The sequence below is a fragment of the Panicum virgatum genome, chromosome 1K, assembly GCF_016808335.1.
Source record: "Panicum virgatum strain AP13 chromosome 1K, P.virgatum_v5, whole genome shotgun sequence".
Taxonomy (NCBI): domain Eukaryota; kingdom Viridiplantae; phylum Streptophyta; class Magnoliopsida; order Poales; family Poaceae; genus Panicum; species Panicum virgatum.
In genome coordinates this window covers 13,917,178-13,988,956 of record NC_053136.1, presented here as the reverse complement: position 1 = coordinate 13,988,956, position 71,779 = coordinate 13,917,178, and the positions used below count along the sequence as shown (strand labels likewise).

Genomic DNA, 71,779 nt, shown 5'->3' with positions numbered 1-71,779 from the left:
CCTGTTTCATAGTCTGGTAGGCCATCACGATTTCGCACATGTTCGGCTTCTTGTCCTGATCAGCGAAGCGGAGGAACTTGTATATTGGTTGAACCGTGTCGATGATATATTTCAATGCATCCCACCACTCCATACTTGTAAAACTTGCATGAGTAAATCTATCATCTTCGGTATTCGCCCATTTACTGTGTTGGAACTCAGTAGATGCCATCCACTGCATGAAAACGATCACGTTTCCGATAGATGCTCTCTAGGAATATGTATTTGGTTCCAAATCGAGTGGCATTCCACTTGACCAACTCACCACCGATTGCATCCCTCATCATTGTATTCAACTGACCATGATTGTGTAACCAATTTGAAATTCGCTTGCACTGCTTGATCATAACACCATGTTCAGGCTTTCGAGCTATATCTTTCAATATCAAATTGATGGTGTGTGCTAGACAAGGTGTCCAAACTATGTGTTCATACACCTCACTTAGTAGTTCCTTGCATGCTTTCTTGTAGTTCGAGCCGTTGTCGGTGACTATGTGCACGACATTCTTCGGTCCAATCTCTTCCACCACCTTTCGAATCTCCTGCAAACAAAGACAGATTATTTAGTAACATGTCAAAACATACTCAATGTGAATGGAACATGTTTAGGGGCTACCTTGAGCAAATATGCAGCATCTTGAGTTCTTCCACTCGCATCAATAGACTTATGGAACCACATGACCCCATTGCAATATATCAAAAAGTTGATGACACTCATCCTCGTCGGGCCAGTCCATGAATCACACATCAACATGACGCCAAATAAGGGCCAGTCTTTCTGAAACTTTACGTACCTCTTCTTCAAGTTTTGCTCATTCTGATCAAGATACTTGCCATCAATATCCCGTCCAGTGGGTGATGCGGTACGTCCACCTGCAACCATATGAAAATCATGAGATATAAGAATGTAAGCTCATAGGTGTCATTCCAATGAAAGAAAACTTACCCCACTTCTGTGTCTCTCTGACCGCGCTGACAAAGTATGGACTGTCAGCCTGTCTTCCAGGTACTCCTGCAATATGGAAAATTTTTGACCAAGCTTTACCAATAGCTTCCTTTGCATTCTTACCCTTCTGTGTCCAGGAGCCTGTATCAATCTTTGGTTGCATCGTTCCTCTTCTCCCACCAGCTGCCAAGTTATAGTCCTCCACCACAGGACTCTCCCTCTGCGAAGTGGCCCTTCGAAACATCCTCTGCATAGCATTCCCCTCGTCGAACCACTACCCCCTCCACGCTCGTATGCACCTCCTCTCTATTCCACCCCCCCCCCCCATCGGAACTCTGCTTCCGCTCTCGATAGATCCATGTCATGCTGCACCTGAGCCTTCTCATCTTCTTCATCACTGGGATAGTTTCAATCCGCTGTAGACTTCTCCCATCTCAACCTCTCTCGAGCCCGATCAGCAGTTGCCTTCTTTGCCCTATCAATGTCACGCTGAAAGAAGTCCCACACATCAGGTGGCACATTCCTGCAATGGACCACCTCTGCCCCGCGCCCAGCCAAATGTTGTTTCAATCTAGTCGCACCACCTCCTTCTTTCTGTGTACGACAATAGTTGCATCGCCATCCGGGATAAAGATTTTCACCGTGTTCCCATACAACATCTTTGCCTGTCATTGTCTATCTGCATATATGGACAACAAAAACATATCATCTAATATTCTAACTCCTAAATCATAGTGTCAAAAATCATATAATACACCTAAATCAAATCTACCTAAAACCTACTACATAGTGCAAAAAATCATCTAATACAAATAAATCTTACCTACATTCCAAATACACCTAAGTCATACACCTAAATCCTAAAACAAATCATCTAATACATAAAATCATAGGGAAAAAAAAACTTACCTGGCCGCGGCTTACCGCCGCTCGTGGCCGGTTTACCGCCTCTCAGGGCCGGTAAACCGAGCTCCTCAGGAGGCTAACCGGTCGGGGACTGGTAGATCTGCTACCGACCCGGCTTACCGGCGCAGCTGACCGGCTAGCCGAGCGCCGCGGGTGGTTGGCCGGGGTCGGGCGGCGGACGGGGCGTCCTGGCGGCGGACAAGAGCGACTGAGGGGGGAGCGACTGAGGCTGAGGGATGAAAGTGATCGGGTGCTCTAGCCTAAGAGGGGGAGGGGGTGAATTAGGCACTAATAAAAACTTGGACCTATGGCTCCAACTAGTTTGCACAAAACTTAAACTAAAACATGCTATCAAAATGTGCAACTATGTTGTTCTAGTGTAAAACCCCTATCCCAAAAGAGTTTAGCAACCTATAGCCTTTCCTATCAAGAAACTATTCTATGAAAGTAAAGGCATACAAATTACTAGAATGAAATGCGGAAGCTTAAAGAGCGGGATAGAAGATAGCAAACTCTTGACGCGGGTGTTTATCCCGTGGTTCGGTTAGCCACAAAGGCACACCTACATCCACGTTGTTGTAGCACTCACTAAGAGTATTGCTACTCGGCCACCAAGTCTCTTCCGTGAACACAATCACGGTCACCTTGGCCCCGGGTTCCACTAAGGAGCTTCTCCACAAAGGATGGGGGTCTCCACGTCCCCCGCACAAAGGTGTCGTCGCCGCTCCACACCAAGTCGGAGGGTCGATGACGTTGCCGGCGAGCTCCACGCTCCAAGGTGCCGGCGCACCAAGCTCTTGTTTTGGTTCACTAATGAACCACAGCACAAAGGCTCTAAGCCTTGCAAACTCACTCACTAAGAGCTAATCCTTTACACAACACTCTCAAAGTGTGCTAAGGGCTAAGGATATGATCTTGATGCTTTTGTATGGCTTGGAGATGTTCTTGGGTGTGTGTGGGATGTCCAGCAACTCCAGCAATCTTCAAATGGCCGGGGTGAGGCGTATATATAGGCCACCAAGTCTTGTAGCCGTTGCTCCAACGGTTAGCTGAAAATCTGCGTACCACCGGAAGAACCGATGCCTCTTGGCAGGGTAGCGTCGGTTCATCCGGTCACTCATAACACGAAGTAGCCGTTGGACTCCTGATGGCTGACGCAGAGACCACCGGTTGAACCGATGCTTTGCACCGATGCCTCACCGGTTCAACCGGTGCTGAAGGAATCTTCTCCTGGACGCTGACGTCATTACACCGGTGGTATGCACCGATGCACCGTCGGTTGAACCGGTGCTGAAGAAACTTCTTCTGGGCACTTGACATCGTCTCTGGTACAAAGGACGGCCATTGCACCGATGCCTCACTTTTAGACCGTCGGTTCAACCGGTGCCTATAGGCTGACTTGGCTTCGATTCCCTTCTGCACCAAAGTATCAAGGCGTCGGTTCTTCCGACTACCATCGGATGCTCCGATGCCCTGGCGTCGGTTCTTCCGGTGCTCCTGAATCGAAGAGCTTTCAGGGCGCTGCCCTGAGACCCGCGAGGGGCGGCTCCCCCTCGACCCCCGTCCGCTAACCGGGTAGCGGAACCCCCGTAGGGGCAGTCCATCGGGCCTTGCTACGCCTATCTTCTCTTTCTCTTTGTCATCACTTGAACCTAAAAGCCTGAGAATGATTATCTTAACAATCATATTAGTCCAAGTGTTGTGTTGTCATTCGATCACCAAAATCACTCGAAATGGCATCAATGGTGCCATGTTCGTTACAAGGGATAGTGGGGGGGAGGTTAACTGGCCGCTGCCGCACGATGGGCCTTAATGGGCCGTCGGTTTTTTTATTTTTCTTTTTTGATTTAACTTCAAAATTCCACAAACTATACTAAATGAAGAAATTTTTAGAAAATTTGACACCATTAGATTCGTCGCACCTTGAAGTATTTTTATAATTTTTTAGGAATTTTTCATTTTTTTTAAATTCAAATTTGAATTTTGAATTTAGGCCGGTTTCATACCGGCCCAAACCGAAACCGGACCGTACCGGTTTGACCGTAACCGGTCAAACCGGTTCCGGTTTGGTTAACCATGGCCCCCGAGATGGTGAGGCGTCGGCCGGTGTGCCTGCGAGGACTGTGTGCAACGCGTTCTTGGCGCATGACGTTTTTGGTTTTCTTTCGTGATGCAAAAATTTAGTATTTTCCACAACGAGATTCAAAATCACAATGCCGTTTATGTTTCCAATCATGTCTAATTTGTTGTGGTAGGAGATGTATATGAGGAAAGATGTGCACACTCAACATTTCGATCCTTCACTGGACTGCAGTATTTGCATGACAGCTATGGAGTAAGTAGGTGCGGTATTTGCATGGTAGCCGTAGAACAGACAAAGCAAAAAACAGTGTACACCGGTGCTAACAAATGAATGAAGAGAGCTTACATATCAAGCACTCACCTTATTGGGTTCAACTACAAGTGTTGGGGGTTTTTTTACCTAAAACTGACCGAACCTGAGAATTGTACATATCCAGCCCGGTAGTCGGGTTGGCTAGGTTCGAGCCAAAGAAAAAGCACTGGTTTTTTTTATCCAAGCCAAACCCACCCTAACTCCATAAATGATCAGATCTATATCATGCCACTTAATTAGGCAGTGGTTCTATGGGATACAATTGTATAAAAGTTTATTTTTGTAAGCTATTCGGCAAGGGAATGCATCTAGAGTGTTGTGATGCGGATAATTAACCATTATTGTTGCGGAATAGGTGGCGTCAGATATGGAACTTAGATGGTGGTGTTCTCTAGCGCAGATTATCCACAATTTATTTATGTGATAGCTCTTACCTGCATTCAATGTCAGGTATGAAGCTTAGGTGGTAGTGTTCTCTAGGGCAGATTATCTATCATTTATTTATGTGATAGCTCTTACCTCGCGAGATATGTGTTCAATGTTAGGTATGGAGCTTGGTGTTCTCTAGCGCAGATTATCTATCATTTATTTATATGATAGCTCTTATCTCGTGAGATATGCTTTCAATGATGGAATACATGGTATCGGACACTGCTTATCTGGTCATAGCCTGCGCCACATCTACACACATAATTTATTCCGGAGATATCCACCATCCCGTAAGGGAATGCTTCTAGAGTGTCGTGACGCGGATATGTAACCATTATTGTTGTGGAATAGGTGGCACTAGGAATGGAGCTTAGATGACGGTGTTCTCTAGCACAGCACATATTATCTACAATTGTATAAAAGTTTATTTATGGAAACTATTCGGCAACAGAATGCATCTAGAGTGTCGTGATGCGGATATGTAACCACTATTGTTGTGGAATCGGTGGCGTCAGGCATAGAACTTGGGCGATGGTGTTCTCTAGCGCAGATTATCTACCATTTATTTATGTGGTAGCTCTTACCCTGTGAGATATGCATTCAATGTCAGGCAAGGAGCTTAGGTGGTAGTGTTCTCTAGCGCAGATTATCTATCATTTATTTATGTGATAGCTCTTGCCTCGCGAGATATGCGTTCAATGTAAGGCATGGAGCTTAGGTTGTGGTGTTCTCTAGCACGGATTATCTACTATTTATTTATGTGATAGCTCTTATCTCGTGAGATATGCTTTCAATGACGGAATATGTGGCATCGGATACTACTTATCTAGTCATAGCCTGCGCCACATCTACACACATAATTTATACCGGAGATATCCACCATCCCCAGCCAGTTACTATAAGATTAGTAACCTTGAATGGAAATAGAAACACAATGCAAACACAAGAACCGCTGAGCAACCAATAGTCCCATGTTGGAGTGATCTCTTCCAAAGTAGTGGTGCTTTCCCCACCGACTATGGAGGATGACAACTCTGTCTCAAAGGTCCTCACCAACGACAGCCTGCTAGGTGAGATCATCCCCCGTCTCCACTGCCCCACCTGCTATGTCCGCGCCGCGCTCGCCAGCAAGCGCTGGCTCTGCAACGCCTCGACCCAGGCCACCATCTGTAGCTTCCGCACGCAGCAATCACCCCATCTCCTTGGCATCTACGTCTTGTGCGATTTCTTCTCGCGTCCTGAGTTCGTTCCGCTGCCTGACGCCTCGATGCCGGAACTCAAACCTGCACTCCTCCATGGGAAGTTTGGTTTCGAGGACTTGGATACTTTCGCGTTGCGTGTTTGGGGTTGCCGCAACGGACGCGTCCTCTACGGGTTTGGCCCATCCTTCGAGCTTCCCCTTGGCCCTGCTGTGCAGACCCCGCTGCGGTGCCATGGGGAAACTAGAGCTGTGCTCCCACGGCTGCCGTATACCATCTGCTCCCCTCACGCCATGCTCCTCCCTAACGACGACGACGATGACTCCTCGTGCTACCGGGTTGACATCGAGCAGAGGGACCGGATGGTATATGCAAAAGTGTATGTCCTGCGTGCCGGCTCCTGGAGCATCCACTGCTCAGCCTCGGCTGATCTCGCTGGGTCGCTGGTGCACATCCTCCAGACAACTATGCTCATGCGTGGCACAATATACATGTTCACCACGGCAAGATACATCCTCGCACTAGATCTGACCACCACGAAATTCTCCACCATTGATCTCCCGGAGGGCATGCAATTCGAGTACTCCACCAACCTTGCTCCTTGCCAGGGAGATGACTCCACTCTCTACCTTTTCCATGTGAGTGGGGACGAGCTTACCGTCTGGCTCCGGAGGATGAATGACCACAGCATCGGCGATGGAAGCAGCGCCGGCGAGTGGATACTCAGGGACACCATTTCCCTGCTAGAGACATGTGGCCATCTTGCTGAGCAAGGTTGGGATCTTGAAGATAGGTGTGAAGACTTTGTGTCAGTGGTCGGCGTTGGGGACAATGCTGAGTTCGTGTTCTTGGAGTTGGAACAGACTGGGGTCATCGTGTACATGCATCTCAAGAGCAGGAAGGTGAAGAAGGTGTACCAAAGGCACCCGTACAACGATTTTAGTATACGTGTTCTTCCATTCATGATGGTCTGGCCTGTCGTCTTACCAGAACTGTGAAGATGTGTATGAAGATGAAGGACTGCATCAGAAGTAGCTACCCAAGTAGAATAAGTTGTGTCATTGGACGTTGTTCCATCCTCGAGTTTTTGTTTACATGCTTTAAACATAACAAGCTGGAGTTTATAGATTCAGTAGGTAGAAATCGAGCCCTGGGCATTGTGAGATTTCTGTTGTTCTGAATTATGAACATCTTTGCTTTAATTTGGTTCTCCTTGAGGCATCGGATGCATTAGGAAGTATGGTATGTTGGTTAGGAGCGGAGCTAGGATTTAATCGTTAAGAGACTTGAGTAGAAAATGAACTCATAAGGAAAAAAAGGAATAAGTCCAATTTACCCCCCCTGAACTTGTTAAGAAGTCTAAAATACCCCCTGAACTACAAAACCAGACATATGACCCCCTCAACTCTTAAAACCGGGAAAATCACCCCCTTACTGGTTTTCATGGTGGTTTTGCTGACGTCAGCATGCGGGTCCCACGCGTCAGCCCCTCTCTTCCACCCTCTCTCCTCTTTCCCCTCTCATCTCCCGATCTCCTCTCCGCCGCCGTCGGTTCCAGCGCTCCTCTCGTCGGCGCGCGCCACCGTCCAGCTCTCCCTATCGCGTGCCGCCATGGTCGCTGCCGCGCATCCCCGCCTCGCTGTGGCAGAGCTCCGCGCGCCCCTCCGCGTGGCAAGGAGGCGGCGGCGGCGGGCCAAATCTGGACGCGCAGGCCGGAGGGAAGCTGCGAGCCTGCCTGGCCGGCGGCTGGAGCTCCGCTGCTAGGAGTCAGGGGCGCCGCCGGTGTGGCCGGGCGGAGGACGGAGCTCCGCCGCCAGGAGGCAGGGGCACCGCCCCGCCGCCCCACCTGGGACCTGCCTAGGGCGTGGCCGGAGCCTGTCCGGTCGGAGGCCGGAGCTCCGCCGCCGGGAGGCAGGGGCGGGAGCTTCGACTGCCCGCCGCCCCGCCTAGGCCCTGCCTGGGGGCCTGACCGGAGCTCCGCCGCCGGGAGGCCGGGGCCCGCCGCCACGCCTGGGCCCTGCCTGGGTCATGGCTAGTAGCTAGGTGCGATCACTGATTGAGCATGTAGATGGCTTTGTTGACACAAAGAAAACCTCCTTGTGTACATCAATTAGGCTTCAAAATACCGTGGAATACAAAATGTGGGAAAATTTCATCTCTATAAATTTGATAAAACTTGAAATATTTTGACTTAGGACAACTTAAATGCCTTATATTTCAGGATGAGGGAGTAATAGATAAGGAATAAGTATACGAGGATTTGCTAATGAAGTAATACTCCCTCTATTCCAAATTATAGGTTTTTGGCTTTTTTACTCTAAATTTGACCACTCGTCTTATTTAAATAAGTCGAGTGGTCAAATTAGGGATCAAAAAGTCAAATTGAAAAATTGTGATTGCCAACCAAACATCCCCAAACTGTGTTGAAGAGGCAGTTGGAAGGGTCATCTGAATTCTAAATTAGAGAAAGGAGGAAGCATCACAAATCACAGAACTCATCCTAATAAGCACGAACGAAATCGGGCTGAGCGAAGCAAAAGAAATAAAAATGAGCCTGTTGATATATATAGAAACTGTGTTGAGTGACAAGATTGTCACACATCTTGACAAAAGTGTAAATTTCGGATACCAGCACGTCGCAATCTCAGTATACCACTTATATAATAATAATTCTCGAACGATAGTGTCCCCCCCTTGAAAAATGCTGTACGGTTGACACTTGACAGACAAGAGATCAGCAGCCCCATCAGCCGGAATACAATACACCATCGCCTGTTTTACTCCGCCGGCGTTCCTGCTCCCACTCCCAGAGAAAACAAACACGCGGCTTCTTCTACCGTGTCCCCATTGCCATTTCGCAAGCCCAAACGAGCAACGACCTCGCAAATTCACTAGAATTTCTGCGAATTTTACGGGCCCTACTCCTATCGTCTTATCATGCCCATACGCCGGCGAACGTGACCAGGGCGAGCTGTGATTGAATCATCGGGTCAGGCTCCGACCACAGCCAAAGTCGATCGCCGCGCCGGCCGTGCTCGCCATGGACTGCTGCTTCCGCGTGTACGGGCTGGCCATCGCCAACACGGTGTGCGTCGGCGGCACGGCCTTCCTCGTCTTCGCGCTCGTCAGGCTCGCGCGGACGCCGCACAGCGCGGGCGGCATCGCCGTCGTCTCCGTCTTCCTCGTCTTCTGGCTCGGCGTCAACGCCAGCGTCTACCCGGCCTTCTGCGGCACGCTCTTCCCGTGGTCTGCGCTGCGGCGGTGCCTGGAACCGCCGCTCGGCGCCGTCCTCTGGCTGCTCCGCCTGCCGTCGCGGTGCGCGCGCGCGGCGCGGCGGCGTCGCCGGAGGAGCGACGCCGCCGCTGGTGGCGCCGCCTTGCCGCAGCACACGATGCAAGGCCACCGTACTTATACCATCAGCGTGCTCCCCCGGGAGCCGCCCGTGCTCGGCGGAGCGCTGGCTGGTGCCGCCGCCGCCGCCATCCCGGCGTACGAGCAGCCGGGTGACGACGCGCGGCCCGACGGCGCGCCGGACTGCGCGGTTTGCCTCGGCAAAGTGGACAAGGGGGAGATGGTGAAGCGGCTGCCCGTGTGCCTGCACATGTTCCACCAAGAGTGCATCGACCTGTGGCTGCGCGACCACTGGACATGCCCCGTCTGCCGATGCAACGTCTTCGCACCGCTGCCGGACCAAGTAGTATGACATTCTTCATCTTGCCAATTCTTTTATCTAGAGCCATAAATTGGCCTTGTATGTACTATATGGTGATTTGCGAGGAAATGTACAGTTGATTACTGTTTTGTTATACATGTAAAGGAAAATGTATAAAAGAAGGGGTGATACATTTGTTCCAAAGTTTTTAGTGCCCTTTGGCCCCCGACCGAACTGGTAAGTACATTCCATGTCTCTGCTGGCTCCCTGTCATTTTCTAAGAAAGAGGAAGGTTGCCCCCCTCCCCCTCCCCCCTGCTGGTTATATATTTGCATTAAGAAAAATTCAAGAACTAGACTAGTACAATCAAGAAATTAAAAATAAATAAAGAAAATAAGGCAGATTACAAAAGTTTTACTAGCCATTGCGAGACATCCAGGAAGATCGACCGATGAGACTCTGGAGCACGACGAGCATCCCACTTAAATCCTCGTCTAAAAAGGCTCCAAGCAGCATCCGTTGTCGGTAGGCAATTTCTGAAGATTTGATCATTTATTGCCATCTAAATACTCCAGGACATTAATATGATAATTTTCATGGAGAGAAAGCTACCTGCAATCGCCTTCTTAAGCTTTTAATCAACTCCAGAGGGTTCAAACAGACTTGAGACGGGCCCCCTGTCATTGCCATACCAACCCAACATCATGTCAGAAAATAGTCGCATCCGCACAGACCACACGGAGGCTTCACAAAATATTTCATATTATATTCCAGATTATATCCGTAGTGTTCATAAGATGTTTCCTGATATATTTTTGATTGTTCAATTAAAATTTATTGTTTAATAAAAAAATTAAGAGTTCCTCTATATTTTGAAATGCTCAATCTTATACTTTTTGGTTGTTTAATATGCATATTTACATTTCTAATATATTGTAAATTTTGAGTCAAGTAAAAAAACAAATTAGTGAGTAATCATGAAAATTGGGTTGTTCATCCAACTAGAAATAAATTCCAACGTATTCATGGGCCGGCCTGCTATGACCAAGCCTACTTAGAAACTGGGAATAGGTTAGCCTCCTCGAAAAAGCGATAAACTGGATTTTTTTGGGAGGCGTCGGGTAGGGCTGAACTTAGCGCGCCTCCAGTGTCTCAGCTGTCCGCAGTGGGTACGGCGCTATCCCTACCTGCACTACCCTTCAGCATCAAAATGTTCTGCGGTGGGGGACGCTATCGCGTCCGCTATGGTTGTGGACGAGCAGCAGTCCCTCAAATCGCGCGGAGGTAACGGCCGCCCACTACGACGCCACCGTGGTGTGGGTCTCGCGCCCCCAACTCATGTTCGTGCCAGAGGTGCACCCGCTCGCCGCTCCGCCTCGCCTGCGCGGTGTTGACCCTCTGCCGCCGCCGTGAGGAGCTCGAGGCCGCAGGATACCTGGATCTGGCCGCCCTGCGGAGAGGGAGGGAGCCTCTCGCCGAAGCTGCCTCCCGCGCCATGGCCACGCCTACCGCCCGCAGCTGCGCCGTACTCTGGTGCAGGGGAAGGAGGGCTGGGAGAGCTCTAATCTGTAGCAGGGGAAGGAGGCCAGGAGGGAAGTAGGGGTGCTCGCCGGATTGCTAGCCGTGCCGCCGTCCCCTGCTCCTCCGCCGCTGCCGCGAGGCTTTGCACCACCGGCCGCGAGCCCCTGCACACCAGATTGCTAGCCATGCCCACCCCTCTTGCCCTCTCCTCTGCCGGCGTGCGGGGTGGCAGCGCAGGGACCGGCCGGCGTGCGGGGTGGCAGCGCAGGGACCCACCGGCTTGGCTACGAGTGCCGCTGGCGTGTAGAGGCGGTGGTGCAGGGAGACACAGAGGGGGGCAGTGGCAGCGGCAACGGATTGGGGAGGCGCCGAGGGCACGAGGGGAGGGGGGGGAAAGAAGGGAGGTTGGTGGAGAGGGTGGTGGGAGTATTATTTGTTGAGAAGGTAGGTCCCACTCGTCAGTGTCTATACATAGAAGGGGTGAGTAAAGTAAAATTGAGAGATGACTGGAATTTAGAGGGTGGGATATAGAGTATGATGAGTGTAAGAAAGATTTTCGATGACTAGAATAAAATATTTTTTTAATGATAAAAATAGAGTACGAGGAGTGAGTACAGTCTCAATGATTTTTCTCTGCAAAATCTGCTAGTTGTACGAGCGTTTGCGGTCCACAGGGTGCGCATCCATTAATGAACCCACCCCTCAAGACACAACTGCACATCTCAATCCACGCGTCAGGTTCTGCGCTTGCTCGTGAGCCAGCACCCTATTCGTCTCCGGATCCAATTTTTTATTCATCTTGACTTGACGCTTCTGCAGAATGCGATTTCTATTCTTACACACAAACATTGACTGCCACTATGTAGTCTGTTCGATTTTCTTGATCCACGTTTCGATTTATCCTTGTTGTAATTGTGTGTGTGAATGTAAGATGAACACAAATGTAAGAGTGGAATGAGCAGCTTTATTCATTGATCATTGGAGCCTATTTATAGATTACAAGAGAGATTCAAATGATACTCCATTCCTGCTCAAACCCCACGTCGCACGAACTGGAGTTCGTGGCTCCCTTGCCCACGTCCATGGATGGTCGTGGGGCTTGACCGTGGGTTTGAACAGAGCGGGAACGGTTGAGTCTTCTGGTGTTTGAATGACTGGGTGAGATCACCCACTCGATTCTTAGCACTCCCACTTGATCGAATCCGAGTCTTGAGATCAAATGAAATTATTATCTTCCAAAAACCCTGTGGGAAAAAAGGAAGATTTGAATGATGGATACTCTATCATAAACTCATGGAGTTTAAGGAGTATTTTATGTCCTTTGATATCTCCAGAAAAACCCGGTTGGAAAAACAAGAGATAAGACATAAGCTCATGTTAACATTGTCTCATTAAAAATTTTGTATGAAAAAATCTTTATGGGAAAAAACTCATAAAAGAAAAGAGTTCAATGTAACGTAAACAGAGTTAATCCTCAAGAGACACTCCCCTTGATTCCTGCAACTCTCGAAGCCGTCTCATACCGATTCCTCGAACACATTTTTCAAATGAGGAGGTTGGTAGAGATTTTGTGAAAAGATGGGCGAGGTTGTCACAGGATCACCCACTCGATTCTTAACAATCCTCACACCGGAGCTGCGCTTAAGGCCGTCCCCAACAGACATCAGTAGGGGACGTCGACAGCCACACAACAAGAGTATGCTCTAGCATTGCTGCAGCTGCTGCTTCGCTTTTGCTGGTTTGGAGTGTGGATCAAAACTTCAAAGTTAGATTGTTGGGGTGGTACGTAGTAACTGGTCCAAGAGTGAACGATGTTGTCAGCCTGCAAAGGGAGCAGGGCGGAGTGCCTCTGCACATGCTCCGCTACCCTATTTGCACAAAAGTAGGGTCAAGGGCTGACCTTGGCCCTTGTTCTTATCTGCTTAGAATAACTCATGGGGCTCCCCGGACCGAACCTGCTAGTGTACACACGCTCAATCTCATGACAATGGGTGGTGATGAGTTGGAATCACTCCTCGAACAAGGCGGTAGTGAGGAGCGGCGATGCGTGAAGGGTCGTCTCTATGGGTCAATAGGCTCACGACCCTGCTACTCCTCTCTATTCGAAGGAGCAATCTGCTGCAATTCGCTGTGCCGGGACGACAACAAGCCCAAGCCATCATGACCGAGCTGCCCACGGCGGGCCGGTTCACGATGGCACTGGTGGTGCACGGGCCACCGGCGCCATCATCTTAGCATACGAGCAGCGGGTCAGCGCGCTGCCATAATTGTTAATGCAGATATGAAAAGTCTTAAGGAGCACCAGAATAAAGCAGAGCTGTTCAAAGATAAGAATATCATAAATCACACAATGCCCATTGTCGGTACCCTGTAGCAGGGATACCCACTTCTACTGCAGCAAGGCAGGACCCGCGTAGTCATCCGTAACTACGCGGTAAAGGGCGGAGCAACCGGGGCCCACAAGACAGGCTCTTACCTCACCGGGCCAATGGCCCCGGATCCGCTCCCTGCTCTGGGACGGGTCCGGAGACGCCACGTGTCCCCGAGGAAGGAAAGCTCCGAGCCAGCCACCAAAGATCCCGGACCTCTCATAGGGGTCCGGAACCTCCTCACGCCCGTCCGGACCTCCCACGTGCGTAGACCTAACATACCACCAGGGAGGGGGGGTCCGGAGCCACCACGTGTTCCGTGGGCACAGGCACGAGTCTTCCGCTGGAAGGCTCGCCCACCCACCGCATTCAATGCGGGGGGTTGAGGCGTGCTCTGCCGCCGCGGCTCGCGGGGCAGACCTTGTCAGACCTCACTGTAGACCGCGTTTTACCGAGGTACAGTGCATCCGCCTGCGCCGCACCCACGCAGAGCCGTCTGCCGCATTAATTGGATACGACGGCACAGCTCTATTTCATCATGCCTCCTACGCCGCAAGCTACGCAGCTCGTTCAGCTATGTGGCAGGCGACGCCGCTTGCTACGCCTGGCGCCGTCCCGACAAGACAGCACCTGGACACGCTGAACAGGGGATTCTAGGAGCAGGCAAGGAAATCCAGGAGAGAGATCTCCTTCACCTGCGACGCCATAATGTATGAGCAGTACGTTATTTTGTACTACATCGATGGGCCCATCTGTCGGGGACTTAACGACCATGTATGCGGCTCCCTTGAGATATAAAAGGGAGGCGCTCGCTGTGCACAACAAGCACCCTAGAGCACACTCAGACAAACGCTGGACTCAGCTCCAGACTGATCCAGACTCAAGCAATACAACACACAGTGGACGTAGGGTATTACGCTCCGGCGGCCCGAACCACTCTAACTGGCTGTGTTCATCGTGTTCTTGAGCAAGATCGAACTAGTCGCTAGCTAACCCCCGAGTACTCACCCTCTGGGCTTAGGCGGGTGCATTCCGCCACCTGGCTGTGGTTTGCCACACCACGACATTTGGCGCGCCAGGTACGGGCAAGATAGCTAGTTTTCAGTTCATCTCTTGCTCATCTCCATGGTTCGGGTGGACGACGTGGAGATGACAGAGGGTGTGGCGTCCTCCACACCACACGCCTCTCGCGTCCCTGCTCCAGGGGCAACTGTGCCCGTGGGGCAGCCACCGTCGGCGGTGGCGCACGCTGCTCGCCGGCAAGAGTCAGGGCGCCCGTCAAGGGCCCCCTCACATGCTACGAGCGGCGGAGCGCTGGCGGCGGATAGGGAGTTTCTTCGCAACCTCTCGGCTGCTGCAGCCTCGCCAGACGCCCTGAGGCAGTGGCGGGATGACGTCGACCGTCTCCTCCATCTGGCTCAGGCCTCCCCCAGTTCAGCAAAGACTGGGCAACGACCTCCGCCTGGCAATGCGGTGGTACCCTACCACCGGTGCCAAGGCGGCGCGTCGGCATCCGTGCACTCCCCCATAGTGAGGGGTGCACGAACAGAAGACCTGCGGGCAGTGCTCAACCACAGGCGTGCGGGTGAGGATGCCCGCATCTCCGTGGAGAGGGCGCGAGAGCGCCGTCTCAACATTGAGGGCCGCAACCTCAACGCCGACTTGGATGCGGTGGCACCCAAGCCTCCAGTGAACGCCCGGATACAGTCGGGCGCCCCGGTGGCTGGGGTGGGCTGTGCTGCGCTGGCGGAGCACCTCCGCGCAGTGGCATGGCCGTCCAAGTTCCGCCCGCACCTACCGGAAAAGTACGACGGTACCACTAACCCGTCGGAATTCCTGCAGGTGTACATTACCGCCATCACAGCAGCTGGTGGTAACGACGCTGTCATGGCGAGCTACTTTCATGTAGCCTTGTCTGGGCCAGCCCGGACTTGGCTCATGAACCTCACTCCTGGGACGATCCAGTCTTGGGAGGAGCTCTGTGCGAGGTTCACTGCGAACTTCACCAGTGCGTACCAGCAGCATGGTGTGGAGGCCCACCTCCACGCTGTGAGGCAGAAACCCGGAGAGACGCTCCGGGCATTCATCTTGTGCTTCACCAAGGTACAGGGTACCATTCCTCGTATCTCCGATGCATCTATTATCTCTGCTTTTCGTCAGGGGGGTACGTGACGAGAAGATGCTCGAGAAGCTGGCGACGCACGAGATGGAAAGCGTTACTACACTTTTCTCCCTGGCAGACAAGTGTGCCAGGGCCGCTGAGGGCCGCGCATGGCACTCAGCCCCCCAAGATGGAGACGCCAAAGCTGGTGGCTCCGGTGCTACCGCTCAGGGCGGTGTCAAGAAGAAGAAGAACAATAACCGGAGTCGCGGGGAACCGCAACCTGGCGGTCCAGCCGTAGCAGCAACGGCACCAGCTGCTGTGGCGGCGGCTGGGGGCCAGAATGCTCATGGCAAACGCCCTCGCCCGCAAGGTGGCGGCGGAGGTTCCTGCCCAGTGCATCCCACCGCTAGCCACAACGCCGCTGACTGCCGCAAAATCCAGAAGCTTGCGAAGCGGGTCAGTGGGCGGCGTGAGCAGTCCTCCAAGGACAGTTCACCCCCTCCTCGCCAGCGGCCTGGTAAGGAGAAGGCCTCCGACAGCGGGGCCACGGCTGGGGAGAAGGGGCTGGGGTACCAATCCCCTGCTCGGGAACTGAAGGGCGTGTACCACGACGACAACTCCGACTCCGACAACGACGACCGTCGCAAGAAGCTGTACGTAATGTATGGCGGAAGCTGGGAGCTTATTTCCCGGCGGGACGTGAAGACCCTTCGCCGAGAGGTCCTTTTGTTGAAGCCGGGGGTCCCGGAGGCGGCGCCGCACCAAAGGTGGATGAACACCACCATCTCCTTCGGGCCATCCGACTGCCCGGAGAATATGGCAGGGGCTAGTGTACTACCTCTAGTCACCGCTCCCATCATATCTAACGTCAGGATCTATCACGTGCTGATTGACGGTGGGGCTAGCCTCAACGTCATCAGCTATGTAGCGTTCAAGCAGCTGCAGATCCCAGAGTCCATGCTGACTCCCTATCGCCCATTCTATGGAGTGGGCCCATATCCGGTGTTCCCTCTGGGGAGCATAACACTGCTGGTCATGTTCGGGACCGAGGAAAACTTCCGCACAGAGAGCGTTCAATTCGATGTTGCGGAGGTGAACCTCCCGTTCAACGCCATCATTGGCCGGCCGGCTCTCTACCGCTTCATGGCCATTGCCCATTACAGGTATTTGGTCCTGAAGATGCCTTCCCCTGCCGGTGTCCTCACCGTGTAGGATGACCGCACCGCTGCCGTCACTGCAGTTGAGATACTGCATGCTCTGGCGACAGAGGCTGCACGCTCCGAGGAGGACCCATCCACCTCGCAACCCAGGGCGCCTGTAAAGGCACCCAGGGTTCAGCCGTCTGATCCGAATGATGTTCCCGTGAAGACGGTGCAGATCGGAGCGGACTCCACCAGGACCACCCGCATCGCGGGAAACCTGGAGGAGAAATAGGAAGACGCGCTCATCACTTTCCTCCGGGCAAATGTGGACGTGTTCGCCTAGGAACCGTCACAGATGCCCGGGATCCCCAGGGAAGTGATCGAGCACAATCTGAGGATCTACCCCGACGCCATGCCGGTGCGCCAGAAGCCTCGGAAGCAGTCCGTGGAGCGGCAGAACTTCATCCGTGAAGAGTTCCGCAAACTCCTACACGCTGGCTTCATTGAGGAGGTCCACCACCCCGAGTGGTTGGCCAACCCGGTCGTCGTCCCAAAGGCCAACGGGAAGCTTCGGATGTGCATCGACTACCCTAGCCTCAACAAGGCATGTCCTAGAGACCCCTATCCTCTTCCACGCATCGATCAGATCGTGGACTCCACCTCCGGGTATGACCTCTTGTCTTTCCTAGATGCATACTCTGGATTCCACCAGATTCAGATGTCTAGAGAGGATAGGAAGCATACTGCTTTTATAACAGTAGATGGGCTTTATTGCTACATTGTTATGCCGTATGGTCTGAGGAATGCCTTACCCACATTTGTACGAGCTATGAAGAAAACCTTCTATAATCTAATTAGAGATATTGTTGACGTGTATGTTGATGACATTGTGGTCAAGTCGAAGGTAGGATCAACCCTAGTGGAGGACCTGACCCTCGTCTTCGACCGACTGCGCGCCACGCGCACGAAGCTGAATCCCGAGAAGTGCATCTTCGGCGTCTCGGCAGGAAAGCTGCTGGGTTTCCTGGTCTCACATCGAGGCATCGAGGCAAACCCAGCCAAGATCAAGGCGATCGAAGCGATGAGGCCTCCTGGCCGCATCAAGGACGTCCAGAAGCTTGCTGGATCTCTCGCCGCTCTTAGCCGCTTCATATCGAGGCTAGCTGAGAGGGCCCTTCCCTTCTTCAAGCTATTGAGGAGGTCCGGTCCTTTCTCTTAGACGAAGAGGCTGAGCAAGCCTTCCAGGAGTTGAAGCAGCATCTCACCTCACTGCCAGTATTGGTGGCTCCAGAGCCCGGTGAGACGTTGTTTCTGTATCTTGCTGCGTCCGCAGAGGCGGTAAGCATGGTGCTGGTCACCGAAAGGACAGAGCAAGCTTGCCAGGGGGACACCAAGGTCTCCCCGGCCAAGGATGGTGAGCCGGACCCCGGGCACGGGGGTCCGTCAGCCTCACCTCTACCTGAAGGTCCGGATCCCGGACAAGGGGGTCCGGAGGAGCCTCGTCCCAGTGGGAACACAGAACTGCTGGGAGTCCAAGGACCTAACGTGGTGGATAAAGGTGAACCAGACCTGGTCGCCAGGGTCCAGACCATCCAAAAGACAGTCTACTACATCAGCGAAGTCCTCCATGAGGCGAAGGCCAGGTATCTTGAGACGCATAAGTTTATCTATGCTATACTTATTGCGTCCAGGAAGCTGCGCCACTACTTTCAGGCACACCGAATTATTGTAGTGACCTCTTACCCGCTAAGAGCGATCCTGCACAACTCCAACGCCACGGGCAACATTGCCAAGTGGGCAGCAGAGTTGGCTGAGTTCCAGCTGAACTTCCAGCCCCGCCATGCAGTCAAAAGCCAAATCCTGGCTGATTTTATAGCCGAGTGGACTCCTTCCTCAAGCAATTCTGGGGGTCCGGACTTCAACGCTGGACCCCCGTAGCCGGAAATCAGGACACCAGTCTTCACCGAGTCCCACTGGACACTCTTCTTTGACGGGTCCGTCCGCAAGAAGTGGGCCGGAGCTGGTGTGGTCCTCATCGACCCAAACGGAGATCAGCTAAAGTACATGGTGCACCTTGAGTTCAAGGCCACCAATAACATGGCGGAGTACGAAGCTCTGATCTTTGGCCTAACACAAGCCCTGTCTCTGGGGGTCCGGCAGCTTCTGGTGAAGGGGGACTCTCAGCTGATCATCAAGCAGGTCCGAGGGGATTGCAGCTGCAACAATCCCCAGCTCGCGGCATACCTCATCCACGTGAGGAAGCTCGAGAAGGACTTCGAAGCTATGGAACTGCAACATGTTCCCCGCGAACTCAACTCAGCAGCAGATGATCTCTCCGCGAGAGCATCTACCTGGGCACCTGTGCCCGAGGGCGTCTTCGAAAGACGGCTGCTGAGACCTACCGCCCAGCCTGCCGAACTATTTGAAGGGGATCAAGCTAGCACCTCGAAGCTGGCGGTCCCGGCGGCATTCCATCTATGGTGCCCAATCTGGGTTGTGAGCTCTGTCGAGGATCCTAGAGACCTCGTAGAGCCACTCCCACCTGCTCAGGGAGCTCCCGATGCATGGATCTCCGAGATCCGGGACTACCTGAAAGACAATATCCTCCCTGATGATGATGTGTCCGCTGAGCGCATAGTACGATTGGCTAAACGCTACGTGGTGGTAGAAGGGGATCTCTACCGCCATGGCGCCAATGGTATCCTCATGAGGTGCATTTCCCAGGGGGAGGGCCGCGAGTTGCTCGCGGAGATCCATGGAGGCGAGTGTGGAAGCCATTCCTCATCTCGCACGCTTGTTGGCAAGGCCTTTCGGCATGGCTTCTACTGGCCGACAGCACTCTAGGATGCGGCTGAGCTGGTAAAGTCCTGCAAAGCATGCCAGTTCCATGCAAAGAAAATACACACACCGACTCAAGTTCTGCAAATGATTCCACCCTCATGGCCATTCACCGTGTGGGGTGTGGATATCCTGGGGCCATTCCCCCGGGCCGTCGGCGGGTACCGGTTCCTCTACGTCGCCATCGACAAGTTCACAAAGTGGTCGGAGGTTACCCCTGTGGTGAATATCACTAAAAAGTCAGCAGTCGCATTCCTCAAGTCCATTGTGTGCAGATTTGGCATCCCAAACCGCATCATTGCGGACAACGGGACCCAATTCAAAAGCAGACTCTTCCAAGAGTACTGCGAGGACATCGGCATCCAGCTATGCTTTGCGTCTGTGGCACATCCCCGCAGCAATGGACAGGTTGAGAGAGCAAATGCAGAGATCCTCAGGGGACTCAAGACCCGTACCTACAACTGCTTGAAAAAGCATGGTGCCAAATGGGTTGATGAACTTCCGTGCGTGCTATGGGGGAACCGGACCACACCCAGCCGAGCCACCAGGGAGACTCCATTCTTCCTGGTCTACGGGGCTGAAGCATGCCTTCCCCCAGAAATTCGCCTGGGCTCACCACGGGTCCAGGCTTTTGACGAATCCATGCAGGAACATGTGCGGCGTGACGATGTGGACTTCGTCGACGAACGAAGGTGGCGAGCAGCAATCCGAAATGCATGCTACAACCAGGCGCTCCGGCACTATCATCAACGGTTCGTGCACAGTAGGGAGCTCCGGGCTGGCGACCTCATCCTGAGACGGATCCTGAACTGAGCAGGGCTCCACAAACTCTCCCCCAGCTGGGAGGGGCCCTTCAAGGTTATAGAGGTATGCCGGCCTGGGTGCGTTCGCCTTGCCACAGAAGATGGAGTACCGCTGCCTAACCCATGGAACATAGAGCATCTGCGTAAGTTTTACACTTAGGCAGAGCAGGGGAATGAATTTTTCCTTTGTAATAAGATAGAATTAGCATGCGGCCCAGAGCGGTTGGGGTCCGTCCCTGTAAACCCGACCTCTGGCATCCATCGCACCTTCAGCTAGCATTAACGCGCGGCCAGAGCGGTAGAGGTCCGCCCTCGTAAACCCAGCCTCTGGCATTCATCGCGCAAGCCATGTATATCAAGTTGCAAATGAAAGATTTGCTCCTGATTCTGTCTTTGTGTCAAAATTTTATTTCGTATTTCGATTCTCAAGTTTTTACCTTTTTAACCCCCGCGCGGACTTCCACTCTTGTCGCTACAACTACGATCTGAATTGAGTTGCTGGACTGTCGTACGGATCTGGACCCTCTTGCTACTGGGAGAGGGGTCCGGACCCCTAGGGACCTGCTCTGGAGAGGGGGTGCTTGTTTTCTGGGGTGGTCCGGAGTCCTGTGTAGCCGCTTAGCCGGTTCCGTACCCAAAGCCTACACACTCCACCACCCTGTAACGAGTACTCTAGTACCTGGAGCAGGATAATTAGGGGCCCGGACCTCGTTCTAAGCTCAAGGGTTGGCTTCCTAGGTCCTACATGGCAGGTCCAGCTCCATATCTCAAAGGATCAAGTACGACAGGAATGACCTCACCCACTGCTAGGAGGGATTTGGAGCGTCGGAACCAGGTCCGGTAAAGTCGTGTTGTTTCCTGGAGTTGTCCGGAGCCTTGTGTAACGCCTTAGCCTGGTTCCGCACCCTAAGCCTACGCACTCCACCACTCTGTAACAAGCACTGAACTGCCTGGACCTGAGTATCCGGAGCTCCGGACCTCGTACTAGCCTGGGGGCCGGTCCACAATAGGTCCCGCAGGCCTGCTACTAAGCTGTAACTTTGAAGTGGTACACCGGTTAAGCCTTGACTGGTGGTAGCTAGCCTCAATTCATTGAGCATACCTACCAGGGGGTCCCGACATCCGCTTTAAAGGCTTCATGCAGAAAGAGATCCAGTCTCTATGGTAGACAGACTCAAAGCAACTGAGCCTGTCTCCCAGGGGGCCGGGGCGTTCGCTTTCAGACTGTCATCATGGATCGATTCTGCATGCGTCAAACAGCTAAGTTGCAGTATCATTACTACCATACAAACGAGTTGATTCTCCCCCTGTAGTTCTCTCTGCTACACAGGGAATAAGACGCTCATTCGAAATGCAATCTATGCTACACCTATGCCTAAGGACGCTTGTTCCACCGGATCTGGGGGTCCGGAGTGTCTTCTGCGGCTCGGATGGTAGATAGGTCCTAGCAACTGAACCTATCTGCCAGGGCGTCAGGGTGCTGCATACCGCAACCAGAGCAATTGACAAGCAGCTAAGTTGAAATTTTCCTCTATTTAAAATTTCAACCATTACGGTACAATGTTTTGTTACATAACTCAGAAAACAAAGCAAAGGTACAATGTGCAGTTTAGGAGTCTGCAGGCTCCCGCTTGAAGTAGGCGGCTAGGAAGTCGACGACCTCCCGCACGCTGTCCCGAGCGGCGGCCTCCATCTCCGCCATAGGACCGTCGAGCACGGGGACTAGCGAGATGGCCGGGTCGTGGCTCCGGAGGCACGTCAGAATGTGCTCCGCCACCATCCGGATCAGCTCGTGGCCCTCGACTTCAGACTGGCTAGCAAGGACCGCCTCCAGACGCCTGAGCCTATCCGAAGCGAAGTTCAGCACTAGAAGGGCATCAGCTATCGAAGCTGGTGGCTCTGCCACTTGGATTGGGCTCATTCCAAGTGGCACCACTGCTAAGCTCGCTTCATTCGCCCAGTCGGCGATCCGCTGGGCCCCCAGGCGCTGATCCTCCTGCAGCTTCCGGACCGCCTCCTACACCCTGGTGTCCAGAGCTGCCTTGGCCGCCTCCACCTCGCGGGACCTCTCCTCGAGCTCAGCCTTCCTCTTCTCCGCCCACTCCTTCTGCTTCTTGAGGGAGTCGCGCTGGCGCCCAAGCAGCTTCTCCATGTTGGCGGTGAGGGACTCCCACTTATCGAGGGACTTCCGGTCCTCCTCCAGCTCCGCCTCGGCAATAGCTAGCTTGCTGGCCCTGTCCTGCAGCTGCTCGCGCCATCCCTGCAGAGTTGCAGAGAGATTGTCGAGCTCCTGCTTCTGGACCTCGAGACCCTGGCTGCGAGTCTCAAGCTCGGACTGTTGGGCCGCGAGGCCGGTCTCGAGTTCGGACCGCTGAGCCGCGAAGCTGACAACCTCCAGGGCGAAAGCCTCCTCCCGCTGCGCCAGGGTTTTTTTCCCGGCTCGATACTGCGAACTCCCGGTCAAACACCTTCCAAAGGTTGGCCTGGTAGGCCTCTTGGTCGGCCTTGAGTTGGGACCGATCTTCCGCAGCATGGGAGGCTTCAGCCTTCGTGTGCGCCTCCAAGCGGGTGGAGGGTCCAGGTTCCGGCCCATAGGACAAATACCTTCGTGTAGACTGTCCGGTCCTTATTGCCGATGTCAACACGATAACATGAGGAGTCATCACCATCATCGTCAGGAAGGAGCATAGTGTGAGGCCAGGTTGTGGACAGATGTGGAGGGAGCATGACTGTATCTCTCCCGGGCACCATAGTGGTGCCCTCACAACAGGGTCAAGAGCACCATGAAAGGATTCGCTGAATCCATAGAGGTCACGGTCGTTGCGGCAATCCCAAATAGTCAACAATGGACAACCCATGTCGTCAAAACTAAAGTTACCATGACAGAGCGAAGCTGCGAGCTCAGGCCTTGAGGTATCAGGTAGTGGCACGAACTTTCGGTATAGAGAAGCCATCAATAGAAACGTCGGATGGTGGTCTCATTAGAGGCGTTGCGGAGCCACCTCTTGCTGGTGAGCGCGGCACAAACAAGGCAAGAATGGCAGTGGATGCGCGGAAGGATCTCACCTAGAAGGTCGTCATTGGTGAGCACCGTATTGGCAGCGGAGTCTTCCTCCACAAGTAGTGGGGAATGCATCGTTGCTTTAGAAGAGATTACTCTCACACGGGATTGTTGGTTGCTTAGCGAGTCAGGTTCTAATTTCCACCTCAAGGTTGCAAGTCTTATAGGGCTCGACTCTTATCATGGATAGCAGCTGTCACCGAAACAAAATTGTACTTATCTTTGTTGCAGGCCATCCCCGCCTTAGTGCTACCCCTGATGACAAATGTCAACCATGCCACCATCAAAGCACACAGAAAAATGACAGCTATTGTATCATTTACATTTGTCATCCAACCACCACCATGCAAGCACCATGTCCGCCACGCGTTCCATGATAATCTAATACGTGTCGAGTACCGCTAACACATGTAATTTCCCTAAAGGTGAGTGCTTGTCGTGTACGCTCGCTTCGATCCATTGGTCAACACTAACTTAATACTCTGCTTTCTATATTAGCTGTCATGCAAATACTGCAATGCATTGGTCAAAAAGTTGAGTGTACACATCCTTCCTCTTATACCTCTCAAATCACAAAATGTATCAGACATGATTGGAGAATAAACAACAATAATCTTCAGAGCATCACACTCTTACACAGTGCGATGCTCTCAAGAGTTGTGGATTGAACTTGTTAATTGGGTCCAAAAGATTAACAAATTATATGTATAAGGAAGATAACATTTCCATTACTAAAAGAAGGAATATATGCATCAGCCTAAAATACAAGCTGTTACTATATACGATGGAGTCATCTTCTCTAAGGCATATGTCTCTATTGTCTTTATTTCATCAATTCTCTGTAATTTGCTTGCATAGCATGTTTATACGGCAATGCATGTATTTTGCTTTTAGCTAGAAATTGGCCTAATGTATTTTGCATGATGTGAAGGGATCCATTTTTTCTGGTTTTGAAGAATGGTAAGGATTGTCACGAGTGAGCACATACAAGCGCCTCCCTTCTTTCTCTGCTTCAAGCTCGCTCCTTACGCGCCCGCACACGGTGCCCGCGCGTTGGATATTGAGACGTGGCATGATTATGGCGGCGGTGATCTTTTCTATGTACGCCAATCGCTCCATCGAATCCGGCTCTACCCCTAGGATCGACACAGATAACTGGAAGGGTTTGCCGGCGATGGGCGCATGGCAGCGAGGACGGCGGCGCTGCCTCGAGCCGGGAAGGGAGAAGGAGGAAGGAGATAGTGGTTTCAGTTGTTCAATTGTTAGCTGATTCACAGTATTCTTAGGTTTAGGCCTCGTTCGGTTCTTTAGGTTCCGTTCCTGCCCAGGAACGGTTCAGGGGCAGGATCGAGTGGATCCCCTTGGTTCACTCGATCCTGGTCTATTTCCAATCCTGCCCAGGAACCATTCCATCCCCTACAAAAATGCGTTCGGTTGGATAGGAACCGTTCCTTAATCTTAACATGTTCCCACCTAGTCCATGAAGCAATTAAAGCCATATAAATACAAGAACATCAATTTGTAACATGTTATGGGAGGTCTGATTTACAACGCACAAAAATGACTATCACAACTACGGCAAGTGCCTCAAGCATGTTTTTTTAAACTGCATGAGCAACAAAATCCTCATACTAGAGTTTAACTTAACACAATAGAACGTTAGCAATCGATCAACCATTTTACAACAAAACATTCTAGTGTAATTTTCTTTGTGCCTGGACAATGCAAGAGAACTAGAACGACATGTTCTTGCCAATGCCCAGCTGCTCCACCGTCTGCACGAACTGCCTATGCAACTCCAACATCCAATCCACCTGTAATGTGATGGCACTCGCTGGACCTGACAATCATAGAACCAGTTGTAACATCTGAAGTTGCTTCAGCTAGGGAAGTTCCATGTTGACTACTGAAGCGCAAGAGATCTCCATGAATCCACCAAATCTTTGTGCCAACACTGTTGCACCAACCTAGGTCTGCAAGTGAAAACTAGAGGAACATTAGGTGACTTTTCAAGCTAGCTGACTATATTATTTGTAACTGAATTTCAAAAGACCATATTATTTGTAACTGAATTTCAAAAGATTGATAGTAGGTTCTTACTGTTGTCACTAGCAACAGTTAGACAAGCATGCACTTGTGCAATTGAGTAGCAACGGCTCGTGGCTTATCAGAAAAAGAAGCTGCACCCCTGTGACATTGAAAGCTTAACAAGTAAAAACATAATTCACGGTAAAAATAAGAAAAGAAAACTATGTTATCTATCTATCTATAATGCTATCTTATAAAACCTTCGTATTTATTTTTCCATCAAAGTTCACTGCATTGAAGAAAGGAAACAACAAACTTGAGAAGGAAATGCCATTGCATTATCGACAAGTGAAACAAAGAAAAGGAAACAAGTTTTCTTAATTATACTTTAATAATAAAATTTAAACTAATACTTGTGCACCGGAAAGTCCCTGTTAGTTAAAAAACTGTACTTATTGTAACCCAGCTAACAGAGTGACAATTCATTATGTGCAAACTGAAATCGAGTTCAGGACCAGAGGTACAGTCAAGTTTTTGGTTTGTGTGCTAGTGGTGTGCGCATGTGACATATGTGCATCTCCTTTATAACCTAAAAGGTCATGTTAAAAGGTAGCATTATTTTATTTCATCAAGATAGGCAGATTTATTAAGGAAAAAAATTACACACAGTTACAAAATACTGAACTGATGCAAGCTATTATCATGAATTGTTCAGAGCAGCTCACTAACTTACTGACCAGCAGCATAGTTGACTGATAACCATTTGATATGGCCTGACATGAAAACATTAACAATTGGATTGTGTCTCACAATTGGATTGTGTCTCAACTGAGGAAAATAAATCTTACAGGGCAATCAAGCACTTTCAGTTCTTTCACAAGCTACCATATTTGCACAGAGTGTGACTTTCTGATCTTTAGTTGGTTGTTCAGACGTGACTTTCTGATATTTAGCTGGATAATCAGAACTAGAAAAATGCACTTCTAGTTAGCAATCTACCAAGACACAGTGCACATGTATCATTGTTATTTTTGCTATAGATTAATTTGTATAAGTATGAAACAATGATTTTATTTAAAATGTCAGGAAGAATATTTGCCTTTCTATGAAAGAAACTTACTTAGAACTCATTAATTTGGATGGGAGGATAACTGGATAAGATGCATTTCTGCTGAAGAACATGTAACAAGAAAAGTTATTTGTAAGAAAAAAACCACAAGTCACAAATATTTCAGGAAGCATCAATGCATGAACTGATCGACAATGCAGTAGTGTAGGCATTGCATTCTTCAGATTATCCAAGCTCTGGCCAAATGCAGCTAATTCTCGCTCTATGAGGTCTCTTGAGTTTGTTGACATGTCTACCACTGCATTGCAGGCAGGGACAATTGTCCTTGCCGTATATCCTCTAGCTGATAATGCTTGTTGCTCCCAAAATGCCGATGCATCCTATATCATAAAGATTAATGTCAACATAACAATTGATTAACATATTTGATGACCAATTACTGCTAGATCTACAAACTAGTGTTGCTTTTCAAAAAAAAAAAAACTAGTGTTAGAAATTATCTTGTTTCTAACCCTCTGAAAAGAAAAACCCCTCTGCAGTCACTAAGATGTATGAAGCAATCTGCTTATACCAACAGTCCAATTCGGGGCAACCAAGGCTAAGCACCACGACGCCGGCCAGCAAAAGAAGCATGATAGACAGCAGGGAACGTACGTGGTCGCAGCGGTCGCAGGTGAAGGGGATTAGAGGAAGTCGATCTGATGGCAGTCGCCGCCGCTGCAGTGCTTCCCCGAATTGGGGAACTCCGACGTCCCCATCCCTCTGGAACCGCACGCGCCTATTAGGAGCCGACCCCGCGGCCGCTTCCATCCGCGCTAAGAACAAGAAACCCAAGGAGCAGAGAGGGGAAGGAAGAGAGTATGGCCCTTACAGATGAAAATGCGGTGGAGAGGATGGTCGCCGTCAAAGCTGTGCCGCGCCGCCGCGCTGCTGGTCAGCCGCGTCGTCTCCTCAGCTCAGCTGCGCCGGCCTCTCGCTCGCGTGCCGTCGTCCACTAGCGCGCCGGATCCGGAGGGTGAGGTGGGGATTGAAACCGGACCGGAATGGTGCGGAAGGAGGCCGAACTGGGCCCGTTTTCAATCCGGGCCGCCCAAAACGAATGATGATTCCAGCCCAGACCAGGTAGCAAACCGGGCCACTTCGTTCCGGCTGGAATGAGGCCTTCCGGGCCGGATTGGAGCAACCGAACGAGGCCTTAGCCGGCTCTTGTTCGCTCGATCGTGTTGGCACCTTGCGGTTATCCGGCCAGCACATAGTGCACGCATTATATATGGAGCACCGGCTACGAACACTAGGAGAACTCAAACTTGTGGAGACCCGCCATGGCACCGACATGTTACTCGATTCCATTACGAACACAGAAACTCTAGTGCACATTGGTGCATGGGCATGCACGGGAATACCCAACAATTTCGGCAAAACAATGAAGTATATCTATCATATATAGATGTATATTGTCTGTGTTAGACAAATTCACCCGCTCTTAGCTTCCTATCTAAACCTAAACTAATCGCAAATAGACCAACAAGCAAAAATGACAACAGACAATTTTAGTTTATTATTTTCTTATTGCCTAGGAATACCCAACTCACAATTCCTGGCTCCGCCACTGGCCACGACACAAGTTTGCTTGGGTATCATGAGTCTATGGTTGGATCCTGTATGAGGCGAAAACCTAGATGGACGAGCGCGCACGGTGAGTCAAGTCGTGGACAGAGGGGGCTGGTCTGACTCGCATACGGGATGGACTAAGGCCCACCTGTCAATAGCACAAGACGGACTAAACCAAAAAATTAGGTGGAAACTTTACTCGCTTTAGAAATATATATTTGGTAATTATGCCCGTGCGTTGCTACGGACAAAGCTGGTATAAGTATCGGATATGTATTAGTGTTCGTGTGTTAATTTGTAGAGATCTACGTAGATGAAAGGGGTTAGTCCGAACTAAGGCTCACCTCAATAACACAGGCGGACCAAACCAAAAATTTGGGTGGAAACCTTACTCGCTTTAGTAATACTAGATAATTATACCCGTGTGTTGCTACGGACAAAGTTGGTATATGTATTGGATACATATTGATGCTCGTGTGTTAATTTATAAGAATTTACGTGATCGAGTCATGAACGCATACGGGACGAACTAAGACCCACCTGTCAATAACACAGGCGGACCAAACCAATGGAATTGGATGGAAACTTTACTCGCTTTATATATATATACTATATATATATATATATATATATATATATATATATATATATATATATATATATATATATATATATATATATATATATATCATTCCATTAGTTTCTATCCACGTGTGGATGCATCAGCTTATGGATTAAATTATTTTTTCCTTTACAATACCAACCGTGATACATCTGCCCATGGAGTAAATCAATCTTTCTTTACAACACCATGTGGATTAAAATATTTATTCTTTACATCAACGGCCATGAAAAAAAAAGCATACATTGGTTGAATAAGCAGCACTAATACATTTGCTTCATGGCGCCAAATTTTACGATTTGGACTTACAGGGAAAACTACAAACCCAACAACTAATTAAAGAGGAAACTAAGCACAGTACACATGAAAGCAGTGTTTTAAAGGAAGTAAGGCGTCCTGAGCAGGGTTCACCTAACCGGTGGGAACCGGTCTGGTTTGACCGGTTATCGGTCCAGCCCGGTTCCGGTTTGGGCCGGTACCAAACCGGCCCAAATTCAAAATTTAAATTTAAATTCAAAAAAATGAAAAATTCCTAAAAATACTTCAAGGTGCGACGAATCTAATGGTGTCAAATTTCCTCAAAAATTCGTTCATTTAGTATAATTTGCGGGGATTTGAAGTTAAACAAAAAAACACGCATTCAAAAGTATACAAATACAATGTAAAAGTAGTACAAAAGAGGGTTGGAGGGTTCATTTAGACTAAAATATGTTATACAAACATTTATTTAATATACTTTGCGGGCATTTGAACTTAAACCAAAAAAGAAAAAAATTTGAATTTGACCGGTTACCAGTCAAACCGACCGGTTACCGGTCAAACCGGTCCGGTAAACCGGAACCGGTGGCCGACGGTTTGGGTGAACCGGTCGGGAAAAAAAACCTTGGTCCTGGGTACGCCATGTCTTGAACCAAGAATCTAATTGATTGGTATACTAGTGACGAAACTATATGCCCGAGAGTAGCAAATCTAGATTCCGTTGAGGGGCGAGGAAATGGAAGAGTGGAGGAAGACGAAGGGCGAAGCTAATATAGGAGCCCACTCACTCGCTCACCCGTGCTCCATCTTGCCTACGTTGCGGCGGTCGACCTCTCCGACGCAGGCCGCATCGACCTCAGCAGCGCCGTTGTCACCGGGGAAGTGAGCTCCCCCATCACCGGCGGAGAAGGCGAGCGGCGCTGGGAGGAGAGAGATGGCACGGGAGGTTGGTGCGGCACTGGGAGGGATAGGGGGCTGGCCGAAAAAATGGCCGTGGTGGGGGGAGCACCGTCGGAGGAGGCGAGCGCCGTCGGGAGGAGAGCAACGGTGCGGGGAGGGTGCGGCGCCGGGACGGGAGCTGAGCGGCACTGGGAGGAGAGCGACGGCGCAGAGGGGGTGCGGCACCAGGAGGGACTGGGCATTAGGACGGGAGCTGGGCTGTGGAAGCGAGCGGCGCTGGGAGGAGAGCGACGGTGCACGGGGCCGACGGGGGGAGGGGGGAGGGGGGTGGGGTTGCGGCGCCGGGAAGTATTGGGCACCGGGACGGAGCTGGGTGGTTGGGCGTGGAGACGGTGGTGGAGGTGGTGGGGGATGTTGTCGCAAATCGGGGCGAACCGGATGGAAAAAACGGGAAGCGGGGCGATCAGGGACGAGATGGATCAGGTGTGTGGGCTGGGTTGGGCATGGAATTCCTTATTCCATACCCAGGTAGTAAATAGACCTACTATATATATATACTTATTGTCTATTCTACACACAGGGTGTTGAATAGTATTCAACACCCCGGCGGCACTGGACATGCTTCGGCGAGTAAAATCGGCGAGTAAAATCGCAATGCGATAATTACTACCTCACCAGCATTAATATAAGCCAATAAAACTCCACGACCTCTCTTAATTTCCCTGTCCTACTAGTTATCTCAAGAAGTAATATTCGTGCAAGCAAGTGTTAACTCCCTCTTAATTCTCTCTCTCTCCAATGCATGCAAGTGTTAACTCCCTCTGAATTCTCTCATACTATAAATAGCATTGGTCAATATTGTGAATTAGGGATTGAATGCATATCGTGCAATAACATTTCAGTTTTGCATCATGGATGTAATCTCTCTCTTTCGCAAGAAATTACTCCTCTCTCGGGCATAGCAGATTATTGGTGGAGGCAAGACCATAGGCTCTGTTGTTCACTCTTATTATCTACGGAAGTAATTAGTTGGAGCAAAGTATATGAAAATTACTCCTCTATCGCTTATACCAGATTAGTGGAGGCAGGGCTGTTAGGTTCCGGCTGTCACCAGCATTGTCTCCGTAAGTAATTAATTCCTTGAATGCGCTAATTCACTTAGACTTGCATGCCATCAATCCACAGATATCGCTTTCCCAAAAACTAATGGCGTATATTGCTCTTCCAAGCATTCATTGTAGGCATGCAAGTATAAATAGACTCTTGAAATCACTGCAATTTTACATTAATTGATATACAATGGAATTTCCATGCATGTCGCATGCGCTGCATGCTCCAGAGATTCACTACCGAAAAACTACTTTCATTCACTACTTTTTTACTACCAGACAATCCAATTTATACTTCAGCGATACGCGAGGCAAGTCAGCCCATAAGACACACAACTGGAATAACAAATTATTTTTTGATGGCACGACCAACACGTAAGTGTGTCCTAGTTTTTTACTTTCACATATTCCAATTTATACTCCATCTAAACATTTACATCAAACACCAGAAGATATGACACGCTCCTGGCGCCATATTCACTAGTCAACCAATACTCAAAATAATTGCAAAACATTGAAAATGTATTAAATACCGCATGGCCGCGTTAGCCAGCAAACCACTTGTAAAGCAAACCAAACACTAAATTTTACTAGTGACTTAAGCCTTAACCGTAATTTTCATGACGCCGGAAAACTACTTTTTACTCACACGCCGGAAAAGCATGAACCGCTTTCGAAAAAACTACTTTTTACTTCCTGGCTATCCAATTTATGCTTCAGCGATATGCGGGCAAAACAGCGACACGCTCATGGAGCCATATTCACTGGTCAACTAATACTAAAAAAACATACAAGTCATTGAAAATGTATTAAATACTCCATGGCCGCGTCAACCCATGAGAATTTTACTAGATCCACCGCAAACTACATTAAAAGCAAACCAAACACTAAAATTTACTACCGACACAAGCATTAACTGTAATTCCATGCCGCCGGAGGAGGGGGCGGCGCTCCGCCGTGGGCGTTGAATATTATTCAACACCCGGGATGCTGAATAGACCATATATATATATAAATTTAAAAACTCGAGTTGCTATTCACGTCACTATTCAAATTCAGCTGGCACTATTCAAATTCGTGGCACTATTTAAAATATTAGGTACTATTCAAATTCTGAATATGAATAGTAGAATCCCACTCACAAGGTGGATGAACCACTTCAGGGGGTTTCTCTTTATGCACTATTCTTGAAAATAATTAGGGAGTATTTAACAACTCAGCGAGCAAAGTGCCGCTTTCACGCTACTATTTGCAGCAGTATTCTGGCAATATATATTGGCTAAGTATGTGCTTAACTCTTAATTAAGAAAATAAACAGTGCACGAGCACTCACCAGAGAGTGGCTCAGGCACCCAAGTTATACACTATTCTACGATAGCGACTTGCGTGGGTGGTGGATATGAGTGCGTGATTGTTATGCGGGTAATTAGCAGAGTAATATTTCACAGCTAATATTCAAGCACCGATAGCGACCTCTTGTGGATGGTGGACGAGTGCGTGGTTATTTGCATGTGATTAGTGATTATGCAGAGTATGGGTATGCGAGCTTCTCAGGATCTTGGCAGGTTGGCAAAACCAAAAATTCAACCGGTGGAGTGTCTTATACTTGTGTAAATCCTACTCGGTACTCACTGCATGCATCGCTAGCTTGCTTCAGAACCAGGCCTACCCGGTCTTCTCCCGAACTAACCCCGGCCACGCGCACACAGGACTCAGGCTCTACCGTCTCCCCAGGCAGTTCCACCCGAAGGGAACACTTCTCTGCGGACACAGGCTCTCTCAGACACCTCTCCATGGGCTAAACGAGAGCAACCAACGCAGAAGTTTCTCCTCTAGGGTCCCTAGCGTAAAGACATTACCCTGTATGAACGAGCTCAAAGGAAAGTAGGGAAATTCACAGGAAAACTTAATCCATTTCCACAGAGCAAACTTACATACGGCTTTTCCTTTCGGGAAACCCCAAGCACTTACACAACCTTGGATTACCTTACAGGCGAAGGGCGATTACAACAGCTCCCTTATTTCTATATTACAATGGGAGTGAGATAGCTACTAATTAGGTGGAGTGTGGTGGATGCGCTCTGAGTATTAGGCTCGGTGTCTTCTCTCCTCTTCTTCGTCCGTCTGGTTGGTCGGTGTCGAATGCGTGCGTCTCGCTTCTCCTTTTATAGACGGGAGGAGCCTTCAGGCTTATGGAACACCCGGACACCCGTCGTCTTCAATTATCTTCCTTTACTGTTGCCTGGACAGCTGGATGATAATGCTGGCTTCAATAATTGTCCTGGCTACAGTAGAGTTCACTGTTCTGGACGGCGGTGCTGGCTTCAATAATTGTCCTGCCTACAGTAGGACTCACTGTTGAAATTACTGTTTATTCCTTTTGCCTTGTCCACTTCCTTCACGTGATATTCTCTGGATATATTCGAGAATATATTCGGTGTGTATAGTCTTCCACGCCCGAATGATTAATGTCGCAGACATCAAGCAAACACTCTGGCATGCTTATCCCACGGCGGATTTGTTGATTACTCCTTATCAACACTGGTAGGTATTTAAATATTAACACATATTTAATTTTCATAATATATAATTCTTAATACACTTGTTGCTGCCCATGACCACGAATATCCAGCATATCATCATCAGATATTGGCATATTCATTTTTGATTCACAATCCTTCTTTATATTTTCTTCATAGTCCTTCTTTATGGCATCAAAATTTTTCTTTATTTCATGCTTCACTTCTTGCCATATTTCTTTTTTTATATCTTTCTTCAATTGAGGAATTATTGAATCTAGCCTTTCTTTGATCTTCTTTTCAACATATTCTTCATTTGATGCTTCTTTTTTTACAGCATCCTTATATGTGGGTATTCTTGAAGGTCCATCTTCTCTTATATTTATTCCAGGCAAGTTTGTCTTTATCTCATTTGACTTTCTGTATTTTTGAATATATTCTTTTGCTGCAGGCTCTAGGAAATAATTTATTCCTAAAATATTTCTTGCATATGATAGGGCTTGATCAATATCTAGGTATTTTTTCCATGATATTCCTCCATCTTTTTCTTTTTCTATTTGCTGAGTGTAAGGATAACCGGGGTGTCCGACCCTAGAGGGAGAGGGGGTGAATAGGGTCGCTAATCGCTTTTTAACCTAGGGCTCAATCTACTTACATAAGATAAACCTAACACGTCCTATACATGCTAGTTATGACTAAGGTTTATCTTTGCTACTCTCTACTTACCCCAAAATACTTGCAACCTATAGCCAATCCTAAACAAACTAATTAGGAAAGCAAAGGCATGCAAGATAAAGTAAATGCGGAAACGTAATATGGTAAGTAAAGAGGTCAGTGCAAGAGGGATGCAAACTCCCGAGTAGACACGGTCATGTAACGTGGTTCGGCACAAACGCCTACGTCCACGGGACACCGAGGCTCTTCCAATCTTGCACTATGCCACCAAGGCGATGCCGGCAAGTAAAGGCAAGTGCCCACAAGACACCGAGTCTCGTGCACCGCCACTGTCTCTCTCGGTCACCCAGCCGAAATCCACTACGGAGCTTCTCCACCAAGGAGGGGGTCTCCTCTCCCCCCGCACAAAGTGTCGTTGCCACTCCACACCAAGTCGGAGGGTCACATGACGGATCACAAGGATTGCTTGCTGCAGCAAGACTTCTCTCAAGGGAGCTCTCGCAAGAACTAATCCCGATTACAAGCACTAAGCACTCTCACAAGTGTGTTTAAGCCTATATGATGTACAATGAAGCTCTAAGGTGGTTGGAGATGATCTTTGGCTCTTGTATACTTCCTTGGTTTCCAGCACTCTCAAATGAGCCGTGGGTTGGCATATATATAGCCCACACACCCCAAACTAGCCGTTGGAAAAAGGCTGACAAAAAGTGCTGTCATCGGTTAAACCGATGCTCCCGTTTTTGTCATCACCGGTTTAACCAGTGAGTGCATTTTCCACCTAGCCGTTATACTTCAACGGCTACCTCAATCGACCGACGTAATCAACCGATGCAGCGTCGGTTTAACCGGTGAGTGTAGTTGCTGAAAAACTAACTCTCTGGACAACTGCACCGACGTTCATCGATATCTAGCGTCGGTTCATCCGGTGTATAGATTTTGCCTCAGTTGCTGAGTTCATTACACCGACGTATTCAATTTTCCTGGCATCGGTTCAACCGTTGTTACCAAAACTCCCAGACGTGCTCCAAGTCAATGCACCGACATATGTAATTTTCTTAGTGGCGGTTCAACCGGTGATACTAAAATATCTCTGTCTTGATTATTTTGACTTGGTTTCTTCATGGTCTCTTCAATCTTCGAATCCTTTGGACCGAAGAGGTTTCGTCACTTGAACCTAAAAGCCTGAGAATGGTCATCTTAACAATCATATTAGTCCAAGTATTGTGTGCGTCATCAATCGCCAAAACATTATATTAAAATATGGCATGAGAGGCCATTTTCGCTACACTGAGCTATAACTTCTTCAAATGTTACATATATTCCTGGTGTCTTTCCCCTATATATGACATATATGGGTTTCTTTTTTATATTGTTCGATAGATCTTTTGGCTGTATCTTCCCATTGATCATATGAAAATATTCAGCTAAACTATTTAATATTGCAAGCATATAACCTTTATCATCTCTCTTATTATTATATTGGAACAAAAAATTATCTAAAACACATTCTTGTATTTCATCTAAGACAATATGATCTTTAGGCTTAAATTTATAAGTATTTGGTGGAAAGATTCTCAATCTGTTTTCAGTTCCAAAGCTGAAACTTTCACCACCAGTAGGACTCATTCCTCTCTTCATTCCAGCAAAATAGATAATCGTGAAAATATATCAGGCAATATATTATCTTTACCTTTTATATGCTCGAAGATTACTTTATAACCATTTCCTGTAATGATATCTTCAAATAAAACCCATCTCCTAGTTGAACTTTTCTTACTATTGACTTTATTATAATAATTACATATAGCTTCACAGTCTGTCCTTAATGTGAACTCTTTAAATCTTAAATATAATCTAAAAGCATTTATTGCATTTATTACAGCTAATATTTCTCTATCAGTGTTATTTATAGCCTTTAACTTATATTTTCCTGAAGCGTACCTACATATTTTTTCTTCTGTTTTTGGAGAGTACTTGTTCGGCTTTTGTTTTAATATAGCTCCCCATCCTATTTCAGATGCATCTGTCTCTATTATAAAATAATAGTCATCTAAAGGTAATTCTAAAGGTTTGAGTTGTTTGACCTTTTCTTTTATAACTCTTACTAATCTTATATCTTCAGAATTAAAATGCTTCTCCCCATTTTTTCTTAAATTTGCATACAGTGGTCCAGCCAACTTGGCTAAGTTTTCAATATAATTTCTAACATAATTTACTATTCCTAAAAACTGTTGCAATGTCTTCTTGTCATTTATAACATCAGGAAACTGTAAAAATTTCTTTGCAATATGATCTTGTAAATAATTTTTTCCTTCCCCAATTTCATGACTAAAAAATTTATCTTTTCTTTGCATATTTCCATTTTCTTTTTAGAAAGTATTAATCCATGCTGCTCTACCTTTCTAAAAAATGTTTCTAAATGAGCTATACGTTCTTTATAGGATTTTGAAAAGATTAACAAATCATCAATGTAAACTAGTATAAATTCTTGGTTTTCATTAAAGATATTCTGCATCTTTCTTTGAAATAAAGCAGGGGCATTCTTTAATCCTAAAGGCATAACAAGCCACTCAAAATGGCCTTCAGGATACGTAAAAGCTGTCCACTCTATTGATTCTTCTGCCATCTTTACTTGCCAAAACCCAGCTTTTAAATCAAACTTTGAGAAATATTTACTTTCTTGTATTCTATTTATCCATTCTTGCTTATTAGGGATGTTATAACCATCATATATAGTGTTATCATTTAATCTTTTATAGTTAATAACCATTCTTGATTTTTTTCTAACTATTTCTGCATGATTTCTTACTATAAATACAGCTGACCTATGAGGACTTCTACTTTCTCTTATGCCTCCTAATTTTAGTAGCTCTTCAATATGCATCTTGAATTCTTCTATATCTTTAGGTGTAGCTTCGATAGGACTTGTCTTAATTATATAGTTAGGATTTATTATATTAATTTTACACACAATACCATTTTTATCCCAATATTTCATTGGTATTTCTCCAATTATTTGAATATTTTCTAATCTTTGCACAATTTTATCTATATCTCTTTTGGATTTTATATCTCTATAGCAATTGGGTGCAAAGGATTGTAAACTAATACATTCTATACATGAGTTTGCCATATGAAACTCTTCTATATTTTCACCTAACTCCTCGTCTGTATGATCATCAAGGTCATTATCATTAGCTCCTTGGAGCTCTAAATTGGACTTTCCGGTATTGGAACTTATAGTTTTACGCACTTCTGTTATGTATGGGATATTATCTTGATAAGGAATAAATGTAATTCCTTGCTCATGTATGATCATTGATAAGGTATTAATTCTTTCACTATTTATTTCTAATGCATCCATAGCATTATCTAGATTATATAAACTTTCATCATCTAGAGAGTCTATAAAGTCTCTGTATTGTTGGGCATTATTTTCTTCGTCTACATAACTTTCTAAAGGTTCATTCATAGACTCTGGTTGTTTGTCCACTTTTAACACATTATCTATCATAATATTATCTTTATGAGTGTCTGGATCCCTTTTGGCTTTATGATTATGCACATCTTTTGGGTTTGACTCATCTTTCCACTTCTTTATCACAACTGACGCTTTATATTTCTGATCATTTAGCTCTCTTTCTTTAGATATCTTTTTTAAATAAGCTATCTTTCTAATGAAATAAATTTCTTTTTCTCTAATAGCAGACCATTCACATAACATAGAAGTATTATATTCATCAGGAATTTTACTTAGTTTAAACTCGTACTACTTAATTTCATTTTCTAAAGCTTCCATTTTAAACTCAACTGAGATATTCTACTGATTCTTGTACTCTAAAATATATCACAAATTCCCTTAAATTCAAATTTTAATAACCTTGGCTCTGATACCAGTACAGGGGGAAATATACCGGGATCCGCACAGGGAATCGAGTTTTCAAACTCGAAAATTTAAAAAAACATTATTTGAATTTAGAAGTCAATACCGGAAAGACTGTTAGTACTAAAGAAAATATAAATATTAAGTGCAGAATAAATAGTTCTGAAGAGCATACTTGACATACCTCTCACGGTCAGATAAATTTAATAGTTGATTTAATTCATAACTTTTACATAACTTGGGGTAAAAGACAAGACGATTTAGAATTAAAATTTGAAAGATTACCGAAAGAACACAAGCATCTAGAAGAGCAATATTTAGTAGCAAATAAAAAATTAGAATTAGCTTTGCAAGCTTTGGAAGAAAGCAAAATATTTCTGGGAAAGATTAGCCAAAATAGTAATTATATTAAAAGGGATATATCTTATTTATTCAATAAACTATAAAGTACTAATATTGCTGAGCATAGTAAAGAAATTGTGTTGTCATCATCTGGAATACTAGAGGTTACTAGATCATTACATTCGGATAAATGGAAGTATCTGACAGCCTCACTAGAAGAGACCAGTGTCTCCAGGTAGTTCAAAAAGATACTAGGCCTTTAAGCCTAATGGATAAATTAAAAGGAGGATGTGATGAAATTGAAACCTTAGAAGAAATGATAGATGTAGAAAGTGACCTTGAAAGATACCAGAAGGACACTTTAAGGAAAATAAGACCTCAACAATTATATCAAATGGGTTGGTTTGAGTATAAAAGTGGATTATACAGAATATCTAGAGAAGTTGAATTAAGTGTTTTAACAGAACCTGTTCAGTTAAGAATTGTTACTAAGCAAATTGAGAAAATATTGAAATATACTAGATATAAATACATACATCAAGGAATGTATATTATAGGAATTAAAGGAATGACAAGGAAGAAATTAGGAACAAAAGTTTTAATCACCCTATTAGATAAAAGATGGGAATCAGTACACAAAGCATCATTAGGATTCTTAGAAGGAGACATGAATGAAAATATGCTAATAACATATATAGCTCCAGATTTAATAATGTCAATAAAAGAATTTATAGACAAAATGGTATTTGCTTTTCAGACCAAAGGTTATGAAGACTTTAAAGGTACCAATTTATTAGTAAGCATAGAATTCATTGGAAGATTAACCAATAGAAGTGGAACTCGATATAAAGTAAATGTGAATAATGTAATAGAAAGTATGCAATCCAAAAGAATAAATTTTAGGAGTCCTCTTAAAATCAGCTCTGAAGAAAGAGCAGGAGAAGAATGGAATATTGCTGCTTTAATAGAACCAAAGATTTTAAAACAGCCTGAAGATTACATAAGCTGTGAAAATAGAAAGGGGCAAACTTGTATTAGGTTTGTAGATTATAAAGAAAAAAGTCTGGATGATTTAGAAGCATCTAGTTCTGAATCAAATGTAGAAGAAAATAGAAGACATAGTGTATGTGAATTTATGGAAAAATTAGACATTGATAATGAAATAAAATATTATGAGCAAAAGCTAAGTAAAATTTCTGATGAATATAATACTTCTATGCTATGTGAATGGTCTGCTATAAGAGAAAAGGAAATTTACTTTAGACGAGAAATTTATAGGCTTAACAAAATTAAAAAGGAAAGAGAATTAAATAGTAGAAAGCCTTATACACCAATAAAACAAAATAAAAATGTGCTGAAACTACAAGATAATTTAGATAATAAAGAATTAAAGTTGCAAAAGGAAAATGAAGTAAAGATAGAGAATACAGAAGAAGATATTATTAGTGAAGAGGAACAGTGGGAAATTAATAATAAGTATTTATTAGAAAGTTATGAGGAAAAGGATGAAGATATAAATGAGTCATATAACAAAGATTTAGAATTACATATGTCTTTACAAGACAAATATAATGCTATAGAAGCAATGGACCTTGACTCTAGTTCATCTAAAAGAAGACGAGGTCCAGAAATGAAAACTGAAGAAGAAAAAGAAAGACCTTCTAGAATGTCAGGAACTTGGCCACCAGAAAAGGAAGAACCTGCACATAGCTATATACCTGGACAATATAAATATATGGGTTCAAAAGGAAGACAATTTGAAAAGACAGTTCAATTTCAAAATTATAGAAGTGATGGTGCTATATTAAACTTAGCAACACATGACCCTATAGATTGGCCGAATATAATCAGTATATGGAAAGGATTGATAGTGCAAAAATACATACAAAATCAGCATAATATTGGAAATAGAGTAGAAGATATGCTTACATATTTAGAAACATTTTTAGGAGAATCAGCTAAGGTTTTATGGGAACAATGGATAGAAGCCTTTCCTAATTACTATGAAGAGTTAAAAAGAGCCTGTAGTAATTCATATAATTTTGCAAATATTATTTCCTGCATTGTAATAAGAGAAGATCCTGAATAAGGATATACTACCTTGCATAATGAAAGATTAAAATAAATAGAAAAGCTAACTTTAACAAACTGGAAAGGAATAAAAGAGTTCTCTCAGCATTATTTGTATAATGCTACAACTGCTAAGCAAGGATATAATAAAAGAATCATCGAAAGATACTTTAATAAGTTGCCAGACCCTTTAGGGTCTATGATATTCGAAGAATATAAAAAGAAATGCAAAGAATATAATATTTCTCAAGCTATAACATTTCTTTTTAAGCAGCTTAGAAAGATATGCACAAATATACAAGCCCAAAGGTCAACGAAACAATCAGATTATAATTTTTGCAATAAGATAGTTCAAATACCATTGACATATGGAGAAGAGAGATCTAGAAGTAAAAGATATCCAAAGAATTACAAGAGGGGAAATGTAAAAACAAAGAAGAGATATTTTCTGAGGAGATCAGATAATAGAGCTCCTTTCCTTCATAAAAGAAATGTACGAAGATATAATCCTAAAAAGAATTATGATAGCACATGTAGGTATTTTATATGTAACTCACCAGATCATTTAAGTAAAACATGCCCTAATAAAGATAAGAAAAGGTATTCTAGTAAGCAAGAAGAACAAGAAAATGTGTTAATAATAGATAGTGTGAATGAGAATATCTTAGTTTGTGATGATGATATAATGGACGATGAGTCAATATATTCTATAATAGAGACAGATGAAGTAGAATATGATGAAGAAAATAAATCAAGTGAGGAAGAATTAGATTTAATTGATGAATTAGCTGGTCTAAAAATAGAAATGATGGATCAAGTAATTTGCAATCATGAATGTGATTATAAAGAAGGTAAGTCTAGCATAAAATGTGTATATTGCGTATATTATCAAGACCTAGGAGGAAGAGCAACATGTAGTCTTTGTTTAAGACAAGCCTGTATGGCATGTCTAGAACAGAAAAATAATGAGAAAGTGGAAAATAAGTTAGAATTAGTAGAAGAAGTTAGTTTAGAGAAAGATAAGAAGGAGAATAAATATTTAGGCAATACTCCACAAGAGTTTTTAGTTCCTAGAATAAGTTTTAAGACTGATCGAGCAAGTCCTGTCATGTTTCACGCAGGATATTATAGATCTAATATGGAGCAAATATGCTGAAAGACAATACAAAACCTTTCTTGATATACAAAACTATTTTATAAAATTATATCAAGGAAAAGAAAGGCAATTAGGAATAATTGCCAAAGCAAATATCTTTCTTTTACTCCATATTGATGATAAATTAATTGTCAAGCCTCGTCATAAATTTATAATATTCAAGGCTGATATAAATTTAAAATACTTCAGAAGTATGCAAAGAAATACTGGTAATGATATCTCTTTACAAACTATTATAGACCATGGTTTAGCTCATGATATATATGGAACACTTGGAGAAATATGTCAATCAGACCTTGGAATGGCTATTAAAGAAGCAGCTAAAAAATTAGCTTGTGTCCAAGGAAGATATAGAATTAGATTCTGCTCTAATCCACCAAAATTTACACAACCTATAAGACCAGCAAGCCATGATATTTATATTACAAAAGGATCATATAAATTTCCTACTACTTGGTCTTCTGATATATGGCATAATTATGAAGAGTTATTCGCCAATAATGCAAATCATAACAAGTGGAAGATATTTACTGAAGCAAGAGAAATAGAAGGAAATACAAAATTTGATCCTGAATATTATATGATGTATCAAAATAAGATAATAAAAATATTCCTACGAGAATATTATGGAAAAAATAGTATCATACAAAGAGAAGTGGGAAGACTGATAAAGCCTAATTATGGTACAGAATGTGAACTAAGAAAAGAATATTGAGAATTGTTGGCATGGTATGAAATATGGCAGCCAGAAGATGTTGGTACTGAAGTGGAAAAAATATTACAAGAAGAATATCAGCAAGATTAATATTAATGTTGATAAGGTGTTATCAACAATTTCGCCATGGGATAAACATGCCAGAGTGTTTGCTTGATGTCTGCGACATCAATCATTCGGGCGTGGAAGACTATACACACCAAATATATTCTCGAATATATCCAGAGAATATCACGTGAAGGAAGTGGACTTGGCAAAAGGAATAAATAGTAATTTCAAACAGTGAGTCCTACTGTAGGCAGGACAATTATTGAAGCTAGCACCGCCGTCCAGAACAGTGAGTTCCACTGCAGCCAGGACAATTATTGAAGACAGCACCGCCGTCCAGCTGTCTAGGCAACAGTAAAGAAGGATAATTGAAGACGCCAGGTGTCCAGCGCTTCCTTAAGCCTGAAGGCTCCTCCCGTCTATAAAAGGAGAAGCCAGACGCACGCATTCGACACCGACCAACCAGACGGACGAAGAAGAGGAGAGAAGACACCGAGCCTAATACTCAGAGCGCATCCACCACACTCCACCTAATTAGTAGCCATCTCACTCCCATTGTAATATAGAAATAAGGGAGCTGTTGTAATCGCCCTTCGCCTGTAAGGTAATCCAAGGTTGTGTAAGTGCTTGGGGTTTCCCGAAAGGGAAAGCCGTATGTAAGTTTGCTCTGTGGAAATGAATTAACCTTTCCTATGAATTTCCCTGCTTTCCTTTGAGCTCGTTCATACGGGGTAATGTCTTTACGCTAGGGACCCTAGAGGAGAAACCTCTGCATTGAGTTGCTCTCGTTTAGCCCATGGAGAAGCGTCTGAGAGAGCCTGTGTCCGTAGAGAAGTGTTCCCTTCGGGCGGAACTGCCTGGGGAGACGGTAGAGCCTGAGTCCTGTGTGCGCGTGGCCGGGGTTAGTTCGGGAGAAGACCGGGTAGGCATGGTCCTGAAGCAAGCTAGCGATGCATGCGGTGAGTACCGATTAGGATTTACACAACCATAGTTTCACGACCGACTGAAATTTTGGTTTCGCGAACCTGCCAAGATCCTGAGAAGCACGCATACCCATACTCTGCATAATCACTAATCACACGCAAATAATCACGCACTCGTCCACCATCCACAAGAGGTCGCTATCATTGAATAGTCGGTGTTTGAATATTAGCTGTGAAATATTATTCTGCTAATAATCACGCACTCATATCCACTACCCACGCAAGTCGCTTTCATCCAATAGTTAGTGCCTTGAATAGTAGGAAGTTTGGGTGCCTAAGCCACTCTCTGGTGAGTGCTCGTGCGCTATTCATATTCCGAATTTGAATAATACCTGTTATTTTGAATAGTGCCACGAATTTAGCATGCCAAGAGTGTTTGCTTGATATCTGTGACATCAATCATTCGAATAGATATAGTAACCGCTGAATTTGAATAGTGCCGTGAATAGTAACTCGTGTTTTTGAATTTGAATTTCGTCTTCCCGAGTCTTTATATATATATATATAGATTTTGTTGTATTAGCGTATATGACACAACACTTTTGTATGTTCATGGCAGCGAAACCGTACCTAGGGACTCATCATGTGAATACTCACACATTGTCTCGCAAGAAAAGATTAAATAATACCCGTTCACATTCTTTAACTTTGCACATCGGATCAAAGCTAATTTCGGTGGCATTGAAAACCAGCCGACAAGGACACGGAACATGTCACGCATAGCGCGCAGGCGTGTCATCTTCCAGCGAGAGCAGCTTCTCCAGAACAACGTTCATGCTGGGCCTCCTATTGGGATCGTCATCCACGCACGACACCGCCAGCTCCAACATCGCCGCCGCCTGCAAGTGGCTGAAATCGCTGCGCAACCGGGGATCGACAAACTTGTCTTCCATCCACGACGAACTCTCGTCGTCAAGGTCAAGGTTCATCATCCTCTTATTCTCCCGGAGCCAGACGACCACATCATCGTCTCCTCCCCTGCCGTCCACCACCCAGTCGCAGACCCTCTGCCCCCTGATCAGCTCCAGCAGCACGATGCCGAAGCTGTACACGTCGGCCTTCCCTGTGATCGGGAGGCTCGTCGCCCACTCCGGCGCGATGTACCCCCTGGTGCCCTGCGCCCTGGACAGCACCAGCCGCCCGCACGCGTCCCGGCTGAGCAGCTTCACCAGCCCGAAGTCGGTGATCTTGGGTTCAAGCTCGGCGTCCAGCAGGATGTTCTCCGGCTTGACGTCGCAGTGCACGATCCACTCCAGGCACTCGTGGTGGAGGTAGGCCAGGCCCTTGGCGACGCCGACGGCAATCCTGTACCTCGAGTGCCACCCCAGCAACGCGCCGTCGCCCCCGAAGAGGGCCTTGTCGAGCGAGCCCTTCTCCACAAACTCGGAGACCAGGATCCGGTGCGAGTGCTCGGAGCAGTACCCCCACACCCTGACAAGGTTCATGTGGTTGATCCGCCCGATCATGCTCATCTCCGACCGGAACACCTCGTCGGCCTGCGTCAGGTCGTCCAGTCGCTTCACGGCGATGCTCCGGCCGTCGTCCAGCACACCCTTGTACACGGTCCCCGACGCGCCCCATCCGACCTTGTCCGCGAACTTGCCAGTCGCATCGGAGAGCTCGTCGTAGGCGAACCTCCTGAACTGGCTGAACAACAGCGCGTACCCTTCTTCATCGCCGACCCGTCCTGCGGCGGGGTCAGCGCGGAAGACGAACAGGTACCCAACGACGATGAAAATGGCCTCCACGACGAACGCCACCGCGAGAAACGAGTAGAAGTAGACGAAGTTGATCTTGTTCCCCCTGACATGGAAGTAGGAGGAGGCGCTGACGACGCTGGCGTTCTGTTCGTGCACCGTGCAGGCGTGGCCATGGAAGTCCAGCACGGCCGGGCTCAGGTTCTTGACGCGCGTCGGGACCTTGAGGAAGATGTTTTGGTTGATGTTGGGAGCCCCGCCGTTCCAGAGGGAGATCTTGGGGTAGCACTCGCCGGTGCCCATCTTGTAGCCGAATGCCTCGCAGTTGCAGTCGTCCAGGCATATCTGCCGGCACGTCTCCATCGTGAGCCTCCTGGTGTAGTTGAAGTCGAATCCCCAGTAGTCAACGCTCGGCATCTCCGCGAAGTAGACGGGCTCGCCGCACCGGAGGTCGAACTCGCGCCGGCACCCCTTGCTCCAGTCGCCGGCGTCGCTGGCGACGAACCCCTCCGGGCACGAGCACGCCAGCGCCGGCAGGTACGCGCACACGCCGTAGCGCCCGCAGACCCCGTGCACGTCGCACGCCCGCGGGAGCGCCGCCCACGTGACGAGCCAGCGCCCGTCGCCGCCATCGAGGCTGTACAGCCGGAGGTTGCCGTCGTAGTCCAGCGTCAGCCGCCTCGTGACGCCCTCGCCCATGTCGGAGGAGTTGAACTGCGTCTGATCGCTCGCCGAGAAGGCGCCGTGCCTGTCGAGGCTGCCGTACCGACTGTTGTTATAGGCCGTCCGGTCGTTCTCCCACCACTGCTTGAAGGGGTCCGGCCAGTAGTTGCTGCTGATCTCCGGGCCGTCGTACATGAGGTTGAGGATGTTGTTGCTGTCGAAGTACAAGTTGTAGTAGCCGGAGTACAGCAAGCCCCTCGCCGACGCCGACACCAGCCGCTTGTACCGGGTGATGGGCTGCTCCGGGAGGAGCGTGTCCGTCGGCCAGTCGAAGCTCTGCCAGAGCACGCGCCCGGCGGCGTCGGCTACGACGAGGTTGCCGGTGTCGAGGAGCTGCGCGCGGTCGGCCTGCGTGCCGCTGGTGTTCGTGCTCCACACCACGCGGCCGTCCAAGTCCTGCAGCACCAACGAGGCGTCCTTGCGGAACCCGGCGCGCGAGCCATGGCCGTTGACGGGGGCGTCGCGGTTGGCCGTCCACGCCACGGTGGCGTCGGCGGAGCGGGCGAACCATATGGCGAACGTGTAGGCGTTGGTGGCCACCTTGTAGAAGCCGCAGGAGAAGTTGCCGCCGGGGGACACGAGGACGTCGCCGGAGGCGTCCTCCACGGCGATTGAGTCGCCGCGCCATAGAGTGTTCCGGCGGCGTCCGCTTGCCGAATGCGTGGAGGAAGGCCACGAGGCGAGCAGGAGAAAGGCCGAGGCGAGGATGGTGTGTACTCTCATGGTGCTGCCTGCGGGTTTACTCTCAGGTGCATGGACGGCTTTTGTACTTGGAGATTGGTGGCTGTAGTCTACGAGTCATGTGGAATTATATTGGGTCCAATTCCAATCCCCCCCTCTGCTACAAGAAAAGGTCCTGGTGGCTAACGGCACATACACGGTCGCCGTCTGGAATGGGCAAATCAAGTTTACGGTCGCCTGTAAAAAGCAAAACTGACACGGTCGATTACCGACAGGGTGTTTCCTTCCCATTTCGGTTGGACATATATATTTAGCAAAATATATATATATAGCATTAAATCTTTGGACGAAAATGAAACATAATTATGTAACAAAAAAATGTTCAAAACATAAAATCAAGCAAATAAAATTCGTCAAAAAAGTTGTAAGCAAAAAAATCAAGAAAAAATTGGGAAAGAGGAAAATTTGGCAACCCAATTTAGGAAGAAAACATTATGGATAAAATTCAGAAAACAAATCATTTTGGAAAACTTCGGAATGAAAAAGAGGAGAATAAAAGTTCAGAAAAAAATGGAACATTTGGATGTAGCGAAGTTGGCAGACAACTACAACCGCAATGGGGAATATGGGAAGCCAATGTCATTATGCCACTGTCAGGTGCCTTTTCATGTTTGTTTCAAACTCTTGAAACCTCGGCACCTTGGCGAAATGAAACGGCAGATGTGATTACCAAAATCAGGACCAGCCCCATTTGCAGCTTGACTAAGATCATATTCAATCTCTATCTCTATTGACTAATGCAAGCAATAATTTCTTAATCTATCAATCGCAATCTTAATCAAAATTCGGATGACTGTTTATTGAGTTAAGGGTTAGAGATAGTTTAAAATTAACCATGTGGCGAGTAATAAAATAGAAAAAGACTAAAGCCCTCAACCAACCTGTACTATATTATCATGAAATACATATGGTGTATAGTATATACATTTTTATATACTTATCGATATATTTATGACTTCGGGTAGCATACTTACATTCATCGCACGGGCATATTAGCTAGTCTTGACAAAAGTGTTACAAGAATTGTCCTCCATGCATTAGCGCAAGCATGTATGTTCTTGTAATGCAACATTAGCAATCGTCGAAGTAATTTCGGATACCACTATTCCAGTCTGTCGCAATCTCAGTACCACTTAACAGTATTTTTAAAATGATAGTGTCCTGTGTCCCAATTGAAAAACACAGTACGGTTGACCCTTACAGACACGAAATCAGTGGACCCGGCCGGAATGCAATACAATACACCATCATCGCCTGTTTTCCTCCTCTGGCTTTACGATTTCTTGCTTTGGACGGAGGAGACGATCGAGACCTATTTTTAAAATTATCAGATTTGGAGTATTATTCCGTAACTACAGTAAAAAATTGTATCACAAAAATAAAAAATTCGAATACCTTGTACTTGCCGGAGAAAACACGCGTCTTCTTCTACCATGTCTCCGTTGCCATTTCGCAAGCCCAAATCAGCAAGGACCTCGCAAATTCCCTAGAAATTTCTGTGAATTTTCTGAGTCTTATCATATTATCATGCCCATACGCGCCGGCGAACGTGACCTGCTGGGCGAGCTGTGAATCGTCGGGTCAGGCTCCTGCCACAGCCAAGTCCATCGCCGCGCCGGCCCTGCTCGCCATGAACTGCTGTATCCGCGTGTACGGGCTGGCCACCACCAACATAGTGTGCGTCAGCGGCACGGCCTTCTTCATCATCGTGCTCGTCAGGTTCGCGCGGACGCCGCACAGCGCGGTCGGCATCGCCATCTTCTCCGTCTTCCTCATCCTCTGGCTCGGCGTCAGCTCCTTGTACTACACGTACGTCTGCAGCGCGCTCTTCCCGTGGTCTGCACTGGGGCGGTTCTTGGAGTCGCTGCTCGGCACCGCCCTCTGGCTGCTCCTCTTGCCGTCACCGCTGCCAGACCAAGTAGTTTGACGTTCGTCATCTCACCAATTCTTTAATTTAGATTCATAAATTGGCATTTTTTTACTTATAGGCAGCTCGCAAAAAAAAATGTATAGGCACCTGTGGAGAAAAAGGTATAAAAGGAGGGGTGATACATTTCTTCTAAAGATTTGAGGGTGGGAGGCGTTGGGTAGGGAAGAAGCCAAAATCAATTAATAGCATGCGTGGGTGGGATGCGCGGCCTGTCGGTCAGGCGGTCAGGCAGCCTGAGTTCTAGGTGCCAGGTTGCCGAGATCCATCCCCCCAACCCCTTCTAGATTGCCGGGCTTCCGTAAACAGCCGGCCGGGTCGCAGCTCTGCCTGCCGAGCAGGCGTGCGCGCCGAGCCTGGAGCGCTGGCAGCGGCGACAGCCGCAGCGGCAGCGATCTGCCGGAGTTCACGGTGCAGAGACGACGTCGAGGCCAGGCAATCGACAAAATTTGTAGCTTCTAAATCGAGCATGGACTGGACGAATTAGGGAATGCAAACGAATATATACCATGATTGTTAATGCAGCTGAATAAGTCTTAACTCTTAATGAGCACCAGAGTAAAGCAAAGCTGTTCAAAGATGAGAACAGAAATCACACAATGCCCATGGCTCCATTTCTGCCTCCTGTGTCTATAAAATAGCTTATTCAGATTAAAGAAAGTAAATATAAACTCTAGGACGTCTACTCTTGCTGCAATCCTTCACCTTCATTTGCACCTAGTTCTGGGAAGATGACAGGGCAGACCATCATGAACGGAAGAACACTTATAGCGAAATCGTTGTCTGGGTGCCTTTGGTATACCTTCTTCACCTTTCTGGTCTTGAGATGCATGTACGCTATGACACCAGTTTCTTCAAACTCCAAGAACACGAACCTAGCATTGTCCCCGACGCCGACAATCGACACAACGCCCTCCTCCCGCTCCTGCCCATCTATTGGGTCCCCACCCTGCTGCATGAGATGGCCACATGCTTCAAGTAGGGAAATGGTGTCCCTGAGTTGCCACTCGCCAGGGCGGCTTCCAACGCTGCTGTGGTCATCCATCCTCTGGAACCAGACAGTAAGCTTGTCCCCCTTCACATTTAAGAGGTAGAACAGAGTCATCTCCCCGGCAAGGGACAAGGTTGCCGGTGTACTCAAATTCCACACCTCTAGGGGGATCAACAATAGAAAATCTTGTGGTGGCTAGATCCAGTGTAAGGATGTATCCTGCCATGGTCAGCATGTAAATCTTGCCACGCATGAGCAGAGTCATCGTCAGGATCTCCTGTGGAGACTTGGCAAGATCTGCCATGGCTGAGAAGTGAACGGTCCAGGAGCCAGCCCGTAGGACAAATACCTTCGCGTGGACTGTCTGGTCCTTGTTGACGATGTCGACACAATAACATGAGGAGTCATCATTGTCCTCATCAGGAAGGAGCATAGCGTGAGGACAATTGGGCCAGGTTGTGGATGGTTGTGGAGGGAGCATGACCGTGTCTTCTCCGGGGCACCGTAGTGGTGCCCTCACAGCAGGGTCAAAAGCAACATGAAAGGATTCACTGAATCCATAGAGGACACGGTCATTGCGGCAATCCCAAATAGTCAGCAATGGACAATCCATGTCATCAAAACTAAAATTACCATGACGGAGTGCAGCTGCGTGCTCAGGCCTTGAAGCATCAGGTAGCGACACGAACTTCGGGTTAGAGAAGCCATCAATGGAGACGTAGACCCCGAGTAGTTGGGATGGCATCCGTGAACGGAAGCGGCGGATGGTGGTCTCACTGGAGACGTTGCGGAGCCACCTCTTGCTGGTGAGCGCGGCACAAACAAGGCAAGATGGGCAGTGGATGCGCGGAAGGATCTCACCTAGAAGGTCGTCATTGGTGAGCACCTTATTGGCAGCGGTGTCTTCCTCCACAAGCAGTGGGGGATGCATCATCGCTTGAGAAGAAATTACTCTCACACGGGATCTCCACACGGAACCTCTCGCTGGAGAAGAGATTACTCTCCACAAGTAGCGGTGAGCACCTCAAGGTTGCTACTCTTATAGGGGGCTCAACTCTTATCATGGACTAGCAGCTGTCACCCAAACAAAATTTGTACTTATCTTTGCCATAGACCATCAAAGCCTACATAGCGGAATGAGAGCTATCATATCATTTACATTTGTCATCCAACCACCACCATGCAACCACCACGTCCGCCACGCGTTGCATGATAATCTAATACGTGTCGGGCACCGCTAACACTTGTCCATTTCCCTAAAGGTGAGTCCTTGTCGTGTGAGCTCTCCTCAATCCATTTTTCAACACTAACTTACTTTGTTTGCTCTATTAGCTATCATGCAAATACGGCAATGCATTGGTCAAAAAGTTGAGTGCACACATCCTTCCTCTTATATCTCTCAAATCACAAAAAGTATCAGATATGATTGGAGAATAAATGACAATAACCTCGAGAGCATCACAGTCTTATACAGTGTGATGCTCTCGAGAGTTGTCGATTGAACTTATTAACTGGAAAGATTAACAAATTATATGTATAAGGAAGATAACATTTCCATTATCAAAAGAAGGAATATATGCATCTGCCTAAAATACAAGACATTACTATATAGAATGGAGTGATCTTCTGTAAGGCATATATGTCTCTATTCTCTTTATTTCGTCAATTCGCTGTAATTTGCTTGCATAGCATGTTTATACAGCAATGCATGTATTTTGCTTTTTGCTAGAAATTGGCCTGATGTTTGTGATGCGTGCGTCAAACTTTTCTTGTTCTGTGTAGGCATCCATGTAAATGGGATATGTAATTTTGCATGCAGTGAAGGGATCCATTTTTTTCTTTCGAAGAATGGTAAGAATTGAGGTTCGCATGTATAAATTTTCTGAGTTGAACATGTCTACTTTCCCGTTCGAAATTTGTTTAGGGTTGGGACTTGGGAACACATGCTAAAGACTATTTTGGACTTTGTAATGCGATATACGCATGAAACGAACTGGGTTTATGGAAGAACAACCCGATCCCCTATATCGTCGTGATTGTCCTTGGATCAATAGCTATCACATACAGATATCATTTCAGGCAGTAAACATAGTCATACCAGCATAAATATTACAATCATGGGTTTAATTATTACATCTTCCAAAGGATTTGTAGTATGAATCTCCCATTACAAGCCCGCTGGACTAATTTGATGCAAACAGAAAATGATAGTGGTAGCTAGGCCTCCGGCATTTCCTTCATCTTGGGTCTTTTCCACCACAGGCATCCTTAAGCGTAGCATGGGCTCCAACCGTACCAACCATCATTGTTGTTGTCAAACTTTGGGTCTGATTCTGTATCTTGCCAAACTATTCCCAAGGACGGGATAGCCACACGTCACCATCCGCATGTAGCATATATGTGGATGCAAAGCTATAAAGTTTTGCCAAAGGTAAGGTTGGATTTCCTATGCAACCAACAAGCAAGTATATAAACATATACTTCAACAACTCCTCAACATGGACCAATTCAGTACTCCGGACTCTTGGTCACTCACACCTCCGAGACCCCCCTGATTCGGTGCGAGAACTCCGCCCTTCGCACCTCAACTGCTATTCGAGAAGGAAAGTAGACTAGAGGGAGGTAGAGAGTCAAGTAACACTACTCTATGAAAGTGAAGTCTGTTGGCGCCTACCAACGTCACCACCGGGAAACAGCGATGACGCCCGCAGACGCCAATTGGGGTGGCAGGTATTTCATGAAAACCCATGAATGAATCCGCAAGCGCACAGAAAACCGCTGTAGCATTTTACCCGGGAGTATACCGGGGTGTCATTTATATTTCTGCAGGGAAGGCGGTGAGTGAAGAGATATAGACTAGTTGATGAACTTTATCTAGATTGGATATTCTCATGCATAAATAGGGGTAAGATATATAACATGGTAGGAGGTAGTATAACATACACACAAACTACCCTCTGGATAAATAAAAGAAAAGATAAAAGATGCTCTAGACTGGGAGCAAGGCAGAAGTTAGAACTCGAGTCAACTGTGCTAGGCTAGCTATATCTATACTATCTCATTGGTTAGATCGTCAGAGATTAAACTACACAACAGGGAGACCGCTATCAAAGTAACAGGAGGAGCCCGTACACCCCGGCGGCTTTATGTACCTCCTACCCCCCATACCGAACGTGGAGGATTACTCGGGCTCGGACAGGGCTATCACCACATGCCGGCTACCTCTACAAACTGTAGGTATAATTGACATCCAGCAACTCTTAGCTAACCTAGACACCATGTCTACACTAGTAAGGGATACTCTAGTGTCCCGCGCGGAGCCCCCACCCTCCGGATGGATAGACATCACACATTCACACTAGAGCAATCATACGAATACTGGAGCAGTTGATAGAGTTCTAAGCACAAAATACTAACCATCTCAAGAACAGAGCGATCATGCAATGCAAACATTGAACAATAACGCAACCATATCAAGAAGCATATATCCAATAACTCAGAACATACTTCGAGCAGATATCGGTAACCATAGTCTAATTCTATTACAAACATCCGAATAGTACAAGAGAGAGCTAGAAATGAACTCATACCAGACTCTCGAGCAGATCTGGCGACTCGAAGACTCCTAGACTTCTCCTAAACTCTACTAAGCCTAAAGACTATACAAGATGAGCAAGAGAGGAGAGGAAGTGTGGTGTGTGTGTGTGTGTGTGTGTCATAATCTCTACCCTCCTGTATTTATAGCAGGGAGCCACGGGGTGAGACTCTCCAAACCGACCTAAGGGCCAACCAGGAGATGACATGTGGCGAAGTTGAGGAGGTGGGGCCCACGGGCCAGGTCGGTCGGCCTGCCAGTGGCACCAACCGCCCCCATCTTCTTCGAGCAGGCGGTCCTGGGCCTCCTTGTTTGGTCCATGTTGGTTTTGGCCTGTCTTGGCTTGTCTGAATTAGGTTCTTGCATCACTTTTGGTCCATCTGAGCCTGAATCGGTGCTCTGATAATTTCTGTGATTTTATGTCGGGCCAAAGTGTGCTTGTAACCTGCATATTACCTCAAAAACATAACTTACATTTTCTAAAAGGTAAAGTGTGGTTTAGGGACTTTATTGAATAGAGATGTGTATAAGAAATGCAAACTCTCATGATTTTCTGATCAAGTTGACGCCTGGAAATGATCGTTAGTGAACGTCAACAAAGCCGGGGTTGCACACCTGTACATGACCTAATACGCAGCTATACAAATAGTTTTCACCCTGCAGGTGTTGCACATCTGTACCCACTCACCCCAACGCCAGCCGGCAAGCAACTCCGACTGACCCCGAGGCACCGATCACGAGACTAACGGTGACGGCCACCATCCTGCTTTTCCGGTCTGGGGTGCATTCTCCCGTGAGAGGTCGCCTGGGACTGTGAAAACTTCTGCACACGGATCACAGCGGATCCTACTAATCGGGAGCCATAGGGTCACACCTTCTCCCCCTAACACTGATACCCTATCCTCCTACAGGCATGGTACTGCGCGTAGCAAGCTCGGGCCAGGTACACCCTCATAATGGATAAGTGGTGGGCACGTTTGACATAATTTCATCTCCAGGTCCACTAAATCAAGTCCTTAAGTTGCTGAGGTGAGTATCTCCATCCAGATGTCTATCCGTCAACATGGTCCGCGATCGACACCCATCATCAGTATTGCCCGGCAAACTCCGCTGTAGTTCCCGAAGGAACGATCTCCCCAGGGGCGGAGCCAGGAAGCTAATTTTTTCATTGTTAGGGGGGGCCAACCATATAAATTTATATAAAAATTTAATCGAAATTTAAATTTCTAGTGTAATTTTGGGGCTCATAGGGGGGCCAGGCCCCTGCCCTCCCCCTTGTCTCCGCCCCTGGATCTCCCCGAAGGGAACTCACACCCACCACAGGTACTCCATTTGATGTGCCCAACACACAAGCCCCAGCCCCCGGTCCGAAGATCTGGCAAGTTCACTCGGCCCCCACTAAGGTCTTAGTCACCAACTCCTCATATGGTGGATCTCCACTCATGCCAAGACTATCAATCATGAATTTCCACTCATACACATTCTCAACTAATGGTAGCCAAAGCATCCAATAATCAGTCAACATAAACATAGGAATACAAGGAATATGGCAAATAAATAGGTCGTGCAGATTCATCTCATCGAAACAAGAAAGTAAAGCGTAACATAACTAGCAAACAATGTCTAATAGGAATTCAAGTCATGGATGGGCGTAAACCTGGAGGCTCCTCATAGTACTCTTGAGCATAGTCACAGGATTCAGGATCGAGGGTACTATTCCTTGACCCGGAAACATCGATCCCGTCCCTGAAACGCAGGATCGTTTTCGTTCCCGTCTTGTAAAAACCTCTCACGAGGACCGTTTCCCATCCCTCGACCCCATCGACCCCGAATCTTTGTGACTATGCTCTTGAGTCTTGGGGTAGTCCTGGCCTCCTGTCAACTCCTTGGCATCGTGTCCCGAATTATAGTATAAGGGCCAAAGTGCAAAACTGCACAAAACTTCTCCAAATAAGACCCAAATCACAAGAACACCTACTCTAATGGGTAGATCATTATTTTAGAAGAATTATGAAATAGGTTTCGTAATTTTTGGAGCTTTGATTGATTTATTATGAATTTTCTAGGGTTAAATGCATTTTTGAAATAAATAAAAGGGTTTTGGAAAATAGAGAAACAAATCAGCAACACTTGGCAGCCTCTAGGCATGCCATGTGGCATGCTAACGTCAACATGATGCCATCCAGGGGTCGATCCAAGCTGACATCGGCATGGCCCCTGCACACATCAACATTGATCGGGTCAATAGGTCCACGGTCAGGGGCCCGCGTGTCAGTCACCGAGTCTCACCGACAGGTGGGACCCATGTGTCAACATCGATTAAAAAAAGGGAAGGGAAAAACTAACAGATTCGTGGGCTCAAAGATGCTTTGGGCTTCCTCCGTTATTTGGCTGCCAGGGCGGATCTTGACTCACTTCTCTTCTTCTCTTCTCTTTTTGTTCTTTTTTCTTTCTTCCACTGACGAGCTGAGCCCATGCGTCGATGTTCATCCCTCTTAATGACGAGGTGGTCCCACATGTTAGTCTCTACGGGATCCGGTGTAGCTCGGCTCATGTGTGCGTGTGTGTGGCCTGGGCGTGTGTGCAGGGGGCTGGTCGCATGCAAGGTGTTCGGTGGAAAGCCTCAGTGGGCTGGGCACACCGCGAACAGGACGTCAAGGAGGCGTTTGTGGCCACCAGCAGCTATAGCGAGGCGGTGACGATGTTCGACTGTAGCGACGGCTGGGTCCTGGCGCCAAGGCGGGCAAGGCCCAACCTTGGGCACCGTCGTGCTTGTGCGTGCACGGGGGAGGCTAAAGGCATGGCCTTTGGCCGGCATTCGCGTGGTGCTCACTGGCGGAACCATGGCGAGACCGCAATGCCTTGGACCGGCTGCAAAGCAGCGCCGATGAGGTGGAGCGGCGACGGTCCAACCACAGCGAGCAAAGCATCGCCTTGGCGAGTTCGGCCTGGGTGGCGCACGCACGCGCGCGGGCACCTGGCGTTCCAGGGCCATGGCGTGACCTTGTCGAGAAGGCTCGGCATGACAGTGTAGGGAAAGGGCGACTGCAGTTGCAGTTGCGATGAGGTGGTGATAGGCTCTTGCAGGCGCAAACAAAAAGGGGTAGGGGGTCCTAGGGCTTGCTAGGGATGGCTCATCGGCGGCCAAGGGCATCGCCGGCAGCAGGAGGGTTTGGCAAGGACGACGGGGAGGTCCTACCAGCTTGGCTTGATGATGTCGAGGTCAGAGAGTAGTGGCGAGTCGAAGAGGGGGAGGGTCGGGCCATGCCGTGCAGCGCTGCAACGGTGGTGTTGGCGTACGGACGCAGGCTTGGCGAAGAAGCCCTGGCGGTGGCTCCTCTTCCTCTTCTTTCCTTCCTCTACTTATCTCTCCTTCCTCTCGACTGGCGGCGGCGGCGGAAGGAGAAAAGAATCCCCTGGGGATCTAGGGTTTTGTGGAGGCGGCTGAGGGTTTAAGTAGGCGTGGCGCTAGGATTTGGTGTGGCCCAAACGCAGAGTAATAGCGTCGATGGGATGATTGTGTTGCAGGGCGACATGGCACACATACAAGATCTCCACGGCTAGGGTTTTCACACGCGGGGGGTAAAGCGAGGTGCGGCGGTCGCCGCGGTAGTGTAGTGTGACGTCGAGGAGGCGCGGGCGAGGCTATTGCGTAAGTTTGGCACAATGCGAAGGCGAGGAATGGTAGGATGGAAGCGGAGCGGCAGGGCTTCGTGGGGAGGAAGAAATGGGCATAGTGTTCTTTGACAGGTGGGCCCAGGGCGGTGGTGGAAGAGAGGGCGCTATGGGTTGGGCCGGTTTGGACCGCGGGGGCTCGCGAGGCGCGCACGCGTGGGTTGGGCTAGAAAGATGGTTTTTGGGCTGGTAGGCTTACGACTTTTGGCCCAAAATGAGGTTAGGGTTGGTTAGCTTTTGTATTTAATTTGAATGGCTTATTCATATTAAATATCACTCAATTTCAAACAAAAATCATCCCAATAAATTTGAAACAAGGTAGAGCAATAAACCCAAGTAAATTCCAAATACTCCACGCTAGCATTAGGTCTTTGTATTTATTTTGGTTTTATTTTCTAGGAATTTGAGAGGGATAGCATCAATACTTAAATGGTGCTAGCTAGCTATTTGCATTTCCAAGCAAAAAGTTTTTGAAAAACCACATTTTTGAATATTATAACATTTCATAAAAATATGGGATGTTACAACGCAAGGATATGTTATGATTCTATTTGGAGCAAAGCATATGCAAAGAGTTTGAACTGAGCAAGCCTGTGGAAGGCTTAGTGATGGAAAGGGCATTGTCTGCAACCTTCTCTCATAAGGGCCAAGACAGCAGTACTCTTGTTGAAGATTTTGCAACCTTCTCTCATAAGGCCCAAGACAGTAATATTCCCTTGTTGAAGGTACCCCTCCTCCTCCCACCCCATTGCTCTCCTAGGCAACACGGGGGCGACCTTGAGCTGCCCGCCCTCACTCTCTAGGCCACCTCCGTCGGCAACTGTCAGGGCAACGGCGGCGGCCCGCGACTGAGCGAAAGCGCTCAACTCTCGCTTCTCCCCCTCCCTCCCTCTCTCTCTACCCCCCTCTCTCCTCCCCCAATTGCCTCCCTTGGCCCCTAACCTTGTCATCGTCGGGCGCTGGGGCTGGATCTGGCCTCCTCCTTGACGAATCTAGGCCCCCTATATATGTATATATACATATACCTATATATATGTATACATATATATAGGTATATACATACATACATATATACATACATATATATATGTATATACATGTATACATATATATACATACATATATATATATATGTGTATGTATGTATATATATGTATCTATATATATATGTATATATATATGTATATATGTATCTATATATATGTATCTATATATATGTATATATATATGTGTATATATATGTGTGTATATATATATGTATGTATATATATATGTATATATATGTATACATATATGTATACATATATATATACACATATATATATATACACACACGCTAACAAGTACTAGCCGATTACGGCAAACACATTACTTGACTAAAAAGTAAAGACTTTCTAAAATAAACTATCTAAAAATTACAACCGAATGATCAGAATTCTAGTTGAATCAAACTCTTCCCTTTTCTCTGATTTATCGGCACGGCTTCCATCGGCCGATTACCAAAACACGCAGACCAGTATCTTCTTGGAATATTCCTTCGGCCTGTCAGCTGGAACTCAATCGGCAGATCCTGACACTGTGCATGTTTTGGTTTCTTTCAAATAGGCAACCTCTTCTTCATAATATCACCTTTCTTGACACGTGTCAAAAAACAGTGTCAACACATGCCCCCCAGTTTCGGAGTAATTTACCTGTTGCTCCAAAATCATCTCGAATCATGATTACTTTTCTGTACCAACGCACCAGGGGCAGCAGCGCTAGCTCCAGGGGCCATGGCCGAGGGTGGCACTAGTGCGTGGAAGGCGCACGGCGGCTGCATGCGCTGGGCGCGGATGACGGCATGCTTGGGCGCGGAAGGCACACGGCAGCGGCAGGCGCGGGGCGCGAGTTCTGGCGTTGGCGAGCGCGGGGCGGGGCAGGGAGGTGCGAGGCTGCGGAAGGCTCCGGCAGGGCGGCGGCTGGCTCGCACGTCGGCGCCCGTGAGGTGAGGGACGGGATGCGGGAGTAGGGCAGGGGGTTAAGGTCGGCTGGGGAGGTTGGGTGGGAGGTGGGCCGGTGTGGGTGCTAATGGGCTTAGTAAGTTATTGGGCTGAATGTTTATTAACTCGGTTCTTTTAGTTTTCTTTCGGTTAATCGAGAACCGAACTCCCCAGAACATGGAACCGAAGAAGAACCGAATTTTGTCGATTCCGGTTCTTTCAGTTCCGATTCTCAATTATTTTGGTTCGTGTAACAGCCCACCTTTTTATGAGCAAGGATTAACCCTAATTAACTAGGGTTAAGTGTATAAAGAATACAGAAAGAAGAAAATAAAAGGAGAAGAAGTTAAATTTGGTCGAATCAGTCCAAATTTGAAAAGTTTGAAAGGTTTGAAAGCTAAGCCCTTTGAAGAGTGTCAAACAGCAGATTAAGTTTTATAGGTTTGAAATTCAAATTCAAAGAAAGAGAGAGGGGATTGACTCAATTACATGAAATGATGAAAATGGCCAAGTAGCCATGTTTAACAGCCAATTACTTGACCTTTTGTTGACTAAGTCAACCTTGGTTTGGCATGAAAAAGATAGTGCAAAGTATGTACTTTGCAATGGTGCTACGTTTGGGAAGTTTAAATGATGCTTTGAGAATGTTTGAAAGTTTCAAAGTTTGAAGAAAACAACAATTCAGCAAAAAAAGAAATTATGCTAAGTCTGAAAACAGTGATAAATGGCTGAATTTGGAGGTGAATAAAATGACATTTTATATATCAACTTTGGATGAAAAGTACCAAAATGGAAACTTGGATGTTCAGGCTTTACATAGGTGCCATTTGTTAAAATGGAAAAGTGTAGCAAGGTGTTCAAAATCAAATTCAAAGAGAGGCAGTTTGAATTGGAATTCTGAAAATCCTGAAAATTTCGTGAACCTGCCCAGTTCAGAGCAGTTTTTGAATATGATAATGGCCGAATTTGAACATGTTCCTGAAAGAAAAATTGTAGCCAATGTTGGGTCTACAACTTCTATTTTGGCATATTTCAAAGTTTGGTAGTGGAATTTGGAGAATCGAGGGCTGCAAGTTTCTGTTTCAGAGGAGGTAAACACAGATCCAATAAATTCAGAATGCTACAGTACTTCGCGTCCTTATCTTCTTCCTCGAAGCATCCAGGCGAATTCGTGGGTGAATTCAACGCACCCACGCGTCGACCTCAGCCCGAGCCAGCAGCAAGGGAGCAGCAGGAGCTGGCCAATAGATGGCGGAAAAGGTTTTGAATAAATATCACTCGGTGGCCAAATCGATCTCATCCTCCTCAGTTCATTCCCCTTTGCCCGAGCTGCCTTCACTGGCGAAATTCGTTGCCATTAAGCCATCTCTCGTCGATTCCTTGCAACCACACCACCACCAGCAAGCCACGAACCTATTTGAGCAAACTCTAGTTCGAGCCATCCCTTGTCGCTGCCGGTCACCGTGCCCCTGTTTCTGTCCGCCTTGCTGAAGGTGAGCTCACCTGTGAGCTTGGAGTTCCGAGTGCTTTGGGTCATTTCTGTGCGGTCTGGGGGGGTAGAGAGAAGGCGTAGAAGGAGTAGGAGTGGTTTGCTGTGCTGTTCCATGGCCGGGACGGCCAGAATGTGGGCCGCCGCCATGGCCGAGCTGCGGCCATGGGGTGCCGCAGTGGGGAGCCCAGCTCCAGTTGTTTTTGGTTGGGAAAAAGTGGTTGGTTGGGTTCCTTGCGCTGTGGTGGTGCTCACCAGTCGGTTGGTTGGGGCCCCGAGGTCCTAGCGCCACCGGTCGCCGTGGCCAACCCCTTGCCGGGGTTGAGGCCGCCGCCGCCGTCCTCTGTCTCTAGGAAAGAGAAGGAAGAGGAGGGCACCAAGTGGTGCGCACAGGGTGTCTGGGGAGGGGGCCGTGGCCCAGCGCTGGTCCCGCGCAGCAGGTTCGCCACCGGCACCTGGAGCTGCTGCCCTGCCGTGCGTCTCGTGAAGCAGAGGAAAGGGAAAAGGAGCTAATGGAAGAAGAAAAGAAAAGAGAGGGGGCTAAGTAAAAGAAAAGAGAGAAGGGAGGGTAGAAGTGAGAGGAGTAAGTTTTCCTAGGGGGTTTGTGCAAAACTATAGTTTAGATTTCTTTTATTTGCTTTTAACTTGTTTAAATTCCAGAAAATTGTAGAGATCTCCAAAATTAGTCAATCCAATTTTATTAGGTTTGTTTTATTTTCTTTTATGCATTAAAAACATAAAAGCCCTAGGTTAATATTAAGGATTTTTATTTATTTATTTTCCTTATTCATTAAGGGATTTAAATAAATACTTAAAATCCTTATTTCAAATAATTATAAAATATAGATAATTCTTAACCAATTATAAGAAATAATTAAGAGTAATAATAAATAGGATATTAGGATTTTCTTAGTATAGAATAATTCAAGTTAACCTTAAATAATTGTTTAAAAATTTGTTTAAGGCTTAAATAATTATGATAAAATGTGTTAGGGTTTTTAGAAGGGTAGTTAGGGTTGATTGCAACTTTAATGAAAAGGGAAGTTGTGATCCATTTTCTAAAATATCTTTGCATACACCGACTCCACATATTATTACGATTAGAGGAAAGTCGTCCAAGCCGAGCTCGTCAAGCCGACGTCGGAGGATTCAGAAAAGGAGAAAGGAAGTCGATCATGATCAAGCTCATACAAGAACTTGAAGTTGAAACTTCACCTTCCGAATCGGAGCAAGGCAAGCACCGGAGCATCTACGCCTCCTAATTTCAATTAACTTATGTTATTACTTATGTGCTGCATTTGAATGCTTAAGTCTAGGAGTTGTTTGGAACCTATTTGATGCATGTTCAACATCCTTGATTTAAGGACATCTTTGCCACCTTCTCAACTAGATAGATCAAACCAAAGTGTCTAAAAGAAATCCACGCTAAAAGCAACCAAAGGTCCAGATATTACTTGAAGGTTCACCTGATATAACCAGACAATGGTTGATGATGGTATGGTGGTCGTTGAGTACAGAGAAGAAGAGGAGTTCTGACTCTGTCCTCACTTCCAAAGAAAGAATAAGGAACTATGGTATGTTTAACCTTGATCAGACGTTGAACCAACTGGTCATATGCTGACATATGGAACCAGTAAGCCCGGTAGCTTGGTCGACCTAAATATTTGAACTGAGCGTTACCCCACCTGGCGTGGGAAGTTGGCAGGGTCATAGCCTGAAACCCGTGTCGTGATCAGGCCCGACGGGGGGTCCTTCACGGGGGGTGCGAACCCGGGTCTGGGTATGCTTGGTTCATGGTTTAGTATCCTCCTCGTGAAAGGTTGCCATGTGCAGTTTACCGGAAATTGTGCGTGACGTGTGCCCAGTTATCTCCTGCAGGATGTAAATCGATTCGAATCGCCGCAATTCTCAGATATGAATGCCGTTTGATCTCGCTTAAACATCGTATCTAATTACGATGCGACCAGTATGCAAGTTGTTGCTTGTGAACCTAGAGATATCATGATGGCTATGAATTAGATTTATTCTTGGGTCTAGTTTCTATATATGAGTCTTGGTTTAGGAAGTTGCTGTTTTGGAGTCCAAATGTTTGAACAATGAGCCAGTCCTCCAAATACAACCTTGCATGCTCCTTGATCCTATATACATTTTTATACTTGTGTAGTCGGGTCAGTCTTGCTGAGTACCTTTTTGCTCAGTGTTTGTGCTTAAATGTTTTTAGCAGCTCCGCCGGAAGCGCCACAAGAGTGAAGCACCAAGACCCAGAGTGTATGTGGAGTCCATACACCTCCGGACGTTTTATAAACTCTTGTTATGATAAGGCCAGTTTAACAATCAAACCCTATGACCACAGGATGTGCGTTTGAAACTCTATAGAACTGGTCTGCATTAAGGTTGGTGCTTATTGTGTAATAAATCTCATCTTGTTTTCCTGATCTACATTCGACGTCTGTGTGTAATATTTGATGCTCCCATGCAAACGATCCTGTACGCATATCTGAGATATGGTTGTTGGTGGTTGAATTGGGTGAAACCCGACGGACTACCGGATTTGTTCCGTCTTAAGAGCGTTGGCTGGATTATCCTTGTAAAAGGGTGATCGGGCGCTTTTAAGCCGGGATAAATTGGGCGGTTCCGCCACAGTTCGGTTTTCGGTTATCAGTTAAATTTGTCTAGCCCGAGTTGTACTTGCTCTAAACCGACTTACATGCACGAAACTGCGTCTGCGCATCGACCAAGATGAACAATACGAGGAATGTTAGCATTGGGTGGGACTTATCATTTGTTCTTCAAGCGCTTTCCACAAAATCACGACCCATTGTGGCGCTGTGCCCACTTCGTTCCGCTGCCATGCCCACCCCGCAAGCAAGCTTTATCCTCGCTATTGATTCTCGAATAGCAGCAAGGTCCGGCTCCAGCCATTTATCTTGACGGCTCACACTACTCCAGCGCCCCCCATCACCGCCGGTTCAAAATAGCTATCACCGCCGGTTTTGGGGGGCGTTGGATTTAACTCGTTGGTGATGGACAGGGCCATCACCGCCGGTTTCAGACCCGACGGTGACAGTCCGAACCATCACTACCGGTTTAAGACCCGGCGGTGTTGCCCCGTTAGGAAACAAAAAAAAAATAGGCTGCGCTGCTGCCATTGATGCTCGTCGTGCCGCTCGCCGCTCGCCACGCCGCTGCAGCCGACGCTATCGAGAGCATCACCGCCGGGTCGTATTACGAACCGGCGGTGATATGTAAGCATCACCGCCGGGTCCATTTGGAACCGGCGGTGATAGACTATCACCGCCGGTTCGAAACAAACCGACGGCGATGGGGCGTTGGCGATGATGTATTCTGTAGTAGTGATCAACTTGTCCCGATCACTCGCCGTCTCTAATCTCGCCAGCTACAATCGGCCAAATTCATCGCAAATCGTGTATCCCTGAGGAAGAAATTGTTGGAAAAATAGACAACTGTAAGTTTAAATTCCGAACTAGATTTATCATGACAAGAATTAAACCTAGCATGCATGACTCTAACATACTAGATAGTACGTATATCATAAACATGATCTCAGAAAACATGATTATGAAATAGATCTGATAAAAAAATACGTACTGTGCGGGAGCCGTCGGGAAGACGAAAGGTACAACCGAGACGAAGACGGTCCTTCGAACGGAGCGCAGCAACCGGCGTTGTAGACGACGGTACGCCGTAGCTCCTGACTTGGACGGAGGACGAGCCGTGGCGAAGAAGATGAGCAATCGCGCTTAGCGCTTCCCAAAAACCTTATTCGCCCTCTCCCGGTGCAGGATCATAAGAGCGAGCGGTTCCGGAGACCTGCTCTCCCGTTCGCCGGTGCACGCCAGCGCTCGGGATGGAGAAGACTATGGTGGCGGCGCAGCAACGAGAGGAGGCAAAACTCTAATTCAGATTAGATCTTCTTATGAATTCCCAAACCTTGGGGGCTCCACGTATAACGATCTATGATGCACTTTTTCCATGAGAGAGGTGGTCCGTATTTAAAGGGAGAAAAACTCCATACACCCTCGTCCATTAGCAATACGGGACTAATAGATGGTGTACCTCCTCTTAGCGCTAATGGGCCTTTGAGATTTATTAGGATTATTTATATGGGCCAAGCCCATAAATCTAACAATCCCCCACCAGATCCCAAATACCCATTTATAGATTTTGCATGTTTCTCACTACTGTTTGATATAACAGTGTTTTAGTGAGGACTGTTAAGTTGAACTCTCACCTAGAGCTCCAAGCTACACTTTTCCACAACTTGAACAATAGACTACGCCTTGAATTGCAAGTTTAGTGCAAACAAGTTTCACTCAAAGTCATAACCAGTACATGGCTGCCAGTAGCCTTCTCCGCGGGTGGAGCATATACGTTGTACTCCCTGGTCTCTTCATGAGTTTACTAGAGATCACCCAAATCTCACATACTGCAACGTTAGACAGTCAGACTCATATAGGTGTGTTCTTTCAAGAATGCTCTGTAGGACAGCACCTTTGCTCATTAGAGCCAACAGAAACACATTAAGGCAAATAGCCAACCTACCTTACAACAACTGAGAGTATTGCATCTTTTCTTAGAGAGGGTTTAACCATTACTCTCCTCAGTTCACCATCAGCTTGTTCTCCCCAAGTCCTAATTCACGGAATCTCCGATCACATAGGTTGGGTTACCACTGTGGCAACTTATACGGGTCTCATACCCATCTTCCTTGATACACTATCTATCACATTCTGTGATAATCCTTTTGTAAAGGGATCTGCCAGGTTTTTGTCTGTTTGAATATAAGTCACACTTATCACTCCGGAGTTTCTCAACTTCCTGACAGACTTCAGTCGTCTTTTAACATGTCTTGATGACTTTGCATTATCCTTAGCACTGTTCACTTTGACTATTACCGTTTGATTGTCACAGTTCATAAGGATGGCTGGCACTGGTTTCTTAACCACAGGCAAGTCCATCAAGAGCTCACGCAGCCACTCTGCCTCAACAGTGGCTATGTCCAAAGCAGTAAGTTCTGCTTCCATGGTTGACCGCATCAAAATGGTCTGTTTGCAAGACCTCCATGATATCGCACCACCTCCAAGGGTAAACACATACCCACTCGTGGCATATAGCTCATCAGCGTCATATATCGGGTTTGAATCACTATATCCCTCAAGCACAGCAGGGTGCCCAGAATAGTGAATCCCATAACTCATAGTACCTGCTAGATAGCACATAACCCTTTCAAGTGCATGCCAATGATCAGTACCCGGGTTTGACATGAACCTGCTCAATTTGCTCACAGCAAAAGATATGTCGGGTCTCGTTGCGCTAGCTAAGCATATGAGTGAACCAATAATCTGCGAATATCTCAGTTGATCTTTGGCAATTTTCCTGTTCTTTCTCAACATCATACTAGGGTCATAAGGTGTTGGAGAAGGCTTGCTGTCGATATAGTCAAAACTGCTCAAGACCTTTTCCACATAATGGGATTGTGAAAGAGTAATCCCATTCTCAACCTTAATAAGCTTGATGTTAAGGATAACATCAGCTTCTCCTAGATCCTTCATATCAAAGCTCTTTGAAAGAAAGGACTAGACGTCTTTGATCACATCAATGTTTGTGCCAAAGATCAGTATGTCGTCCATATACAAGCATAATATCACTCCTCCACCCCCACCATAGCGATAGTACACACATCTATCAGCCTCATTGATGACAAAGCCCACAGAAGTTAAAGTTCTGTCGAACTTCTCATGCCATTGCTTAGGTGCTTGTTTCAACCCATACAAAGACTTCAAAAGCTTACACACCTTGTTTTCTTGACCTTTCATTACAAATCCATCAGGTTGATCCATGTAGATCTCCTCATCTAACTCTCCATTTAGGAAAGCTGTCTTAACATCTATCTGATGAATGATAAGACCATATGAGGCGGTCAAAGAAATTAATGCTCGAATAGTGGTCAATCTAGCGACAGGTGAATAAGTATCAAAGAAGTCTTCGCCTTCCTTTTGTGTGTACCCTTTAGCACCAAGTCGAGCCTTGTACTTGTCAATAGTACCGTCAGGCTTACGCTTCTTCTTGAATATCCACTTACATCCTACTGGCTTGCAACCACAGGTTCAGTGAGCTCCCATGTTCCATTAGAAAGAATTGAGTCCATCTCACTTTGGACTGATTCTTTCCAATCATTTGCATCTGAAGATACATATGCCTCTGCAATGGACATGGGAGTATTGTCCACAAGGTACACAATGAAATCGTCACCAAAGGATTTTACAATCTTTTGTCTCTTGCTCCTTCTAGGAGCTTCACTATCATCCTTCTCTAGGACATGCTCATGTTCATAGGACATGCATATCTTTCATAGGAAAAATATTCTCAAAAAATGTTGCATCACGAGATTCCATAATAGTATCAACATGCACATCTGGTATCTCAGATTTAACCACTAAGAATCTATAAGCAATGCTCCTCTGAGCATATCCTAGAAAGACACAATCCACTGTCTTAGGTCCCAACTTGCGCTTCTTTGGAATAGGCACATTAACTTTCGCTAAGCACCCCCACGTGCGTAGATAAGAAAGTGATGGTTTTCTCCCATTCCACATCTCATATGGAGTTTGATCTTGATTCTTGTTTGGAACTTTATTCAAGACATGACACGAAGTCAATACAGCCTCCCCCCACCATGCCTTAGAAAGACCAGCTGTGTCTAACATGGAGTTAACCAAGTCAGTCACCGTGCGGTTTTTCCTCTCGGCAATCCTGTTTGATTCGGGAGAATAGGGAGGCGTCCTCTCATGAATAATTCCATGCTCCTCACAGAATTCATCAAATATTTTGGGAAAATACTCGCCACCACGATCTGACCTTAGACGCTTGAACTTTCTCTCTAGTTGATTTTCAACTTCAACTTTATAGATTTTAAAGTAGTCTAATGCTTCGTCCTTAGTTCGCAACAAATAAACATAGCAAAATCTAGTCGCATCGTCAATTAACATCATGAAGTATCTTTTCCCACCTTTTGTCAACACACCATTCATCTCACATAGATCAGAATGTATGAGTTCTAGAGGTGCCAAGTGTCTCTCCTCAGCAGCCTTGTGAGGCTTCCGAGGTTGCTTTGATTACACACAACTATGGCACTTAGAACCTTTAGCAATGGTGAATTTCGAAACTAAACACATGCTGGAAAGCCGAGACATCAAACCAAAATTAACATGACATAAACGTGAATGCCAAACACTCGCATCATTGCTAACGTTGCCACAAATATGGTTCACCGACTTATTACAAAATTCAGCAAGAGAAAAGCGGAACAAGCCTCCGCAATCATAGCCTTTACCAACGAATTGTCCATATTTCGACACAAAAAATTTATTGGACTCTAACACTACCTTAAACCCGTCCTTGCATAGGACTGACCCACTGACCAGATTCTTGTTGATAGTGGGCACATGCTGCACGTTCCTCAGCTGCACGATCTTCCCCGAAATAAACTTCAGATCTACCGTGCCAACACCATGAACAGAAGCATGTGAACCGTTCCCCGTCAGCACGGAGAAGTACTGGACGGTCTGGTAAGAAGAAAACATAGAGATGTCAGCACACACATGAACATTAGCACCCGTATCAAGCCACCAACTCGTGGATTGAAAAACTGAAAGAACTGTAGGTAAATTACCGTACCCATCTCCAGTGTTGCTTATGGTCACCATGTTGACATCCTTGGACTCATTTGCTTTCTTGACCCTACGGTCTGCCCGATCTGGGCACTCCTTGGAGAAGTGTCCAAGCTTACCACATGCATAGCACTTTTCCAAAGCCTTGTTCTTCTTCTTCTTGAAGGTAGTGGTCTTGTTAGGCTTGTTGTTCCCTTTGTTCATGCCATGTGGGAAATTTTGGACCAGGTTGGCGCTGGATTGGCCTTGATCTCCTTTCTCAGGCACATCCTTCTTTCGAGCCTTCTCCTCAACATCAAGAGTCGCTATCAGATTTTCAACTGATATCTCCTGTCTCTTGTGTTTCCGAGTTGTGGCGAAGTTCCTCCACTGGGAAGGCAACTTTGCAATAATGCATCCAACCACAAACTTGTCGGGAATAGGACACTTAAGGAGATCAAGATCCTTGACAATGCACTGCACCTCATGTGCCTGTTCCACCACAGAACGGTTATTCCACGGTTATTCCCCATCCTGTAGTCATGGAAACTCTCCATGAGGTATAGTTCATTGCCCGCATCTGTTGCATCATACTTAGCAACCAGAGCATCCCAAAGCGTCTTCGCCTCTGTCTCATCAATGTACACACGGACTAATCCGTCTGACAGATTGCTAATGATACATCCGACTAAGAGATTATTGGCCTCATCGTACTTCTTCTGCTCTTCAGCAGTAAGTACGCCATCAGGCTTGCCAAGTCTCATGTCTCAGATGTGCATAGCAGTAAACCAGAGGCGAACCTTGGACTTCCAGATCTTAAAGTTCATGCCAGTAAACTTTTCTGGCCTCAGTGACTCAGCGAAACCAGCCATTGTTAAATCAACATATTGCCTATAATAAGGTTTTTGGATTGTTGGAAAAATAGACAACTGTAAGTTTAAATTCCGAACTAGATTTATCATGATGAGAATTAAACATAGCATGCATAACTCTAACATACTAGACAGTACGTATATCATAAACATGATCTCAGAAAATATGATTATGAAACAGATCTGATCACAAAATACGTACTGTGCGGGAGCCACCGGGAAGACGAAAGGTGCAGCCGAGACGAAGACGGTCCTTCGAACGGAGCGCAGCAACCGGCGTTGCAGACGACGGTATGCCGCAGCTCCTGACTTGGACGGAGGACGAGCCGTGACAATGAAGATGAGCAGTTGCGCTTTGCGCTTCCCAAAAACCTTATTCGCCCTCTCCCGGTGTAGGATCACAAGAGCGAGCAGTTCCGGAGACCTGCTCTCCCGTTCGCCGGTGCACGCCGGCGCTCGAGATGGAGAAGACTACGGTGGCGGCGCAGCAATGAGAGGAGGTAAAACCCTAACTCAGATTAGATCTTCTTATGAATTTCCAAACCTTGGGGACTCCACGTATAACGATCTATGGTGCACTTTTTCCATGAGGGAGGTGGTCCGTATTTAAAGGGAGAAAAACCCCCTACACCCTCGTCCATTAGTAATACGGGACTAATAGATGGTGTACCTCCTCTTAGCGCTAATGGGCCTTTGAGATTTATTAAGATTATTTATATGGGCCAAGCCCATAAATCTAACAATCCCCTACCAGATCTCAAATACCCATTTATAGATTTTGCTTGTTTCTCACTACTGTTTGATATACCAGTGTTTTAGTGAGGACTGTTGAACTCTCACCTAGAGCTCCATGCTACACTTATGCACAACTTGAACAATAGACTACGCCTTGAATTGCAAGTTTGATGCGAACAAGTTTCACTCAAAGTCATAACCAGTACATGGCTGCCAGTAGCCTTCTCCGCGGGTGGAGCATATACGTCGTACTCCCTGGTCTCTTCATGAGTTTACTAGAGATCACCCAAATCTCACAGACTGCGATGTTAGACAGTCAGACTCATATAGGTGTGTTCTTTCAAGAATGCTCTGTAGGACAGCACCTTTGCTCATTAGAGCCAACAGAAACACATTAAGGCAAATAGCCAACATGCCTTACAGCAACTGAGAGTATTGCATCTTTTCTTAGAGAGGGTTTAACTATTACTCTCCTCAGTTCACCATCATCTTGTTCTCCCCAAGTCCTAATTAACGGAATCTCCGATCACATAGGTTGGGTTACCACTGTGGCAACTTATACGGGTCTCATACTCATCTCCCTTGATGCACTATCTATGTGGCAGAACCACCTGAATTATCCCAGCTCAAGTGCTCAGGCCATCACCATAAAGGCAACACCGACTCAAACGCACTTCAAATGGAACAATTCTTGGTCTGTCGGGCAACGCCCCGATACAACCACCGGTTCTCGGATCGAACAAGCATACCCCGCACGAAGGCGAGTCCAGAGATATTACAACCACATATTTTACAACACAAGCTCAGTAGTGATTACAAACTAGTTCAAACCATTATTACAAAACCAAACTTTGTAAAACAGTTATACAAACCACAACTTTAAGTTCAGAGTTTGAAAAGCAGCGGAAAGAGAATACGACGACTACAACACGTCGCAAAAGTATACCAAGCTAGCCCAAGCAAGGTATCACTCGTCAGGGTCATTGCCGGTCGAAGACGGATCCCACTCTACGGACCAGCCAGTTGGCAAAGAGCAGGGCCATGACAAACTAGCGATCTGGTCCTCAAAACTCATACCTGAAAAAGGGTTTCAACAGCAAGGCTGAGCATTCTAATACTCAGCAAGACTTAACCGTCAATGGGTATACATAGCCCACCTAACTAAACTATGAAGGGTTCTGTGAGGCTCTGGTTTTTCTTTTGCTGAAAAGCAATAAAGAGTAGGTCCTTACTTTCAAATTTTAGCTTCCAAGATTCTAGTGGATTAACCATTCTATGTAAGCAACTACCATTCAACCATGGTAGAACTTTAAGCAAACATCAAGATTGATCATAATAATGTTGCTCTTATTACTCTGTGTGGCAAAGAGATCAAGCAGTCCCAAACCGTGAGAAGCGGACGATTCGAATCGAATTTGTTAACCTGGCCAGGCAGACCTAACACACGTTTGGAACACCGTCGGGTCGTTCCCAAACAACCGTTTACCTTTCTTTCTGGCTTGTGGATAGGGTCACTCTCCCCGACTACAGGGCACCAATCTCGTCCCTTGTAGCCGCGGTGTTGATCAACAATAACATATAAAAACCTATCTCTAAAGAGAGAGTGATAGGTATATCCACTCCTCGGTCCAATCGACTACTAGGCTTACCGCATACCATATTTACGGCATGTGGCTAGTACGTTCAAAAACTTAACCAGCACTACCACACACCGCGACCTTATCAAATTCATCAACACAGACGAACTTCAACAAATCCGTCTGTGATCCTTATAGTGATAGCAGTAAGCAAAACAAGTAACTCCTATAAAGCTCGCGAGTGACCGGCAATCACTCGACTTTTACCGGTCCTATAAGCATAGCAAGTAATCGAACTCAAGTCTAGTGTTCAGTACGAAGGTTCCTAGGATCATGCATCTAGGGTTTCAATTCAAATCCTAAGAACTGTAAATGCACAAGTAAGTAAAACAATAGATGATAATAATTTGAAATATAGGTTATGTCCGGGGCTTGCCTTCTCGGTAGTCGCCAACTATTTCAGCTTGGGGCTCTTCCGAACTTTGGTCCGGGGCTTCAGTTAGTACAGCAGTGTTCACCTTGGCTTCGGGATCACCTCCTTCGGACTCCGGGATCAGCTCGTATGTCCCGTCCGATAGAACAGTCGTATCTATATGTGATGCAAGAATAGTATAACCACAACCACATACATTTTCGATAAAGTTGTAGTCTACAATTAGCAACACAACTTAGTATATGGTCAAACGTTTATAGAGTAGATAACTAACAGTTCTAAC

At 46.8% G+C, this 71,779-nt stretch overlaps 4 protein-coding genes and 1 pseudogene across 10 annotated transcripts; 2 read left to right on the top strand and 3 right to left on the bottom strand.

Annotated features, from left to right (window-relative positions):
- The first annotated feature begins 5,690 nt into the window (after window positions 1-5,690).
- LOC120651458 lies at window positions 5,691-7,040 on the top strand. Its single transcript, XM_039928938.1, has one exon. The coding sequence runs from the start codon at window positions 5,734-5,736 to the stop codon at window positions 6,910-6,912; it is 1,179 nt and encodes a 392-aa protein (XP_039784872.1). The 5' UTR covers window positions 5,691-5,733; the 3' UTR covers window positions 6,913-7,040.
- Window positions 7,041-8,572: 1,532 nt separating this feature from the next.
- Window positions 8,573-9,748, top strand: LOC120651451 (E3 ubiquitin-protein ligase EL5-like). Its single transcript, XM_039928928.1, has one exon. It carries the CDS (start codon window positions 8,955-8,957, stop codon window positions 9,615-9,617), a length of 663 nt encoding a protein of 220 aa, XP_039784862.1. The 5' UTR covers window positions 8,573-8,954; the 3' UTR covers window positions 9,618-9,748.
- A 15,137-nt stretch (window positions 9,749-24,885) lies between these two features.
- Window positions 24,886-27,529, bottom strand: LOC120696089. Of its 6 annotated transcripts, none has more exons than XR_005684019.1 (5): window positions 27,373-27,529; window positions 27,156-27,263; window positions 26,553-26,881; window positions 25,505-25,592; window positions 24,886-25,390 (listed from the first exon to the last, which is right to left on the bottom strand). XR_005684019.1 is itself a non-coding variant. In XM_039979250.1 (5 exons), the coding sequence occupies exons 1-4, from the start codon at window positions 27,309-27,311 to the stop codon at window positions 25,513-25,515; spliced, it is 609 nt and encodes a 202-aa protein (XP_039835184.1). In that variant the 5' UTR covers window positions 27,312-27,510; the 3' UTR covers window positions 24,886-25,377; window positions 25,505-25,512. The 6 variants fall into 6 exon arrangements, 4 of the variants coding, with proteins under 4 accessions (XP_039835184.1, XP_039835197.1, XP_039835178.1 ...); XR_005684021.1 differs by having other exon boundaries at window positions 24,886-25,377; XM_039979250.1 differs by adding an exon at window positions 26,162-26,205 and having other exon boundaries at window positions 24,886-25,377; window positions 27,156-27,510.
- Window positions 27,530-44,028: 16,499 nt separating this feature from the next.
- LOC120652878 (putative receptor protein kinase ZmPK1) lies at window positions 44,029-46,535 on the bottom strand. The gene has a single exon (XM_039930815.1). It carries the CDS (start codon window positions 46,533-46,535, stop codon window positions 44,106-44,108), a length of 2,430 nt encoding a protein of 809 aa, XP_039786749.1. The 3' UTR covers window positions 44,029-44,105.
- A 2,421-nt stretch (window positions 46,536-48,956) lies between these two features.
- On the bottom strand, window positions 48,957-50,518 carry LOC120651442 (annotated as a pseudogene). Its single transcript, XR_005666193.1, has one exon. The product of XR_005666193.1 is annotated as an uncharacterized LOC120651442 (transcript).
- Between the last annotated feature and the right edge of the window lie 21,261 nt (window positions 50,519-71,779).

What these genes read in the sequence shown, in the direction of transcription:
- LOC120651458 (XM_039928938.1), top strand. Translation starts at nt 5,734, where the DNA reads ATGGAGGATGACAACTCTGTCTCAAAGGTCCTCACCAACGACAGCCTG.
- LOC120651451 (XM_039928928.1), top strand. Translation starts at nt 8,955, where the DNA reads ATGGACTGCTGCTTCCGCGTGTACGGGCTGGCCATCGCCAACACGGTG.
- LOC120696089 (XM_039979250.1), bottom strand. Translation starts at nt 27,311, where the DNA reads ATGGAAGCGGCCGCGGGGTCGGCTCCTAATAGGCGCGTGCGGTTCCAG. An exon ending in CCTGCGACCGCTGCGACCAC is followed by an intron (nt 26,882 to 27,155) that starts GTACGTTCCCTG and finishes TTTATGATATAG; the next exon opens with GATGCATCGGCATTTTGGGA. An exon ending in ACTATGCTGCTGGTCAGTAA is followed by an intron (nt 25,593 to 26,161) that starts GTTAGTGAGCTG and finishes TCAATGTCACAG; the next exon opens with GGGTGCAGCTTCTTTTTCTG.
- LOC120652878 (XM_039930815.1), bottom strand. Translation starts at nt 46,535, where the DNA reads ATGAGAGTACACACCATCCTCGCCTCGGCCTTTCTCCTGCTCGCCTCG.